The 72089-nt window shown below is 34.3% G+C and overlaps 2 protein-coding genes across 2 annotated transcripts; one reads left to right on the plus strand and one right to left on the minus strand.

Moving 5' to 3' along the window:
* The first annotated feature begins 14010 nt into the window (after positions 1-14010).
* On the plus strand, positions 14011-16771 carry LOC139891342 (uncharacterized). The gene is made up of 6 exons (XM_071874302.1): positions 14011-14284; positions 14391-14446; positions 14542-14596; positions 14997-15077; positions 15160-15398; positions 16586-16771. The coding sequence occupies exons 1-5, from the start codon at positions 14092-14094 to the stop codon at positions 15396-15398; spliced, it is 624 nt and encodes a 207-aa protein (XP_071730403.1). The 5' UTR covers positions 14011-14091; the 3' UTR covers positions 16586-16771.
* A 5364-nt stretch (positions 16772-22135) lies between these two features.
* LOC139891343 (uncharacterized) lies at positions 22136-25389 on the minus strand. The gene is made up of 3 exons (XM_071874303.1): positions 25267-25389; positions 24339-24829; positions 22136-22557 (listed from the first exon to the last, which is right to left on the minus strand). The coding sequence occupies exons 1-3, from the start codon at positions 25379-25381 to the stop codon at positions 22249-22251; spliced, it is 915 nt and encodes a 304-aa protein (XP_071730404.1). The 5' UTR covers positions 25382-25389; the 3' UTR covers positions 22136-22248.
* Between the last annotated feature and the right edge of the window lie 46700 nt (positions 25390-72089).

Below are 72089 nucleotides of genomic sequence, written 5' to 3' on the forward strand. Positions count from 1 at the left end.
CATTAAGTTAGCATATCATATAGATATAGAACATGTGTTTAGTTGATTTTAAAAGTCAAGTTAGAAGGATTAACTTTTGTTTGCGAACAAGTTTAGAATTAACTAAACTATGTTCTAGTGATTACAAGTTTAAACCTTCGAATAAGATAGCTTTATATGTATGAATCGAATGATGTTATGAACATCATTACTACCTTAAGTTCCTTGGATGAACCTACTAGAAAAGAGAAAAATGGATCTAGCTTCAATGGATCCTTGGATGGCTCAAAGTTCTTGAAGCAAAATCATGACACGAAAACAAGTTCAAGTAAGATCATCACTTGAAATAAGATTGTTATAGTTATAGAAATTGAACCAAAGTTTGAATATGATTATTACCTTGTATTAGAATGATAACCTACTGTAAGAAACAAAGATTTCTTGAGGTTGTATGATCACCTTACAAGATTGGAAGTGAGCTAGCAAACTTGAAAGTATTCTTGATTTTATGAAACTAGAACTTTTGAAATTTATGAAGAACACTTAGAACTTGAAGATAGAACTTGAGAGAGTTCAATTAGATGAAGAAAATTGAAGAATGAAAGTGTTTGTAGGTGTTTTTGGTCATTGGTGTATGGATTAGATATAAAGGATATGTAATTTTGTTTTCATGTAAATAAGTCATGAATGATTACTCATATTTTTGTAATCTTATGAGATATTTCATGCTAGTTGCCAAATTATGGTTCCCACATGTGTTAGGTGACTCACATGGGCTGCTAAGAGCTGATCATTGGAGTGTATATACTAATAGTACATACATCTAAAAGCTGTGTATTGTACGAGTACGAATACGGGTGCATATGAGTAGAATTGTTGATGAAACTGAACGAGAATGTAATTGTAAGCATTTTTGTTAAGTAGAAGTATTTTGATAAGTGTATTGAAGTCTTTCAAAAGTGTATAAATACATATTAAAACACTACATGTATATACATTTTAACTGAGTCGTTAAGTCATCGTTAGTCGTTACATGTAAGTGTTGTTTTGAAACCTTTAGGTTAACGATCTTGTTAAATGTTGTTAACCCAATGTTTATAATATCAAAAAAGATTTTAAATTATTATATTATCATGATATTATGATGTACGAATATCTCTTAATATGATATATATACATTAAATGTCGTTACAACGATAAACGTTACATATATGTCTCGTTTCAAAATCATTAAGTTAGTAGTCTTGTTTTTACATATGTAGTTCATTGTTAATATAATTAATGATATGTTTACTTATCATAATATCATGTTAACTATATATATAACCATATATATGTCATCATATAGTTTTTTTTACAAGTTTTAACGTTCGTGAATCACCGGTCAACTTGGGTGGTCAATTGTCTATATGAAACCTATTTCAATTAATCAAGTCTTAACAAGTTTGATTGCTTAACATGTTGGAAACATTTAATCATGTAAACATCAATCTCAATTAATATATATAAACATGGAAAAGTTCGGGTCACTACAATATGAACTCATTTATAAAAGCTTTTTCTTCATATTAGCGTTTTATAAGTTTAAATTCGGGTAGTACCTACCCGTTAAGTTCATACTTAGTAGCTAATATACAATTCAACTACCACAATTCTATATGAAAAACTGATTATAATAATATTTCGCGTTCAAACTTTTACACAATATTTTACAAACTTACAATACCGCTTATTTTACATATAGCATGAAATATAGCACACAATAAATTTGATACAAGATGGTTGTGAAGATAATTCTAGCTAGTACACAAGTCGTTCAGCAAAGGCAATAAAGACACGTAATTCATACGTCCAGAAACAAGTCATGCATTCCGGTTTTACTAGGATTACTTCCCATCCTTGGTCTTGTGGAACATAACCGTTATGGCCGTTGATAAGACAGCGTGTTGTAACGTCGTCAAAGGGACGAGGGTTACGTAATGTCCAACAGTCCCGTAACAATCTAAAAACCTCATTTCTTACCCCAATTACCGACTCCGTCACTTGTGGGAACGTTTTGTTTAATAGTTGTAGCCCGATGTTCTTGTTCTCACTTTGGTGAGAAGCGAACATTACTAATCCGTAAGCATAACATGCTTCTTTATGTTGCATGTTAGCCACTTTTTCTAAATCACGAACTCCAATATTCGGATATATTGAGTCAAAATAATTTCTTAACCCATTGCGTAAAATAGCATTTGGGTTCCCCGCAATATATGCGTCAAAGTAAACACATCGTAACTTATGGATTTCCCAATGTGATATCCCCCATCTTTCGAACGAAAGCCTTTTATAAACCAAGGCATTCTTGGAACGTTCTTCGAATGTCTTACAAACTGATCTCGCCTTAAATAGTTGTGCCGAAGAATTCTGACCGACTCTAGACAAGATTTCATCAATCATGTCTCTGGGTAGGTCTCTTAAAATATTGGGTTGTCTATCCATTTTGTGTTTTTATACTGTAAAATAGACAAGAGTTAGATTCATAAAAAAAATACTTATTAATACAAGCAATTTTTACATATATCATAAAGCATAAGCACACTATATTACATATATTACACCACACGAATACAACTATCTTATTCCGACTCGCTTGTTTCTTCTTCTTCGGTTTTGGTTCGTTTTGCCAAGTTTCTAGGGATATATGATGTTCCCCTAATACGAGCCGTCGTTATCCACATTGGTTTAGAAAAACCTGGTGGTTTAGAGGTTCCCGGGTCATTGTTACAACTTAAGGACTTCGGGGGTTGACGATACATATAAAGTTCATCGGGGTTGGAATTAGATTTCTCTATTTTTATGCCCTTTCCCTTATTATTTTCTTTTGCCTTTTTAAATTCAGTTGGGGTAATTTCTATAACATCATCGGAATTCTCGTCTGAATCCGATTCATCGGAGAATTGGTAATCCTCCCAATATTTTGCTTCCTTGGCGGAAACACCATTTACCATAATTAACCTTGGTCGGTTGGTTGAGGATTTTCTTTTACTTAACCATTTTATTATTTCCCCCACCGGTTCTATTTCTTCATCCGGTTCCGATTCTTCTTCCGGTTCCGATTCTTCTTCCGGTTCCGACTCTTCTTCCGGTTCCTCTTCGGGAACTTGTGAATCAGTCCACGAATCATTCCAATTTACATTTGACTCTTCATTATTATTAGGTGAGTCAATGGGACATGTTCTAGAGGTTGACATCTATCACATAATATCAAACGCGTTAAGAGATTAATATATCACATAATATTCACATGTTAAAAATATATAGTTTCCAACAAAATTTGTTAAGCAATAATTTTTCAAGTAAACACGGTCGAAGTCCAGACTCACTAATGCATCCTAACAAACTCGATAAGACACATTAATGCAAAATTTTGGTTCTCTAAGACCAACGCTCTGATACCAACTGAAATGTCCCGTTCTTATTGATTAAAAACGTTCCATATTAATTGATTTCGTTGCGAGGTTTTGACCTCTATATGAGATGTTTTTCAAAGACTGCATTCATTTTTAAAACAAACCATAATCTTTATTTCATAGATAAAGGTTTTAAAAAGCTTTACATAGATTCTCAAATAATGATAATTTAAAATATCCTGTTTACACACGACCATTACATAATGGTTTACAATACAAATATGTTACAACAAAATAAGTTTCTTGAATGCAGTTTTTACACAATATCATACAAGCATGGACTCCAAATCTCGTCCTTATTTAAGTATGCGACAGCGGAAGCTCTTAATAATCACCTGAGAATAAACATGCTTAAAACGTCAACAAAAATGTTGGTGAGTTATAGGTTTAACCTATATATATCAAATCATAATAATAGACCACAAGATTTCATATTTCAATACACATCCCATACATAGAGATAAAAATCATTCATATGGTGAACACCTGGTAACCGACATTAACAAGATGCATATATAAGAATATCCCCATCATTCCGGGACACCCTTCGGATATGATATAAATTTCGAAGTACTAAAGCATCCGGTACTTTGGATGGGGTTTGTTAGGCCCAATAGATCTATCTTTAGGATTCGCGTCAATTAGGGTGTCTGTTCCCTAATTCTTAGATTACCAGACTTAATAAAAAGGGGCATATTCGATTTTGATAATTCAACCATAGAATGTAGTTTCACGTACTTGTGTCTATTTTGTAAATCATTTATAAAACCTGCATGTATTCTCATCTCAAAAATATTAGATTTTAAAAGTGGGACTATAACTCACTTTCACAGATTTTTACTTCGTCGAGAAGTAAGACTTGGCCACTGTTGATTCACGAACCTATAACAATATATACATATATATTAAAGTATGTTCAAAATATATTTACAACACTTTTAATATATTTTGATGTTTTAAGTTTATTAAGTCAGCTGTCCTCGTTAGTAACCTACAACTAGTTGTCCACAGTTAGATGTACAGAAATAAATCGATAAATATTATCTTGAATCAATCCACGACCCAGTGTATACGTATCTCAGTATTGATCACAACTTAAACTATATATATTTTGGAATCAACCTCAACCCTGTATAGCTAACTCCAACATTCACATATAGAGTGTCTATGGTTGTTCCGAAATATATATAGATATGTCGACATGATAGGTCGAAACATTGTATACGTGTCTATGGTATCTCAAGATTACATAATATACAATACAAGTTGATTAAGTTATGGTTGGAAAAGATTTGTTACCAATTTTCACGTAGCTAAAATGAGAAAAATTATCCAATCTTGTTTTACCCATAACTTCTTCATTTTAAATCCGTTTTTAGTGAATCCAATTGCTATGGTTTCATATTGAACTCTATTTTATGAATATAAATAGAAAAAGTATAGGTTTATAGTCGGAAAAATAAGTTACAAGTCGTTTTTGTAAAGGTAGTCATTTCAGTCGAAAGAACGACGTCTAGATGACCATTTTAGAAAACATACTTTCACTTTGAGTTTAACCATAATTTTTGGATATAGTTTCATGTCCATAATAAAAATCATTTTCCCAGAATAATAACTTTTAAATCAAAGTTTATCATAGTTTTTAAATAACTAACCCAAAACAGCCCGCGGTGTTACTACGACGGCGTAAATCCGGTTTTACGGTGTTTTTCGTGTTTCCAGGTTTTAAATCATTAAGTTAGCATATCATATAGATATAGAACATGTGTTTAGTTGATTTTAAAAGTCAAGTTATAAGGATTAACTTTTATTTGCGAACAAGTTTAGAATTAACTAAACTATGTTCTAGTGATTACAAGTTTAAACCTTCGAATAAGATAGCTTTATATGTATGAATCGAATGATGTTATGAACATCATTACTACCTTAAGTTCCTTGGATAAACCTACTGGAAAAGAGAAAAATGGATCTAGCTTCAATGGATCCTTGGATGGCTCGAAGTTCTTGAAGCAGAATCATGACACGAAAACAAGTTCAAGTAAGATCATCACTTGAAATAAGATTGTTATAGTTATAAAAATTGAACCAAAGTTTGAATATGATTATTACCTTGTATTAGAATGATAACCTACTGTAAGAAACAAAGATTTCTTGAGGTTGGATGATCACCTTACAAGATTGGAAGTGAGCTAGCAAACTTGAAAGTATTCTTGATTTTATGAAACTAGAACTTTTGGAATTTATGAAGAACACTTAGAACTTGAAGATAGAACTTGAGAGAGATCAATTAGATGAAGAAAATTGAAGAATGAAAGTGTTTGTAGGTGTTTTTGGTCGTTGGTGTATGGATTAGATATAAAGGATATGTAATTTTGTTTTCATGTAAATAAGTCATGAATGATTACTCATATTTTTGTAATTTTATGAGATATTTCATGCTAGTTGCCAAATGATGGTTCCCACATGTGTTAGGTGACTCACATGGGCTACTAAGAGCTGATCATTGGAGTGTATATACCAATAGTACATACATCTAAAAGCTGTGTATTGTACGAGTACGAATACGGGTGCATACGAGTAGAATTGTTGATGAAACTGAACGAGGATGTAATTGTAAGCATTTTTGTTAAGTAGAAGTATTTTGATAAGTGTCTTGAAGTCTTTCAAAAGTGTATGAATACATATTAAAACACTACATGTATATACATTTTAACTGAGTCGTTAAGTCATCGTTAGTCGTTACATGTAAATGTTGTTTTGAAACCTTTAGGTTAACGATCTTGTTAAATGTTGTTAACCCAGTGTTTATAATATCAAAAGAGATTTTAAATTATTATATTATCATGATATCATGTACGAATATCTCTTAATATGGTATATATACATTAAATGTCGTTACAACGATAATCGTTACATATATGTCTCGTTTCAAAATCATTAAGTTAGTAGTCTTGTTTTTACATATGTAGTTCATTGTTAATATACTTAATGATATGTTTAATTATCATAATATCATGTTAACTATATATATAACCATATATATGTCATCATATAGTTTTTACAAGTTTTAACGTTCGTGAATCACCGGTCAACTTGGGTGGTCAATTGTCTATATGAAACCTATTTCAATTAATCAAGTCTTAACAAGTTTGATTGCTTAACATGTTGGAAACATTTAATCATGTAAATATCAATCTCAATTAATATATATAAACATGGAAAACTTCGGGTCACTACATAAAGTCCATTCCAACTTTTACATCAAGCTTCCTAACTTGATGAGTATTAGGTTAATCCTAAAGTCCATTCCAACTTTTGCATCAAGCTTCCTAACTTGATGAGTATTAGGTTAATCTTAAGGTTCATTCCAACCAAATCTTATTATACTGCCGTGAAAATTTTTATCAATCTTCTCAAATAACACCTGCTTGTGCTTAGGTAACTAATCCTCTCCAACTACTACTTTAAAACTTCCAAGTTTTGTTGACATGCGGTCATCTCCAAATGACCCACCTGTTAATTTTAAGGTACTACCTCAAATTATTCCTCTACCTCTCTCAGCTTACCATTAGCTTGTCCTATAGAATATTTAACCCTCATGGTTGTTAATGGCTTATTAGTCATAACACTAAGATTCTTATATATAAGGTTTCTATCGCTCTAGTATTAAACAACTTCGAGACAATAAAACGTTGTGACGAATCATCCCCTAACTATAATCAGGATCCATGCGAGTCTCCATAACGATTGCCCTATCGCAAGTAAGTGCAAAGTCTTTCCTATATGAAAACTTTTTCCTTAGGTAGCCAGGGTGTCTATGTGTATGACAAATTTTCGGGTTATCAATTCTGCAATCAAGGCCCTTCTTGTACCGTATTTGGGCTTAGTGGTAATTTCTACCTCTAGCAGACCAAAATGCGTATACGCAAGTGGTTCCTACCAAAATTTCCCTTGAATCACTTCATATTCCTTATATAGTAACATTGGGACTTTAGCATGATTTACTTCAATATAATCACGCTGGCCTGGCGTCATTATATTGTACTAAATCGTACATTCATTCCAATATCGCTTCATATGGTCAATGTAATGTGATCACTTCAAGTTCTACTCAATTTCATCTAACGTTGTTTCGTCTATGCTACCTCAAAACAAAATCTACATAATTAATTTCACAGTTTTTCGGTGAGGGTGCGTAGATTCCGTAGGTCATGCGTCAATACCTAAATGTCCTGAAATTTCTTCAAAATGTTCGGGTTTAAGTAATGTCGTTAGGTTCCTTTCTAGAAATTCAATCTGGGTCTCGCGTTGAGTTGTACGGGTAGCAAGTAGTAATACGATACGTCTTAAGGCAACTCCCAAGTCCCTGGGTATAGCTGAGCATCAGTGGAAGATACTATGACCCTGTGAAAGGAGATGCCTTCCCAACTTTTCCAATGCCTAAGAGTGTTAGGGACCTAAGTCCAGAAGTGTCATTAGATCGTTGAGTAGTGGGGAAGAATGAAAGAGATAAGTGACGGTCATGAAAGCGTACGGGATACGAGTCAACTAGCGGGAACTGAACAACCTCCTGATGTTCTTACGTTGTACGTGTCTAATTAGAGTGAGCCCGGGGTGCGGTTACTCCGACAAGTCCTTACATGTCTCCTCCTTCGAGGATCAACTTTAGTGGGCGTGTAATTCGAGGGGTACTCCTTCTAGATTGCGTGAAGTAATGTTTTGATCTCTGGGACGGTGGAACAGTAGTAACAGGTGGATTACAATACTAGTCCTTAGGGTTAGACGAGTGGGAAAAGGGTTCAGAAAAACATCTGAACTAGGAAAGATAAATTCTCCAAGTCGGTACAACGAAAAGCAGACGGGTAGCAAGCACGTAATCAGGCATAGTAACTACAGCAGCCTAGGTCGTCTATAGCAGTATGTAGCATGGCAATAATAACAGTACTAAGCAGGAGTAACATGTAATCAAAAGCAGATGGTAGCATGTAGTAGTGAGAATACGCAAAAGCATACAAAGAGTTTACATAGCAGTAAAAGAAAACGGTAGCATGCAACAAGTTCATACAGCAGTAGAAGTAAGCAGTGGCATGCAGTAGAAGTAAGCAGTAACAGGCAGTAATATAACACAGTAGCATGCAGTAAGATCATACAACAATAAAAGTAGACAATAACATGCAGTAAGTTCCGCAGAAACAAGTAAACAAGCAAGTTGTAGATTAGTCCTATTAGTGAATCCTACTTGGTCTAGTCTAGACTCACTAATTCAACCTAATTCCCTACAACCAATGCTCTGATACCAAATGTGACGCCCCGTACAAAACCATCGTGTATGGATCATCAACAACAGGATCATTACAAGGTCAAACACTATATGCTGTTTGAAAACCAGTTTTGCATTCATGAAAAGATAACGTTTTACAAAAGATAACGTGCTTCCTATGAATAGAAGCAATAACATAAGTATGTGACCAAAAGATTGTTACAAAACCATTGTTTGAAAATAACATAAATTACGAATGCAAAAGAAAATTTCCATGGTTGAGACATCTCTAAGTAATGCAGTGGATATCTAACACAGCAGGTCCTTATTAGCAAGTCAATAACACCAAGACAGCAAGTCTAAACAGCAGAAGCAACATCGTCTAAGTACCTGAGAAATACACGCTTAAAAAGTCAACACGAATGTTGGTGAGCTATAGTTTGTAAACAGTAAATTAATGTAGACCACGAGATTTTAGTGCTTCAACCAGCAGTTTAAATCAGTATCAAAAGTATATGCTTAACCGCGGGCACCTGGTAACTAGACTTAACAAGTAGTATATCACCCCCTAAAAGTGCACTTGGTGAGTGCGTTTGTCCTCGAAGTATTAAACACCCGTTGTCTGCTAGCGCGACTAGCCCGAGTGGGGTTGTCAAACCCTATGGATCCATATCTAAGATTCGCGTTCACGGTTAGGAAACCAATGATTAAACGTTACCGAGCTAAGGGGAATCTTTGTGCCGTTTTGTAACCCACACATATATAAAGTTTAAGTACTCGTGTCTAGTATGTAAAACGTAAAAAGCGCATGTATTCTCAGTCCCAAAAATAGTAAAAGTAATAAGGGATGCTATAACTCACAGTGTATAAGCAGTAAAAGTTGATACGGAAAGTGTGCAAGTAGTAATTCGGTCCGAAAGGTCGTCAACCTAAGTCAAAGGTTACTAGGTCAGTATGTTGTCCTCATAAGTTCTAATAGTGCATAAAATAAGTTTAAGTGTCATCATCATCATCATTCATCATCGTAAAAGCTAAGTAGGTTTAACAAGTGTAGAGATTGAAACAATAAGCTGACTTGGATCAGCTGCTATGACCTCTACGTAAATCAAAAAGACACGTAATCAGTGGCTATGGATCCGTATGGGAGTCCTCTACTTTCTGACCAATTTCTAGAACCAAAATCTTCTTCGTTTGACCGTGGCGACGGTTTAAGTGCGAGTAGGTTAGAATTTTCAGCACAACGTTACAAGGGTGTAGTGATTTTGAAAAGGCCATAAATTCCAAACCGTAACTCGGATTGAGACAAGTCTTAAACGAAAAGTCATCTACTCGAACCAGAATATCTGAAAATCAACTTTTCCAGTGGCCCAGGAGGCTGATCAGATCCCGAAAACAGTAAGCAAGGTGCTCCGGTGGGGTTCTTAGTACTTGATGCTCATCACGGTTCTCATCCTTGATGCTTGTAGCTTCTAGTGTACAACTCGTTGATGGGTTAGCATCACCTTGACCAAGATTCTACCATCAACACACAATATGTTAAGACCAAGTATGAACACAACTAATTCAAGAGTCTTAGATGGATGATGAACCAAGATTACATCATATCCTTAGTCTTAACACAATTACAAGATACATTTACAACTAAAGCTACAAACTTTACTTCAATCAAACAAGTATGAACATAATCTAAGTCAAATAAAGTGATGAAACCCTAAGCTAGAGAGCTTGGATCCCTTTCACACAAGTTATAAGATTTTAAAACTAGAAAGCTTAAACCTTTGGTGTTCTTGAAGATCTTGAAGCATAAAGCTTAGATCTTTAAGTTACATGAAGACCATAAACACAAGTTTTGATCTTTATAACAAAATAATGAGATCATAAGTTAGAAAACTTAGATCCAACAAAAGATATGAAGATTCAAGCTAGAAAGCTTGCATCTTGGTTGTTCTTTAAGATCTTGAAGCATAAAGATTGGATCTTTAAGTTACATGAAGATTACAAATACAAGTTTGGATCTTTATAACAAAATAACAAGATTAAAGTTAAAAGATTTAGATCTACAAAGTAGGTGAAGATTCAAAGCTAGAAAGATTGAATCTTCCATGTTCTTGAAGGATTCAAATCCAAGTTTGAATCTACAAGATATAACAAGATCAAAAGCTAAAGAGCTTGATCCTTTAATGATGATGATGATCACGTGAATGAGAAGGGAATAAGAAGAAGAAAAAATTAAAAACTTACAAGTTTTAGAATGAGAAAGACTAGAGAGGAAATAAGAGAGTAAGTGTGTGTGAAATGCAAATGAGAGCAAGTGTAAAATGGATGGAATAAGGCTAGTATTTATAGGTGGTGAGGTGAGGGTGGGGTATCAAAACCATGGGAACATGGGGGGAACAAGGGGGACAACTTTTTGCTTTTTGGTTAATGGTTGTCTAAAGTTGGTGCTTATGTTGGGATCCCATGCAATATTAAGGATAATACTTGACAAAAATGCTAGCATGTTCCCTCTAATAAATGGGCATTTGTCTTACTTATTAATGAGTCACTAATTACTTATAATTGGGCTAATTAAATAGTCCACTAACTAGTGTAGGGTGGGCTAAAGTCCAACAAGGTAGAAAGTCCAACAAGACTAACTAGTAAGCATAAGTAAATTACTAAGCGTAATTAAGCATCCAAAAACCCAAGCAATTGTTATTATAAAATAACAATTAATATTTCGTAGTCATAATATTCCGATTACGACAAAATTTAAACGTGTACGCAGTACGCAGTTTGTTCGAAACGTCAAGTGACACTAACGGTCATAAAGAAATCCGGTGATCAAGTTAAGTAACCTACGTACTTAAAGGCATGTTTTAACATATAAATGAAAGTAATCCACGTGTAGTAAGATTCCAGAGTATAAAATAGCACAGTACGCACAAATACGCAGTTTCGCAAAAACACAAGGCACAAAAGCAAGTCGAAAAAGTCGGATCGTTACACAATTTCTCCTTCTTCAACATCATAGTTCAACATCTAAGAAAAGTAACTATTTATCTCATTATAAGTCACGTGGGACTTAAATTCCACGACCCTCCTTCATTTGTACACCCTGCTCCGAGAGTCACCGGAGTGGTCGTTGGGGCACTTGATGAGTGTCGTTGTGCTGAACGCGGGACAACCATCTTGGAACACCTACCGGTTTAACTGTATTTCACCCAGGATTTGATTGTAACACTTATATTGAAGATTACACTTTTGCGGTTATGTTTGTTCGTGATGATAATGATGGTGTATCTTGTTCGTGATGATAATTGTTGAAGACGAGTTTCGGGTATGTTGTTATTGTATTATTTATATTTGAAGATAGACTTATTTGAGGACAAATAAGGTTCAAGTGTGGGGATTTGAAATTGCTCGATTTATAAATATTTTACTTTGTAATATCGGGTTAGTTGTCATTTATTTCGGTTGATGTTTGAAGATAAAGTGTTAATAAATGTTGAAGATTAGAGCTTATGGTTCGAGGTTGATATTAGAAGTGTTTTTGGTGATTTATATGTGTTTTCGGGGTTAAAACATCGAGTATTAAGTTCCAAATTTGAACCGGGGTTAACGCCAAAAGTTAAAATGAGTTTTTGAGTTGAAAATGTGGTTTTAGATCTCGCTATCTCGAGATTTTGACCCCTGTTCACGAGGAGCAGGTCGAAGACATGCACGCGAACCGAGAAAGAGGAAAGCTGACGCGAAGACCCATTTTGACATGCCTCGCGATCGCGAGAATGATGCCTACAGGAGCTCGCGATCGCGAGATTCAGGCGGCCAACATCATCTATTTAATGCAATTTGTCGAGTAGTTTTGGAGATAACACGAATTTTGACGTAACTAGAGCTAGGGATGGGCTATTTTGGCCATTCAAAAGCCATTCTTCACCAAACATAAGGAGCATTTCATCTAGGATTGAAGATTCGATCATCAATAAAGATTGGTACTGTAGTTTTCATCAATTTTTGTAAGATTATTATGAATTCTTTTGTATTTATGATTTTGGTTGTTTCTTTCATGAGTATGTCTAGCCAAACCTTTAATGTTTGCTTGGTTGTGAAACTTTTATGAGTTGGATTGTCTTATATTATGGATTATGATGTTTAATTGATTAAATTGTTATTAAGTTCTATCGTTGATCCATTGTTATGAAAGTTTATTGCTCAAATTCAATTATATGACTTGGTGACTAGTTATTTTGAGATAATTGGTGATAAACAGGTTGTACTTTAACACTTAGGTGATCTAGACAATTTCATGTGAGTGTAATTGGTGATTAAATGGTAATATAACTCCGTAATCCTACTAATTGTATTGAGTGATCTTTGTAATTAGGATTATAACCAACTCGGACATGGGGCATGTTCTCCATCTCAGAAATGGGCATGTCCTCCATCTCGGACATGGGGATGTGCTACATTTCGGACATGGGCAAGTGATTTTAATCGAGATAGAATGTTAATAGCTTTATTATTTATATAGTTGGTCTTTTGAGCAAGATTAGTGTGAGTTAGTCAAGTTTGAGAGATTGAATTATAAATTATTGAACTTTTAGTCGGCTTTAACTGTTAGTAACAATCCACCATAATTATGAAGCATCCTAGTAAACATTGCTCTTTAATATTTGAATATTGTTAATTTTATTTCATAATTAGTTTAATCAAAACCTCCAATTATAACTCATTCTTTAGGATAATTATTAGTCTTTTAAATCCTAAACCACCGCTCTCTGTGGACAAACTCGTACTTGCTAAATACTTTATTGCATTGATCAAGATAGTTGTCTGATTCGTGTGATAAAACCCGTCTAATTTAGTACATTAATTTAAGGTGTGGTTTTACCATATCACCATTTCAGGATCGAATGTGACGTGGACCAATAATAAAATAGAATAATTTAAAAAGAAAAAAAACACACAATTTCACCGTCGAGGTAGCGACGACGGGGTGGCGAAAGTGGTCACGAAGTCGGGGAAGTATTCCCGTCAGTTTCGCGTCGGTGATGAACAGTGTGAAAGAAGCCAGACACCGAGATCTCTAACCACTTCCCTCGCCAAAAGATATGCCAAGTGTTCGCAAGATGAAGGATTTAATGGAATTGGCGACAGTGTCAATTATGAAAAGCTCAAAGGCCGCGACTTTGGCTAATAGGGTTGGAAATGGTCTTGTATCAAGAAAAAAAATTAAAATGAAAAATTAAAAAATGAAAAAGAAAAAAGAAAAGAAAAAGATACTCGTTACTTATTAGCCGCAATCCGAAAATACCTAAATTGAAAGCTGGACAAAACCCCTGTGCACTTCGTCACCTCAATTTAGCGGCTACACTTTGAGATTTTGCAATTTGCAATTGAAAATCAAACAAGAAGATGGCAAGTGTGATTCCAGAATCAGTTATGGAATCATTGAATCGAACATCAAACAATTTTACTGAATTTACATCTCAATTTCAACACTTTTTACCACTTTGCAGTGAAGCTGATGTCATCTCTGAATTGGACCCTATTCAACGTGCTCAATCTCTACTCTTGCTTGCTAAAGCCACAACTACACTCTTCACATGTATCTATCTATCTCAATTTCTCTATCAATTTGAGTTTTCAGTATTACTCTGATTTTTAATTTTAATTTTAATTATTGTTCAATTCTATTTTGTTTGAATTGAAAGTGAAGCTGCGTTGTAATGGTGTTGACCCAGATGACCATCCTGTCAGATCAGAACTTGTAGGGTTTTTGTTTCTAATTGTTAATTTTTTTCATAATAATTATAATTATAATTATTATTTGGGAACTTGATGAAATTTTTGGGTAATATATAGGATAGATTGAAGTTATATCAGGAGAAGCTGGATAGGTGTATAAATTTGAGCAGTGGTAAGTTTTCTTTCTTATTATTATTAATTTTAATGAGCTTTTGTATGTTAAAAAATGGATTTTGAAGTCTCATAAAATAATAAAGTTAGAAACTTTTGGTGTTATGTGGATTCAAAATGGAATCCATGTATGTATTGATGCTTATTTGAAGAGATTTTATCACATTTGGATCATAACGAACGACTTAAAATTGTGGTTTATGGACATTTGTGTCTGCATTATAACCTTTTGAAATGTCCCACATTTAGCTAATTCTTATTATTGATGGATGTAAACTTATTATTCGACCCCTAATTCCTAAATGATTAGATAAAGATAAGCTTAAGTAGGTTATCAAAATACTAAAAGCTGATTACATATATTTGCCCTGTATGTCTATATTTCAAATGACAAAATGCAGAACCACTTCGACCTTCAACGACTCTAAACTACCAGGCAGCGACCCGTTTCATCGAGCATTCGTTGCATGATCTTACCCCTGGTAAGTAACTTGTAACATTGTCATTTATAACCTAGTATACTGTTTTTTTTGTTTAATAGTTTTAGTGGATTATTATCGATAGATCAAAGGAAGAACATGAGGGAAATTAGTAAACGGGAGACGGTAAATCACGAGCGTTCAGAGGGAAACGTTACCAAAAAAAGAAAGTATCTTGGTTCCACTAAAAAATCTGTGAAGACTGCTGCTCAAGAGTTTCTTGAAAAAGCAACTCGTGATCTTCTTGGTGATAATAAAAGTTCCATCAAGGGGCCTTTAAAGCCTCAAGATTCAGATTCAGATGATATGGTAGCTGATTCTTAGGTATCATTATTGTTTTAATACGTATTACACTTGTGTTTTAACTTCTTACATTTTTTTTGGGTGACTTTTGCCCTGTTTGATACACTAATTGTCCAAAAAAAGCCCCACTTTTTTCACAAATAAAACAATATGCTTGTCATACAGGTTTAAATAAAACCCATCTGTATGAAAACCAGGTTCTATGCATAGAAATTAGATTTTGGGTGACATATGCCCTGTTTCACCTGTTTGACCTGTATATCTGTTTCCCTTCATTCAAGTTTAATTTTGTTCTAATCTTACGATTTTACCCATTTGCCCCTTAGAGATATATAACATAACCTGAACTGACCCATAAATTAGCGAGTCAAAATTGCCAGCTCTAGTTTGCATCTATAGTTATGTCAAGTACACCAACTTTAAGTAAGTTCACCGGTGATGCATTTTGCAAGTATGATAGATTTCCCAATTTTTTATTTGTTTTTTAATTTCTAAATAAAATGTGGCTAGATTTTATAAAGGCTGCAGTATTGGGTGATGTTTGGGGGCCTCCTATCGTTATTGCATCTTCAAATGCAATAAGCATCATACTTCATACCCAAACACTAGTTAAAAAGTGCTTATGGGCTTTTATAAACGGGACTTAATTTGTATACCATTATTTTTATCCATCCACTACTAAATATGCTTGATGGTGTTGTAATGTACAACATCATGAAGCATATTTAGATGGTTTTGATATTACTGAACGTCATTAATATTTACAACTAAGGTTATACTCTAGATTTTTCTCTCTTAAAACTAAGTGAAGCATTTCATAATTCTTACACCCATTTAAACTGGTTTATATTTGACCCGTTGAGCTAAATTATAACCCAAACTGATCCACTTATTAGTAACTGGGTTGGAGCTTTAACCTCTGCCATAAACTCTTATACATGTGCATTTTTCTATAAAACTGTTGTGTTATATTTATTATTACCTAGTTACGATATAGTTTTGCTTGTTGGTTATGAAGTGGGTCAAAATTACTCCCCTTAGCCTGGAAAAAACCTTATTTATTTACCCGTTTTGAAGTGGTCAAACCTGACAAATGATTTCTTTTATGCTCATTGCTTCCTACTGCATGCATATATCTGGTAATTTTCATTTTTTTTTATTTTTTTATTTTATACTTATCTGATATTATCTGTTGTTGTTTCATGCAGGACACCATGAATGGTCTATTGCAGTACATATTCTGCATCTTTTCCGTTGAAGAATCTTTTTTTTTTTTTAGTTGGTTAACAGTTCACTAAGAATGTATGTTATGAATTATTTGTAAGATTTAGTGTAATAAACATCTTCTATCTTTACTTTTACCTGGTAAAGAATTACAACCTGACTTGTGCTACACATTTGATTTAACTACAAAAATGGTCACTGTGGTTTGTCAAAACTTGCAATTTTAGTCACTGAACTTTTTTTTTTGCATTATTAATCACTGTGGTTTCATAATATTACAAATTTAGTCACTGAACACATACGGCGTTAAACACTCTCTGTTAGGTCCAAACATGTGCCAGTCACGTGAGGGGTAATTTCGTCCGATTACATTAATTCTAGGGTTATATAAAGCCCGTTTTTTCCCTTCCCCTTTATCACTCGTTCGGTTAACCCCAATTTCACTCAAACCCTAATTTCACAGCTAATTTCAATCCAATTGAAGTCAATCGACGCAATGGTTCAGTGCAATTGTGGGCTTCGTGCTATTATGCGAATTTCAAATACATCACGCAATCCTAATCGTCGATTCTTCACCTGTGCAAACAAGGTAATAAATTCTTCAACTTTTTTTTTTCAATTTACGGTTTAAAATTGAATTCAGTGTTTTTTTTTTTTTTTTTTTTTTTTTTTTTTTTTTTTTTTTGTTTTGTTTCAGTATTACGACTGCGGGTTCTTTTTATGGTATGATCCACCAATGCCTCGATTTGATTTTGAACCAGAACTGAGGAATGCTGAATACAGCGCATGGAGGAACAAGATGTTGTTGATTTTTATATTGGTTGTATTTGTAATCTATGAATTTGTTAAATCCTAGTTTTAGCTTGTAATGTAAACGAATTCAGCTTGTATTTTGGTTGTAATTTGGTTGTATCTGTGTTAATGGAATTTGAAGCTTTTAGATTGAGTAAACAAATGTTGTAATGTTCACTGCAAATTCCAAGCTTTGTGTTTCTGAATGACCAAATGGTAAATATTACTGCAAATGACCAAGTTACAAACCATAAACATTACAAACCATAAAAACTGAAACATATCCATAACAAGGTCAAAAGACACTACATAACCATAACAAGTTCAAAACTACAAGTTCAAAAGACAGTTACAACCAAAACATAACCATAACCATTACAAACATATATAGTTCAAAAGACAATTAAAGAAGACATTAAACAACCAAGTGCTTCCAGCCTACCATTACAAACATATCTAGTTCAAAATACAATTAAAAAAGACATTAAACAACTAAGTGCTTCCAGCCTCACAATCAACCTTCTTTCTTTTGTTAGCCTTGCTTGCACCATCAGTATTCTTTCTTTTAGCAGACTTGCTTGAACTTGCACCATCCTTTGTCTTTTTTTTAGCAGGCTTGGTTGAACTTGCACCATCTTTTAAATCACAGGTTCTACGATTATGCCCATACTTTTTACACTTGCCACAGGTCAAACTCTTCCCTGCTCTTGTTAGTTTCCCACCTTGACTAAGACTTTGTCTCTCTTCCATTTCCTTTCTCCTATTTTTCTTTGGTCTACCACTTTTTGGTCTCCTAATTGGTGCAGTTAAAGTTGTAGTTTCAGTGGATTTCACCCACTTGGATCTCCCATTCACTGGATTGATTACATGATTATATGTATTAACCCAAGTTTCCAACCAATACACAGGATCCACCCATACCTCAGGCACCCCAACATCTTGATTATGTTTTTCCATGTTCCAAAAAGTTGCAACAGCATGCTTACATGCCATACCCGTTAACTGCCATCTCTTACACCCACAAGTCCTTAATGCAACATCAACAACACACTGATCACCATATGCATTATTTACCTGATACTTATTGCCACCATTCCATAGAACTTTATATTTAGATGCATCCTTTTTAATCTTATCAAACATCTTTGTTGCAGTCAAAGATAGTGGACCTTCACACTTAGCAATGACATTCTTCACATTCACAATTCTTTTCATGCAATATTCCCTAATATACTCTAGCATGGTAATGATAGGTTTGTCTCTAGCATCCACTAACCATCTATTAAACACTTCACATATATTGTTGAGCAAAATGTCAGATTTCGCTCTACCTACATACAACAATGATATTTGTTCAAATTATGATACATACAACAATAAATATACAAGTTCAAAAGAAGAAACATTACCTGTGAAGTGACTTCTTGCCCAATGTTTGGGAGGCACTTTAGATAACCACACATAACATGGTTCACTGAAACTTTTCAACTTTTGCATTGCTTCATTGAATTCTGGCACTGTTAAGGCAGTAGCACAGTTCCAAAGATGATTTTTATAAGCAGTGCCACTCCATCTTTCTCTCATGTTTTGCTGAAGATGTCTTAGGCAATACCTATGTTCAGCCACTGGAAAATGCTTCTTAATTGCTTCAATTAACCCCTTTTGTCTATCACTTATAAAGGTAAAGTTTGACATTGCCCCTATTTGCAAGTCTTGGCCAAGCAAATCCAAAAACCAACACCATGAACCATAATTTTCATTTTCTACAAGTGCATAAGCAACAGGGTATATCCCATTGTTTGCATCTAGACCAACAGCAGTTAGAATCTCACCATAAGCAGGCTCTTTCATGAAAGATCCATCAACACCAATGATATCTCTACCTATAGCTCTAAACCCATGTTTCAAAGGACCTAAACATATATACACCCTCTTGAACACCTTTGTAGGTGCATTTGGGTCACCGGGTTCTGTTTCAACCCTAACAGTAGTATCTTCATTGCACCTCATCAACTCAACTAGATAATCTCTTAAATCCTTATATTGAGTTTCATAATCACCTGTTATAATAGCCTGTGCCTTCTTCAGACCCCTGTAGGCTTTCATGTATGGTACTTCCACCTCAAACTTTGATTCACACTGATTTTGAACAGACTTGGTAGGTAGTTTGGGGTTTGATGGAAGTTGATCAACAATTGCTGAAGAAATAAACTTTGAATTGCACTGACTAATCACCCTAGACTCTTGACAACAATGAATGTCACATAAAGTCTTAACTTGCCAAGTCTCACTTTTCCCAGCTTTAGAACAATGTATCTTCCATGAACACTTGTCTTGAATCTTTAAGTCTTGGGATGTGGTTTGTGTTTTGTCTTCTTTGCTTTAACCCACATGTGTACCACTTAAAGATTCTTTTTTTGACTTTTCTTCGTTAGGGTCCCTAGACTTAACTTTCTCACCTACCACATCTTTAATAATCCCAGCAACTTGTTTACTAACCAAACCCACACAACAAGCTCTAACTCTTAATTTGTCATTATACTTTATCTTCAAGTTCCTCCTAGTTTCTATAGCATGCAAATTAATATAGTTGATGATTTCTTTTTTTGTTGCAAACTTTTGACCAACATAGAAATGTGTTTTGGTCAAATGACAACTTGCATTTTGTTGTTTTCTTAGTTCTTTAAGTTTTTTATGCCTAACACCATCACCTAATTCATCATCACTAGAAAAATCTTCATTGTCAACTACATTCATATCTTCATCATCAAACGAAGTTTCATTTGTGTTCTGACCATTAGTATTCTCATCTGTATTCTCTTCAAAAGGGCATTTAAAACTTCTCATGTCAACCTCAGCATCTTGTTCTGGGAAATTTTCATCTATAATCCTTTCATCATCATCAATGTCATCAATAATGTGTTCTTCATCACTAACATTATTCCCTGCAGTCTCTTGTGTACAAGTATTATGCACATTAACAGAACTTGGTTCACCCTCACCCTCTATCCAGTCTAAAAGTAGTTTCTTTTGTACTGGTTTTCTAACTTTCAACTTGAGTGGTTTAACTGGCACAACCTCATCATCAGTTATCTCCTCTATTACAACTCTACTAGGGCTAAAAGGTTTGTATAAAGTGGTTTTCCCATGTTCAGCAAATACCCAAATTTCCTTATTTTCCTTAACGTATTTGCACAAATTCAGTACATCTTCATCACAACCTAATGCCTCTAAACCGTAATCAAGGCAAGTATTAGGTCTCAAAAAGTGAAGAATAATAATACTCTTCCCAGGGTAACCAACGTCTTCCATCATATCTAGTACACAATTAACTGAAAATGTATCACTATCAATACAATCAACATAATTTACCTTACCATTTAAGTATTTTCTACCAGGTGGATCTGTAAAATAACCCCCATGATGAAGCTTCATTGTAAAAATGGTTGAATCAGTACCGTAAACCAAACCAATGTCTTCTTCCTCAGTTTCTCGAAGCGTGTACAATCTATCACGTGTAGACGATGACGACATTGTGCTGCAATTAAGGTTTATGATATGAATTAGGGTTTTAATCAAACTAAATTGGGGATGAAAAGATTTAGGTATGACACAGTATTGATTTGGGGGTGAAACTGAATAGACGGGAGGGAAAAAATGAGGTATAAAGCTCAATTTTAATGTAATCGGACGAAATTACCCCTCACGTGACTGGCACATGTTTGGACCTAACAGAGAGTGTTTAACGTCGTATGTGTTCAGTGACTAAATTTGTAATATTATGAAACCACAGTGATTAATAATGCAAAAAAAAAAGTTCAGTGACTAAAATTGCAAGTTTTGACAAACCACAGTGACCATTTTTGTAGTTATGTCTACACATTTAGGCCCGTTGGTTTAAGGATATTCCAAGGGAATTTGATGGAATTGGAATTGAATTCCTTAGATCGTTTATATTTTGGAAGAAATTAAATCCTTTGGAATCTTTAGATTCCTTCCTCTATGTAGTGGTCATTCCTTCAATATGTTAGATGGATTTGAATTCCTTTCCAACATTGAATCTATGAAAAATCAAAACTTTCTCACACATTTACGTTTATATTTTGCGTACATTTCAACTCATATTTTCGACGCGCATTTTTGACATGCGTTTTTGCAGGGCTTTTTCGAAACGCATTTTCAACGTGCGTTTTCAACTTGCGTTTTTAATTCGTGAATCTGAAAACTTTAATTGGAAACGCGAGTCTGAAATTGAAAACGAGATTTGAAAACGTATAAAATTTTGTATAACTATTTAGTTATTTTATAAAATGATATTCAATTCCATTCCATGTCAATAAAAAAACACATTTATTCAAAAATTTAGACGGTTTAGTGGGGATTTTGTGAAAAATAGATAAGTTACCATTTGGCATTTGGCCTCATGAAGTTAACATTTGCACTCCCACGACGTTTCAAATTGTCCCCAAAATAATTTCAATTTCGGCCCGTGAGTTTTTCAGTGGTGAATAAATTTTAGTGTGGAGTGCTTGTGTGTACAACATTTGCAACATGAAGTACAAAAAATTTAAGCACGAAGGGTTACTATTCATCACCGTCTATCTTTTACATAAAGGGTGAAGGTGAATGAACCAAAGTGCATCTCTATAATAGGAAACACATCATATTAAATTACTAAAACAATATAATGAACTACTTGATTCACATTCCAAATCAGTTACAAACGAATACTTTCAGTGTTGACTTGACATACTTTACTACAACATTAGACTTAGGACAAAAGATTTTAGGTATAACTTCTTGAATTCGCAGGTTATAAACTAGTCTATTATTATAACTTTATAAAAGAAAAGAATCAGACGACAAATGGAACTTCAACTTTAATTCTCATATCATGTTCAACTTCCTCTGTTGTAAGAGGGAATATGACTTTGATTTCGTCACGTCCTTTGATTGCTACGACCTCTGAAGATTTGAAACAGTGGGTTGGTACCATCGCCAAAGTGTGTCTAGCCATCCCATCATCTCCTATAATCCTCAAGACCCGGCCTCGAAGAAAGACTTTGAAATTCTTGTCGTAGTCTTCAACAGGCAAACACAAATGCCCGTGCATCTCCCTACCCGAATTCCCCGATTTGAAGTCCACAGTAGTAAACCGTTTATCCTAACCACAAATAGTACATACAGTATAGTGTCAAGTTGTGAATCGTCTTTCTAATGAGAATTCTCAAGCTTGGTCTGTCCTTTCAAGATAAATCATCAAGGATACATAACATGCAGCAGCAGATATGGTTCTTACAATTTACGTGACAACAAGTTATTGGAATAGTCAGACTTGCAACTTCTTGAGTTCCCATTAGCTTCAATCTTTTCATATTCAATATTTTTAGATGTTCGTATTCAATCAATGTATCAATTAGATGTAATCTTTTGTAGACTTATCCTCATTTGATATAAAAGTTAACCCAATATTTATATATTTAATAAATTATTTTTTTTTCGCAAAAAAAAAAAAAAAAAAAAAAAAGAAAAAGAAAAAGAAAAAGAAAAAACTGGGTCATAAATGAAAACATAGGAGTATTATTTACCCATATGGCCATACCGATTCGCATACCGATTCGTTCATAAGGGAGTCAAAAAATGGCAACTTTGGACACTCGGAACACACGTAAATCGTCTGATTCCAAAACAAAATGATAGGAGGAAACACGTTTCATGATTAGGCACATTAATTACGTAATGCTGCTAAGGTTGTTAACAATTGCAATTGGATGTCTAAATTTCTCAATAATAATTGCAACAAATTTATTTTTGCTAAGTAAGTAAACAAGAAAATTTGATTGACGCTTAGAGCCTAAATTAAATTCTGAGCAGGTTTTAAAACCCTTTAAATTTTAATTTTACCATTTTAATGGTGACTCAGACTTTTTTTTTACCTATTTTACTTATAGGCCCGAGGTCCTTTTGAAAACAATCTATCTATCGAACATTGAGAGGGATGACTTTCTCTACTCTTGAGATGTGTCACTCTGGGTGGAGAAACGGCTTCTCTTTGTTCTGGGATAGGGGAATGATTGTCTACATCTTACATCTCTCATACCCCACTTATGTGGAATTGAGTTTTGTTGTTGTTGTAAGTAAGCAAGCAAAAAAGCCAATAATAAACTACTCTATCTTTACTAGAATAATAATAATATAATAAAGGGTAGGCATGAGATTTCATACTAGGGATGGCATCGGGCCGGGTTTAGGCTGGGTATAGGTAATCCCAGTCCAAGCTCGATCCCATACCCGATCCCATACCCGATCCCATACCCGGTGGGGCCCCAATTACTTACTAACTACCAGGTTTCGGGTTTCCCCACGAGTATTTTAGTTCGCATATACTAGTTACAGTTATAGTTGCAAATAAGTGACTTAAATTTTATTCTTCACCATCTTTTTATGCATTTTTTTCCAATTATATCCTCGATTGAAATTATAACAAGAATCTGTATAATGCATCATTAAAGACAGTTTAGTACTTTTAAGTGGAAAAAGGACTTCTGTGACCACTGACCAACACATTACTACTTAGCAATTACAGGTATATTCACAAAAATTGTTTTTGTTAAGTAAAAATGAGGATTGTAGTGGGCAAGTGGCGATGAATAATGAGTAACAAAATTTGTTCTTGTCAATTAATATTTTATAATATAATATATAATTATAATTATTGAAATGATATTTAAACAAGTCATACACGAATTCCTAAAACCGTTCCCAAACCTGAACCTGGATAAAAATTTGAAACCATCCCCATACGCAGCCCACAGACCCGCAAACCCGGCCCAAAAATGTAGTGTTTCAGATTTCCCCATCGGGTTGGGGTCTTTTGCCATCCCTATTCCATACATACATGTCATAATAGCTGGCTAGTTAGGTAGTTAAGTAGCTAGATGTTACCTGCTGCTTAGGTATAGTAACCACCATCCCTCCATTTTCAGGCAGCACCAACAAGTTATTATTATTAGGGACGGGATTGACATTCGGTGGTAAACAAATAACGGCAGTGTAGTGTCTCCGAATGTCCAGTTTCTGCACGTACCCTTCAATCGACAATACGTTTGTGAGGCCGACACGGTGTTGCAACGTAGCCTTAAACTCATTGACATCCAAATCATCGTCCACCCAATTCTTATGTAGTCCCATATCTATGAATACATGTACGTTTTCAGGTGTCTCAGTTATCTTTTCAATTCCAGGTAAATGTAGTGAAAACTTCATGGATGAACCAAGCGTTGTATCCACGTCACCGCCACTTAGACCACGAGCTTCTTCACCCGTAACCCTCGATGTAACACGCAACGTATGAGGTACGCGGTATAATGCTAAGCTAAAAAACTCAGGAGCTATGTCTGTTGGGCAGCTAAATGCCATACGCCTTGGTACTTGTTCTGAAATACAATATATAATCTTTCCAATTAGCTAGCTATACATGATTTAATTATACATATTACACGATTATTATACAAGAGTTTTTGAATAAAAATGAGAAGCCAAAAACTGCAACTTTAGTTGATGAAAATTAGAGTTTTTGCCCCAAAAATCATAGATGGAAGTACTCATAATAATACATTGAACATAATTGTTTATATTTTTGGTAGGGCGAACAACATGCGTTGACTCACTAACCATGATTATATATATATATATATATATATATATATATATATATATATATATATATATATATATATATATATATATATATATATATATATATATATATATATATATATAAGTCGAATAAGTATGAAGACTTTATATTCACAGATAACCCAAAATTGGATTTTTATGTGCATAACAAAAAAAGTAAAAAGAAAGTGCGTACTGAGAATTGATCCGACTTCAGCAATGAAATGGCGAGGATGATTTGGTGAACGCCGTAAATTAGGGACGACAACGGAGGACGATCTGGAAACAAGCTTCTTCAAAACCAACGCCATCGATTTCAATTTCGATTTAATTTAATTTTACTTTATGATTAACTGATAATCGAATTTAATAATCCATAGTCGAAAGACTAACGTTCCTGTAGCATTCTTGTTTTTATTGAACTACGAGTACATTTCTTGGGGAAAAAGACAAAAAAAATTGTTGCTAGGGTTTCTTTTTATTGCACGTTTCTTTTTATCACACGTTTCTTTTAGAACTAGAACTACGGAGTATCTGTTCTTTTACTCGTATTTATGTGTCAAACTTTTCATTTATTTATTTATTTACTAAGAAATCTCAACCAACTTCATTATTTGGGCATAATAATCCGTCTCACGTTATATTACTCTCTGCAGAGACAACGGCTCATCAGCAAACGGGAATGAAAAAATGTTCATGAAAACTTTCGTGGTATTCGTTGAAATGATGAAACGTTTGGTCGAGGAAAGCGAACTGGGTGATGGGTTTGCCAATATGTTATTTTAGAAGATAAAGAATCGGTCCGAAAAGAGCACTTTGAAAGAAACGGTTAATGATAAGTTGATAATGGCGAGACCTAGAGGTTGATTCATTTTGTTTGTTTTGCTTGGTTCATATTTTTATCGTGTAGTATTCTGTAGCGACCCGACAAAATCGTCATTGACGGCGCCGTTAACTTATGTCCCGTTACGTGGTCATAGTCCCTAAATGAGACGCGTTTGACCAAAATTATGTCGCATTCATTTGAAACGTAAAAAACTTACAAGGTTAAGTTACCAAACGGTTCGACAACAAATTTAAGTTTACAAAAGTATAAAGTATAAATGAAATAACTTGCGCCATAATAAGTTTAAAATCACGTTGCTATAAATAGCGTAAGTATGTATGTATGCTTGACTCCAAGCAAGTAATCAGAGTGTATGCATGTATGCTTGACCCCAAGCAAGTATGAGTGTACGCGGAAGCATGTATCAAATAGCCATGTATGAACCTGAGAAACATATAGAAAACTGTCAACGAAAAACGTTGGTGAAATCATATGTGTTGTAATAAACGTTGTTTTTGAACCACAAGATTTAGTACTTCCATAAAGTTGATTTTCCAAATCGTTTGCATTACAAAACTTGTTATTCGCGAGCACCCAATTATCAAGGCTTAACATTTCACGAACCCCATACACATAGTGTTAGAACCTACACTGTTTCTCAAAAATATATTTCATCCGCATAACGGTAGCGAACCGTCCGAATGAGGGTTTGTCAAACCCGTATGACCACACAACATAAGTTCTCGCTTACACCCTGCAAGTGTAACTAATGATAATCGAATTGAGGATTTTTGTTCTAACTCGCACGTGGAATGTTTGTTTTCGTACTTGTGTTCAAAGTATAAAGTATGTAGTATAAAACTATATATGTTTCTCATCCCATGATTTAAAAGTATAAAAGTTGTTGAAAGATGGGACTATGATCTCACCTCGAGTGCACGAGTATAAAAGTACTTCACAAAGTAAACGTGCGCATGAAAGTCATTTAGCCTTGACCTAAACAAGTAAGTTGTATCAATTAACCGGTTACGACACAAGGTCGGGAGAAATGTGTTCAATTAGTCCTATGGCTCGTTACGACTCGAATATATAGCATGTGAGTCACGTTGTCAAGTTTCATGCAAGAATCAAGTATAAAAGCACGTTAGAACGATTGAAAAAGCATTTTGTTAAGTTGGACTAAAAGTCAAACTTGGTCAAAGTCAACAAAAAAGTCAACACGTTCGAGTCGGGTCCCGAACTATTTTTCTAAGCTTAGAAGTCATATATAAGCATGTTGGCCAAGTTTCATGTCAATCGGGGGTGCGTAGCATAGTTAGAATTAAACGAAAAATGAGATTTTTGGGCAGTCAGCATCAGATGCTCCGCATCTGTCTCAGATACTCCGCATCTGTGTCTGTTTCAGCAATTCTGGGGCAGTCTAACACTTAAACGAATCCAACTTCAAACAACCATAACTTATGAACCGTAAACATTCAAAACACGTATCTTATGTCGTTGGAAATGTATTTTGACGAGGAATACAACTAAACATATTTCATCAAACAAAAACATCATTTACAAAAACAAAAACCTCGTCGAATGATCGTTAAACGTTCAAAATCAAAGTTTCAAGTTCATAAAATGCATATCTTGACTCGGGAATCCAATTTACACATACGATACGCCGTTTTGAAGGTAATGAAACATACAATACAACTAAACATTTACTAACAACATTTTATAGCATTCAATGCGCCAAAAGTTCGTTTTAAAGTTCATCAAACCCTAACCAAAATTATGAATTCAACCATTTTGCAAATGAAGCTTTTCTAAATCAACCAACACATCAAATTGAAGCTAATGATGCTATTAACACATTTAATACATGAACTTTAACATTTAAACAACATTTAATCATTCAAAACTCAAGATTAAACACACCCATTTTTCATATTCAAACTAGTTACTCAAAACAACAAATCGAGCAAAACAAACACATATTCATGTTAGACTTGAGTCATAGACACTAACTAACACCATTTCAAGTCTAAAAATCGAATTTGAAAAATCTAGAGTATTAGAAATGTTACCCAAACGAGATGAAATTGGTACCAAAATGTAGAAGATGAAGAGAGGATCACGAATATGTAATTTGTTTTGTTGCAAGCTTCCTAGATCGAATTTAGATGATAAATCTTTGATGTTGGGGTTTGAGAGAAAAAGATTGAAGTAATGAGATGAGGAGGTGATGAATGAATGAGTGGTTGTGGTGCACTTTGACTAGTTGACCTAGTCAATTCTTTGCCCACTTGGCAAGTTTAGTCCCTCAAGTTTGTAGTCGGGTGCGGGAATTAACCAAACGAATTATTTTAAAAACGCAAATTAATGAGAGATGTTATAATCGAATAACGGAAATATTAAGAACGTTAGTTAACGAAAGATACGAATTTAGATAACGAAAGATATTATCTAAAAAAAAGACGGTGTTAAAAATAAATTTAACGGAAAAATGCGGGATGTTACATTACCTACACCTTAAAAGAAATTTCGTCCCGAAATTTAGTTGGAAGTAGTAGTTGTTGTTTCTTCTTCGAAACCTTTGCGTTGCAAATTCTACGAATAAGTGGAGGTACTCCCTTGGGCATTTCAACGAACTTTGACAGTCGGGATTTTACGTTGTTTTAAAGTTTGGTTTCACGATTAATGGTTTCAACCGGTCCTCCTAGGAAGTGGAGTGTATCATCGATAGTAAGCTCATCGAAGGGAATAACAAGTTCTTGCTCGACAAGGCACTTCTTTAAGTTGGTACATGGAATGTAGGATGAACGGAGACTCAAACGAGTCAGAAAATCTAAACGGCTAGCAACGGGTCCAAAACGCCCCAAGATTTTAAAAGGATCAAAATATTGCGGATTTAGCTTTCTACGTTTCCCGAAATGGATTGCACCTTTCCAAGGTGCGACTTTTAACGTTACGTGGTTATCCACTTTGGAATTTGAGAGGTTTGCGTCTAACATCGGCGTAGCTCTTTTGGTGACTACGGGCCATCTTGAGTCTTTCTTGGATTTGAATAATTTTTCAGTTGTTTAATGAATGAGTTCGGGTCCGGTGGTTTGCTTGTCACCTACTTCGGTTCAACAATTAAGAAAACGACAATTGCGGCTACATGAGTTTTAAAAAGGTGTGGCGTCAATAATCGTGTGATAACTATCATTGTAAGTGAATTCGGTTAAAGGTAAAGACTATTCCCCAAGAAATTTTGAAATTTGATGACACAAATTTGTTTTATGGTTTCCGAGGTTTGAATCGTACATTTGCTTTGTTCGTCGGTTCGTGGATGACACGCGGTACTTATGTCTAAACGTGGTCCCGAGACTTTTTGTAAGGCACTCCGAAATCTAGAAGTGAAACGAGAATCTCGATCCGAAACGAGGTACATTTCTTTAAGGTATATTTTGAACAAGTTTTTGTTTCTCAAGAATTTCGCGCTGCGGAAGATTTATCAGTTTTCGAAAACATTCGTTAGAGCAAGTTTCTTATCGGTTTCTGAAAACATTCGTTAGGACTATTCACCCTCATGGCGAATACTAGTATAACGTGAAGAGTCTCTCCCTCCATTGAGAATTTAGAATAAAGATTTCCTTATACGGAAGTACGAATGTAAGGAGAGAGAAGTTTCCGCCTCGATGTGAGCATGCCAAGCATATTGTAGTTCGTCGATAAAACTGTGCAAAAACGAGATAGTATACGTGTATAACACATGTTTGAAGTTGAAAGAATTGTCATTCATTCGGAAGCATAAATATGGTTCGGCAATAATCAAAGGTGTGTCCTTGGTATAGCTGTTATCAGTATTCTCGGAGTTTTCGGATGTTCAAACAAGAAAAATAAAGTCATGTACATGGCACATGGTGGTGATTAGGTTGATCGAGTCCAATTACCATCACGTGTCATTAGAACTTTGGTATGACTTACCATAATATAACCAAGTTGATCGAGTGTCGTTATATTATGCTAACTCATACATCCATTCCCACATTACTCCATAGAATCAAGTTCGTGTAATCGTGAAGATCTAAAATGAATAGAGTGTAACGACATCTCTAACGTGACTCGTATTAATCGAAAGAATTAGTGCAACTCTGAAGATGCGTTTCCCCGAGGGAAGTGTATAAATGATTATTCACGTCAATGCGGTTCAAGTCAAACAATAACGTCCTTAGGTACGAAAAGAGTAACGAATTATGATAACGAGTAGTACGCAACCGTAGTGATAAGTAGTGATGACGATACTCACCTAGAGTAGCGGTGGTAGTAATAAGAAGTGGTAGATAGTAAGGAACACCGGTGTGACACCGATAGTAAGTTGTAACGGTGGCGAATAACAATCTGGAAGACAGAGTTCCCGAACATGTGTGACTAATGAAGTCGTCGTCATCCTTACGCGTATGAATCTTGAATTTATGTGTTTTACTAGAAAGTTGCAGAATACGAGTTCGTATGATGAAAACTTGGTATCATTAAGAAGTTTGCCTAAGAATGATTCAAGTATAATGCACAAGTAGTCGAGTAAGTGCTATCTATAGCAAGTGTATGTCAGAATGCAATGAATAACTACCCGGTTGTAGTCTAGATTCACTAATGCGTCCTAACGACTCTGTCAGACACACTAATGCACATCCTAGATCCCTACAACCAATGCTCTGATACCATCTATAGCGACCCGACAAAATCGTCATTGACGGCGCCGTTAACTTAGGTCCCGTTACGTGGTCGTAGTCCCTAAATGAGGCGCGTTTGACCAAAATTATGTCGCATTCATTTGAAACGTATAAGACTTACAAGGTTAAGTTACCAAACGGTTCGACAACAAGTTTAAGTTTACAAAAGTATAAAGTATAAATGAAATAACTTGCTACATAATAAATTTAAAATCACATTGCTATAAATAGCGTAAGTATGTATGTATGCTTGACTCCAAGCAAGTAATCAGAGTGTATGCATGTATGCTTGACCTCAAGCAAGTATGAGTATACGCGGAAGCATGTATCAAATAGCCATGTATGAACCTGAGAAACATATAGAAAACTGTCAACGAAAAACGTTGGTGAAATCATAGGTGTTGTAATAAACGTTGTTTTGAACCACAAGATTTAGTACTTCCATAAAGTTGATTTTCCAAATCGTTTGCATTCCAAAAGTTGTTATTCGCGAGCACCCAATTATCAAGGCTTAACGTTTCACGAACCCCATACACATAGTGTTAGAACCTACACTGTTTCTCAAAAATATATTTCATCCGCATAACGGTAGCGAACCGTTCGAATGAGTGTTTGTCAAACCCGTATGGCCACACAACATAAGTTCTCGCTTACACCCTGCAAGTGTAACTAATGATAATCGAATTGAGGATTTTTGTTCTAACTCGCACGTGGAATGTTTGTTTTCGTACTTGTGTTCAAAGTATAAAGTATGTAGTATAAAACTGTATATGTTTCTCATCCCATGATTTAAAAGTATAAAAGTTGTTGAATGATGGGACTATGATCTCACCTCGAGTGCACGAGTATAAAAGTACTTCACAAAGTAAACATGTGCATGAAAGTTGTTTAGCCTTGACCTAAACAAGTAAGTTGTATCAATTAACCGGTTATGACACGAGGTCGGGTAAAATGTGTTCAATTAGTCCTATGGCTCGTTACGACTCAAATATATAGCATGTGAGTCACGTTGTCAAGTTTCATGCAAGAATCAAGTATAAAAGTGCGTTAGAACGATTGCAAAAGCATTTTGTTAAGTTTGACTAAAATTCAAACTTGGTCAAAGTCAACAAAAAAGTCAACACATTCGGGTCGGGTCCCGAACTATTTTTCTAAGCTTAGAAGTCATATATAAGCATGTTGGCCAAGTTTCATGTCAATCGGGGGTGCGTAGCATAGTTAGAATTAAATGAAAAATTAGATTTTTGGGTAGTCAGCATCAGATGCTCTGCATCTGTCTCAAATGCTCCGCATCTGTGTCTGTTTCAGCAATTCTGGGGCAGTCTAACACTTAAACGAATCCAACTTCAAACAACCATAACTTATGAACCGTAAACATTCAAAACACGTATCTTATATCGATGGAAAGGTATTTTAATGAGGAATACAACTAAACACATTTCATCAAACAAAAACATCATTTACAAAAATAAAAACCTCGTCGAATGATCGTTAAACGTTCAAAATCAAAGTTTCAAGTTCATAAAATGCATTTCTTGACTCGGGAATCCAATTTACACATACGATACGCCGTTTTGAAGGTAATGAAACATACAATACAACTAAACACTTACTAACAACATTTCATAGCATTCAATGCGCCAAAAGTTCATTTTAAAGTTCATCAAACCCTAACCAAAATCATGAATTCAACCATTTTGCAAATGAAGCTTTTCTAAATCAACCAACACATCAAATTGAAGCTAATGATGCTATTAACACATTTAATACATGAACTTTAACATTTAAACAACATTTAATCACTCAAAACTCAAGATTAAACACACCCATTTTTCATATTCAAACTAGTTACTCAAAACAACAAATCGAGCAAACCAAACACATATTTATGTTAGACTTGAGCCATAGACACTAACTAACACCATTTCAAGTCTAAAAATCGAATTTGAAAAATCTAGAGTTTTAGAAATGTTACCCAAACGAGATGAAATTGGTACCAAAATGTAGAGGATGAAGAGAGGATCACGAATATGTAATTTGTTTTGTTGCAAGCTTCCTAGATCGAGTTTAGATGATAAATCTTTGATGTTGGGGTTTGAGAGAAAAAGATGGAAGTAATGAGATGAGGAGGTGATGAATGAATGAGTGGTGGTGGTGCACTTTGACTAGTTGACCTAGTCAATTCTTTGACCACTTGGCAAATTTAGTCCCTCGAGTTTGTAGTCGGGTGCGAGAATTAACCAAACGAATTATTTTAAAAACGCAAATTAACGAGAGATGTTATAATCGAATAACGGAAATATTAAGAACTTTAGTTAACGAAAGATACGAATTTAGATAACGAAAGATATTATCTAAAAAAAAAAGACGGTGTTAAAAATAAATTTAACAGAAAAACGCGGGATGTTACATATTCGGTTTAGTATTGGTTAGTCTGTTTTAAGGTTTATCGGGCTCGTTTATAGATAGCTTTCGTTTAGTTGGTGCTTTCTAGGTGCGAGCTTCCACGTTCTCCCCGTTTATTCGTATTCTCTATTGAGGGTGTTTTTTTTTTGGGAAAACAACCTCATTTCTATATGAATTTTCGTCAAAATGATGATTCAAAACACGTAGTACTACGCAAACAGTAGTAAATAGCAAAAATCAATAATCAAACAAATATGTTAATTTACTTAGGCACTCTTCACTTTATTATGCTTATGTAAGCAATTTCATATCATGCATGTGATGGGTAAATCAAAGATATATTCCATACGCAACTACAGTTTCTAGCTAGGTAGTGTCACTCAATCTTCACTAAATTCTATACCAGAGCGTCCATATATTATCAATCAATCATCAACAAATTTATTAATCTAGATGTAATAGCGCTAACTGGTTGTCACATACAATTCAAACTTGCTAGTTTCTTTAATCAATTAATCTCAGCTAATTGTCAAATAACATGCACAACTATTTGTCACCTGGTTGCAAATCACTACACTTATTTTACGAGTTGTCAATTCAATCAAACAAGTATAGTAACTAGATTTCTCCTTTAAATACTAACAACAAGAATGAATCTTTACCAAATAATAAATTATCATGCAATCAAATCAATCACCATAATATTAAAATTATCCCAACATAATAAGTTCGGCCTAAACAAACATAATAAACTTAGCCAACAATAGTAATGAAATCAATATAAACTAGGGGTGGTTAGTATTTGGTTTGAAACCGTTTAACCTAAAAACTAAACCGGAACCAAACCGAAAAAATCGAAACCGAATTGGAAAAACGGTTTTCTGATCGAGTAAAACCGAAACCAAATTTGAATTCGGTTTGCGGTTTTGAAAATCCCGAATTCGGTTAAACCGAAAACCGAATTCTAAATCGAATTCAAAAATTTTAGTATATATAATTTGTATATTTATATTTTAATGTCATTATATTTTAGGATGTAATCATCTAAATAGGTTCTTACTCAGATGACGATTATGTGGCCTACATTATATTTATATTACTCAACATATTATGTTCATCTTCTTAATAACGGAAGCACTAAACGTCACAATTAAGCTATAAATATCAATAAATCATGGAATTCTTGATAATTTAATAGTATGTCATTGTTTTAGGGTTTAAATTACTAAGACATCAGTAACGCCACAATTAAACTGCCATGGTTTTGAATTTTTTCATGATTTTTGGTTTTAATCGAAACCAAACCGAATTTGAATTCGGTTTTCAGTTTCGGTTTCGGTTCGGTTTTCGTTTTGATTTCGTGAACACCCGAAAATCGATTGAATTAAAGTCATATTCAAAGTATATTCAAAAGTAATAAAACAATAATTAAACTGAAAATAAAAGTGTTTATGAATTCAACCGACTGAATTTTGCTTCTCCTTGATGATCCAAATGTGTTATGATGCTCCAAAAACCTTCAAAAACTACTTGGGATCAGCTCTCGGACGAAAACTTACTCTTCAAACGTATCTGGATGCAAAGCCCCAAGTCTCATATTTATAGTTTTCCAAAACCGCCAAGGCCATGTGGCCCGTGGAACCGTCCATGCGGCACATCCGCGACATATTTCGACCCCAACACAGCACTTTCTTCCATTTATGCGGCGCCTTGATCGTCAAATTCATACTTTTCTGGGGAACAATGCGATGCATCATTTAGTCATGCGGCACATCATTTCCGACTTCCAAACTTTATGATCTTCTGTCTAGATTTCCATGCGGCGCTTGGTATATGATGACTTCTTTAATTCTTTATATTAACAGGTGGCGCATGACCTAGTCTATGCGGCGCCTGCCTTGATTTTTAGCAGATCAACATTACTTTTATTCTAGCCCCGTTCCTCCCATCCAAATCATCAATCTCCTCGGTATTTTCCTGAAATCGACAGCAATTTATTAAGTACCAAAAATTCGTGTAATTGAAATCAATACCAACCTAATAACAACAAAAAATGCCTTAAAATGATATGAAAAACATGTATAATTTAGGCATTATCAAATCCTCCACACTTGGATTTTTCTTGTCCTCAAACAAATAAAGACAAAACAATTTAAAGAATATACTCCATAGGTAACATCAAGTTAATCAATTTATTAAAGATCAACACATTAGGCATCTTCACCTAGGCATGTATCAAAAGAAATATTAACTTGGGTAGACTCATCATGGTAAGGATTAATGGGTAGTTATGACACAGATATATACAGTTGGTGTAAAGTGGTTACGAATGTCGAATCATCTATACTTTATAAGGTTTAGAAATTTTAACGTGACCCTCATTCATACCAAGATAAATTAATTAATTATATCATCAAAGACAATATCATTACAACATTTAAATCGGAATGTCAAGTATAACTAGAATCATACATATGTTTGTGTATTTATCCACTTTAACTTTTCAAATAGTCAAACTCATACCTTGTCTACATTAAAATTAAGAGCATAGAAAGATTAATTAATGAACCTCTTAAGTCTAATTAGAACTACCCTATATCACAAGCCAAGTGGTCTGGTTCACCTAACGGTGGATGAAGAGATAACATTAAAGTCTTTAACCTAAATCTAACAATAATAGTGCAATGAGAGCAAGTCATGTGTCTTCAGTGGTCCCTGCCTCGAAGTGCAATAAGACATTCGTTTCACAATTTTTGGTGTTTCTTTATTTTTGCTTGTCTTAAGATAGTAACTTCCTCGATCCATGTAGCGAACATTTAACCAACCGATCTCAAACCGGAAAAAGGTTTTAAGTGGTCAGGTGATCTAGCACCCCAAAGGATCTAATAGCCTGAGTCTCTGAGACTACTTCTTTAAGTTTTTTTTTTTTACCATGCTTGCCTTGGATAATGAATTCTCATATAATAATGTAATGAATGAATGGTCTAAGTGGGATGGGACTTGTGATATTAAAGCAATTCCTTTCGACCTTTGCAAAGGAAAGATTACTCTACAAGTGTTGCTTTAGTTACAGTAAATTTGCATCTCAATACCAATGAGTAAATCGTGGCATCCAATGTGGAACCTAGGAAACCACTATGAGTCAAACTAAGTGAAAAGCCACAAATACTATCTATGATAGCCGGTTATAATTGAAATAAAAATTTAAACCAATTATTTCTAAGTATAAATGAGTTGCATTGTCACTCAATGTTACTAAATCTAAACAAGATAAAGTATGATTAAAATTCGACATCAATAACCAAAAACAAGGGTAGGAATGTGAATTAGGTTTCGTATGGTTTTTCAACTAAAGGCTAAGACTTCTAAGGTTTTATAATTGAAATGTTAATACTTTTCAAGTACTAACAACTGGGTAACAACTGGGTAGAATGACTTAAAATGGTGTATAATAAAAAGGCTGACACAACAATCTTAATTATTTCTTTATAATTTACATACCTTCTCACTAGGTATTTTCATAGAAAAATTTAGAAAATTTACTACCTAGGGAGCCAAAAAGTATTAAAAAGCAACAATCTTTATGCAATCAAACAAACAAAGCCAAATGTATCAACCATAAAACCCCCCTCCACACTTATTTAATGTTATGTCCTCACTAGCATGCTATACTATAATGCAAAAGTGGAGTATTTAAAAATAAGAAACAAATAAAAACAAAGGGAACTAAAACTTCCCGGGGTTTTATTCAGAGTAATCAATGGATCGCGAATAAATGATAAAGCTGCAACTCCAAAGTCAACTTCCAAGCTTCCTCGCCTCTTCCATGATCACCTGTTTCTAACAAAGGACACAAAAAAACAAAACAAAACAAAAAAAACACAAAAGCACACAAAAAGAAAATATTTTTGGATTTTTAAAATAAAATTTTTTTTCTTTTTTCGAACAGCTGAGGTCTTCAGACACATGCGTCACATCATGCAAAGTATACAGCGCATTGTGTTTGCCAGATACCAGACGGCGTATAAACCATCCAAGCGGCACATTTTTTTGACATAAAAACTTTCTGTGAACGAGTTTAAGCGACGCTTTGGGTTTAGGCGGCACCTAAAGCATTAAATATTGACCATGCAGCGCATCCTGGCAGGGAGGCAGCACATGGATGCTGTAATCACGATGTTTTTTGAACAAAAACAAAAACAAAAACACAAGGCACACACCATAATTGAAAACTGCAGAAAAATAAAGAAAAACTTACAAAACTCTACATAATTTCGTGCGCGTATTTTTATTCTTCAATTCGCGCACGCGACTCTCTCTTCCTCAATCAATCTTCATCCGAATCGGAGGATGGAACATCCTTCTTCCTCTTTCCTTTACCTTCACTTTTAACCTCTTTACTTAAAAACAAGCCCAGCCAGAAAATTTGTGGCCTTGGACTCTTCCAAAATACCTCTCAACACTTCCATTTCCTTAGCATTTATATTCATGAGCAACCTATTATACAACTTATCATCACCTCGTATCCTTGCTTCATGAATTCTACCAAACAACTTTCTCATGGACCTTCCAAATAACATATCATCATCAGTTTTACTATCACTAGCATCATCGGTTTTCTTAGAATAAACCGCTTTACCCTTATCCTTTATCACCTCATTACAAGAACTTGTACTACTAACATCCGATTCATCAAGCACCCTATCACCATCACTTCCATCCTCTACTTCCAACAAACTTGTTCTTTCTCTTTCCTTGAACTTACTCATCTCACTATCACCATCACTATCATCACTATCAATATTTTCATCTTCAATACCTTTCAACTTATCTTCCTTCACCTTAGCTTTCTCAATTCAGTAGTCAAATTGGAACCTGTAGAACTACCATCTGACTTCACATTCTTCACCTATTCATTCTTCACAAGCTTAGGAGTTAAAATCTTATGCACAAAACTAACTTTATTAACCCCATCACTTAAAGTGATGCACGAAGTTGGCACATCTATACTAGCACCTACAATGTTAAAAAATGCCCTTCCTAAGATCAATGGCACTTTTCTATCTTCTTCCATATCAATCACAATAAAGTCCGCCAAGAACGTCATACAACTCACTTTAACTTCCAAATTAATAGCTATACCCATTGACTTCCTAATACTTTGGTCTATCATCCGAATATGGACATCATCTGGAGCTAGTTCATTTAACCCCAATCTTTGAAACATGGAATATGGCATCACATTCACTCCAGCTCCTAAATCAGCAAGAGTTGCATACCTTTCCCCATCATTCATTGTACAAACCACTAAGAACTCACATGGATCTTTCTTTTTAGGCAAAATTGAGTAGACTACATCCGGCTCTTCTTCACCTCTTTTCTTAAACATTTAAATTGTACTAACCCGACCTTCATCCAATTTTACCTCAACCTTTAGCTTTTCATATTCTTTAGTACCTGCAAAATCATCAGAAAATTTAACATGCTTAATAGTGTTGACAAGAGGTATCTTATTGTCGACCTTCCTCAAAGATGGTGGCATATAAGGTTTAGCAGTTCTCGCCATTTCCTCATCATCTTCACTTCACTCAGAGACAACTCTGTCTTTCTTCTAAACCATAGAAGCAGCTTTCACATTTTCATTAATCGGGATGTTATATGTATTAGACGGACCATTTTTCGGAGTAAGTAATTGGATCAAATTCTTGATTTCATTTTCTAAGTTCTGAATTGAAGCTTGATGGTTTCTAAGAATTTGAGCTTTTTGCTCATTAATTTTGTTTTTGCGCTTCAACCGCTCTAGTCCAATCACTTGAAACTTCTACCTTCTCTTCAGGTTTAGCAAAATAACCCGGTTTCTGTTGCACGAAACCGCTTCCACTACCTTGCTGACCACAACCATTATTACCATTATTAAACCCACGATTAAAGAATCGTCCACCACCATAACCTTGATTCATATAAGCCACCGACTCCAACTGTTCCATTCACAAGTCACAATCTTTACCCAAATGTGGACCTCCACATTTATCACAACCATCTTTAATAGCATGAATATCTATAGTAACCTTATCCATCATATGAGCAAACCTATCAATTTTAACATTTAACACTGCAATTTCATTATTCGACCTGCACTTGCTACCCTTGAAGATCTTGGTAACTCACTTTCCAAATGCCACTCATGAGAGTGTGTGGCTAAATCATCAATGATATCATAAGCCTCATCAGGAGTCTTCTTCATCATTGAACCACCTGCAACAATATCTATATCCTTCTGCGTCATCAACATGCAGCCCTTATAGAAAATTGAAACAATCTGAAAATTGTCCAACCCATGTTGAGGACACATCCTTAACAACTTCTTAAACCTGTTCCAAGCATCATACAAATTCTCAGTTGATTTTGAGCAACTTGATTAATTTCACTCTGTAGCTTTATTGCTTTAGCTGCAGGATAATACTTCTTCAGAAAACACTCGGTCAACTCAGGCCAAGTAGTAATAGTTCCCTCGGGGAAGGACTCAAGCCAATCACGAGCTTCATCAAGTAGGTTCCAAGGAAACACCCTCAAATAAACAGCTTCATTATCCACTTCAGGAATTTTGAATAGCTTACAAATGCTTTCCAAAGTACGTAAATGGTCATTAGGATCCTCCTTAGCAGTTCCCTAGAACTGACACTTATCACGAATCATGTGGAAAATAGAACCCTTGATTTCAAACTCTTGATCGATATTAGGCTGTCGAATAGCATGGCTTTGCCCGGTGAGTGAGGCTCTTGCTCTTTCTTCTGTTGACCTGTTATTCGCCATTCGTGCTGGTGAATTAACTGGTGTATCAAGTAGTGTAATAACTGGTGTGTTATGTGGTGTCCATGGTGTATGCGAATCTTCTTCTTCCTTGTAATTCGAAAATTTTGACAATTCTTGAAGATGAAGCAATTGTGAGAGCTTTTGAGTGAGACTTGTGAAATTCTCTTTCTGGCTCTGGATAACCCTCAAGTAAAGGAAATATCTTTGCACGGTGCATACACTGTTATGAACTTGTAAAACACAAATGATAAACTAATTAAAAACACCCACACTAAACAAAGTAAACAAAGCAAAAACAAAATTAAACAAAAGAACTTTTGCAGGAAATTAAATCAGACAATTACTAAAACACAAATACATGCAAGTGTACCTGATCGAGTGATAGTATAGCTATGATAAATCCTAAGTTCGTTCCACAGATAACTCAATTACAAAAGTGAATGACTAATAACATGCAAAGTTCTAAATTAACAGAAAACAGTAAATTCAGGGGGGGTTACCGTTTAACGACCGATATGTCAAAATGATGATTCAAAACACGTAATAATATGCAAATAGTTGTAAATAGAAAAAATCAGTAATCAAACAAATATGTTTACTTAGGCACTCTAAACTTTATTATGTTGGGATTTCATTTATGTAAGCAATTTCATATCATGCATGTGATGGTGATGTGACCGAAATAGATGGTTTTATTTATGCGGTGTCGTTAGGCCGTAGGACGTCAGAATCAGCTATCGGGAGAGGAGGTAAGAGTTTTAAATTTATATTTAGCGGGGCCTAAATCGTACTACTCTTTATTATGGTGAGTAAGGGAAGTATGAACTAGGGTCGAATTTTTAAGATATCAGTAGAATCGAACCTATAAGTAAAGCTTAAGATAATCCTAAAGGGAAGGAGTAGTGGTTTATTACCTAATTTGGGGTTTTCTAGTTTATAAGATAAAATAAAGTAAATGCGATAAAATTTGTAATTCAGATAAGGTTAAAACAAGTGCATACTATGGTTTCATCAGTTACTTTGCCGAGATTATAAAATGTTGGCTCTTGAATAGGTAGTGACCTTATATTCATTACACTCGTCCTAAACGCCCCTGTCATAAGACATGTCACTGGGTAATGCGTTAGGCTTGAAGATTCTGAATTGACAGCAACGTCCCTTACCCCCGACGCCCGTGCAGTCTGACTACATGCATACACGTTCAGACGGCTCATCCAATTGAGGGACTCTGTTGGGTGACGTATTAACATTCCACAAAGGTTTAAACTTTCTTAAGCATAATAGAAAGGGTATGCCATATCCAAGAGACATGATGTGTTTCGATGCTTTCGTTAATGATTGGGTTTAAAAAAATAGTTAGGCCCTTGAAAAGAGTTCAACCATAAAGAACACCATGGCCAAGTCAGATTTGACTTCCATGAACACGTTCGGTTATCCTAACAGTCCAATCCTTTATGTGTTTAAACAAACAGTTCCTTAATTAACTAAGAATCCCTTAAGCGGGGTGCAATGCTTAAGACCGCGTTATGGTGAAGTGTACTAATCAGCACTGACCCGGTTCCATGGCCTTACTTAGCAGAGGTACAGCTTACAACAACCGTTGTGCTTCAGCGTGCACGTACGAAGTTTATATGCTTGGTGACTATACTAGCATGGTCTAGGACCGACAATATACTATGGGTCTAGTTAGATGTTTCACTACGAAAGAGTCCTTAGTCAGAATCCAAGGCTCGGTGGACTTACTACAACCGGTGTGCCTCAGTCAAACTTATGTTGTATCCGATAGACTTATCTTACCAAGGGGTGACACAGATAGTGTACTCTGAATCGGGGTTCATGACTTCCCAATAACAGAGACGATAACTACGTTCTATTAGTTGGAAAAGTGATTGAGTTTAAAGCATAATTGGAAAGCATCTTGACAACATACACAAACTATAATATTATTTCGGCATTATAACTGACTACATCATAGCATACACTAACACTCGCTAATCATGGCAACAACATCAAAAGGCATAATGATGAAAGACATTATATAAAGACAAAGGACAGAAGTACCAGTAGATTAAACGAGTTCCGAATACAAAAGTGACAACTTTAAACTCCAGACCACTCCTAATACAATCTTCGGTGTTTTCTCCCGGTACTAGGTTTCCCGCACGGAGTCAGAGACTTTGAAAGTAGGACTAATATTGTAGAAAGAGAGAGAAGTGGATTGAAGTGTGTGTAAAAATGGATGACAAAAGCTCCTTAAATATACTTGATTTTTTGCCTGCGTACAGCTGGCAGGCCGTATGGGCTGGAAAGCCGTTTGTTGTGCCTGTTTGCCAAGGCTGGATGGTAGACCGTTTTACATACTGGCAGGCCGTATGGAAAGCCGGATGGCCTGCCCTAGTCAGCTGTTTTCACTGGATCGTAACTTGATTTCCACGATCGTGACTTGGTTTCTCGTCTTTCACCATTTTCACTCTAGAATCTTTATTTTAGCTCCGATTCTACTGATTCTTTTTTCACCATCTTCGTAATCACTTGATCTTTAATTTTAACCGACGAAGCGAGTATTTTAGCGATAAAGCTTGGAACTTTATTGTTTTTGGGCATCAATACCGGGGTGAAAACGAGACTTTTTAGCCGATATCAGATGGATAAATCAAAGATATATTCCAGATGCAACTACAGTTTCTAGCTAGATAGTGTCACTCAATCTTCACTAAATCCTATACTAGACCGTCCGTATATTATCAATCGATCATCAACTAATTTATTAATCTAGATGTAATCGCACTAACTGGTCGTCACATACAATTCAAACTTGCTAGTTTCTTTAATCAATTATGTAACATCCCGCATTTTTTTATTAAATTTATTTTTAACTCTATTTTTTTTAAATCATATCTTTCGTTATTTAAATTCGTAGTTTCTGTTGACTAACATTCATAATATTCCCGTTATTTAATTATAACATCACTCGTTTACTCGAGCGTTTTTAAAAATAATTTGTTTGGTTAATTCCTGCACCCGACTACAAACTTGAGGGACCAATATTGCCAAGAGACCAAAGGTGTGACTAGTCAAATGGTCAACACCTTCCTCATCCATTCATTCATCCACCTTCTTCTTTCTTTCTTACTTTCTTTTTCTCTCAAGAACACAAACAAGAATTCATCATCTAAATTCGGTTTAGGGAGCTAGCAACAAAACAAATTACATATTTGGAATCCTCTCTTCATCTTCTACAATTTGATACCAACTTCATCTCGTTTGGGTAACATTTCTAAAACTCTAGATTTCTCTAAATTCGTGTTTTTGACTTGAAATGATGTTAGTTAGTGTCTATGGCTCGTGTATAACATGAATATATGTTTTGTTTGCTCGATTTGTTGTTTTGGAGTAACTAGCATGAACTTGAAAATGGGTGTGCTTAATCTTTGATTTTGGATGAGTTAATGTTGTTAAATTATTAAAGTTCATGTTTTAATTGTGTTACTAGTATCACTAGCTTCGTTTTGATGCGTAGGTTGATTAGGAAAACTTCAAACACATGATTATTGATTTTTGTGAATTTTGGATAGGGTTTGATAGACTTAAAACGAACTTTTGATGTTTTAAATGCCATGAAATGTTATTAGTAAGTGTTTAGTTGTAATGTATGTTTCATTACCTTCAAAACGGCATATCATAGGTGTGAATTGGATTTCGGAATCTTAAAATGCATTTTGTGAACTTGAAGCTTTGAAAATAAACCTTTAATGATCACTTGACGAGTTTTCAGTTATTGTAATTGATATTTTTGCTTGATGAAAAGTGGACAGTTGTATTCTTTGTCAAAATACCTTTCCAACGATATAAGATACGTGTTTTGAATGTTTACGGTTCACAAGTTATGATTGTTTGAAGTTGGATTCGTGCTTGAGTGAAAACTGCCAGACTTGCAGATCAGTTATATGGAGCGGCGCACCATATATGGAGCGGCGCACCATTTGGGCCTGTCCCAATTTCTTTTTGTTTTTCACATTTTCACCCCCGCTTACTCGTAACTCCGATTAACATGAAACTTGGCAAGCATGCTTATATATACTTTCTCATCATGGGAAAATCGTCGGATACCCGACCCGACCCCGTTGACTTTGACTTTGACCAAGTTTGACTTTTAGTCAAACTTAACCAAACACTTATGCAATCGTTTTAATCGTATTTTATACTTGATTCTTGCATGAAACTTGACAACGTGATTCACATGCTACATAATCGAATCGTAACGAGCCATAGGACTAATTGAACACATTTCGCCCGGCCTTGTGTCGTAACCGGTTAATTGATACAACTTACTTGTTTAGGTCAAGGCTAAGCAACTTTCATGCACACGTTTACTTTGTGAAGTACATTTATACTCGTGCACTCGAGGTGAGATCATAGTCCCACCTTTTCAACAACTTTTTATACTTTTAAATCGTGGGCTGAGAAACATATACTTTGTTACATCTTGTACTACTTACTTTTATGTTTTGAACACAAGTCCGATAAAACAAACATTCTACAGCGAGTTTAGAACAAAATACTCAATTCGATTATCATTAGTTACACTTGCCGGGTGTAAGCGAGAACTTATGTGGTATGGATCCATATGGGTTTGACAAACCCTCATTCAAAGGGTTCGCAATCTTTTACGAATGAAATATATTTTCGAGAAACAGTGTATGTTCTAACACTATTGTGATGGGGTTCTATGGAAGGAATGTTAAGCATTGATAATTGGGTGCTCGCGAACAAACTTTTGGAATGCAACTTTTGGATGATCAATTTTATGGAAATACTAAATCTCGTGATTCAAAAATAACGTTTATTACTACATCTATGATTTCACCAACGTTTTTCGTTGACAGTTTTCTATATGTTTCTCAGGTTCATACTTGGCTACTTGATACATGCTTCCGCACACTTTGATTACTTGCTTGAAGTCAAGCATACATGCATACGCTAGTGATAGCACCTTTGGATTCAAACTTAAAGCATACATACTTTCGCTATTTATAGCTGTAACGACCCTACTTTTTCCGTTATCTTTTACCGTTAATTATTTAACTTTCGTTAATTGTTATTCGTGCCACATCATTTCTATGATCTATATTATTATTTTAGTAATAATATATTAATTAATATGTGTTAAATGAATATTTGTATTCATATTTTAAATTGTACGTTTCTACGTGTCGCGGATTTCTATCCGGCGAATCTTTTCGGTTTTCAAACCAACGGTCAAGCTTTTGGGGTTTTTAAGTCCTAATTATTTTAAATATGATATTTTAGTGTCATATGATTATATATAGTATTTATATATTTTATTCGTCGCGTATTTGTTATCTCTCCGAAAAATCAATCGCGTAGTAGCGTTTTCGCGTTTCGGGCTTCGTTCGGGCATTCGGGCCATAAGGAATTTATCATTGGACAAAATTGGCCCACTAAGGGGCCTACCCTACCCCATTCAGCCGAAATATCCCAAGGGAGGGGTGTATAGCCTCACTTTTCTCTCATTTTTGTAATTACACTCACTTTTAGCAATTTATCACAAAACCTAGTTACTAGTTTTCTCTCAAAGTTTTTCTTCCTCCTCTTTTCTCCCATTCATGGCCACCACCATCATCATCATATACATCATCATCTTCCATTAAAATCAAGCTTGGAATTTAGGGCTTTTAACATCAACGGATTTCTCTCGTTCTCCTCTACACGTTCATATCATTTGATTATTGATTAAGGTATAAACCCTAACCCTAGAACTTTTAATTTTTCTTTATTTTTCTGAATTTTGATTATATTTTAATAGTATGATGATTATTTGTTGTTGTAATGGTGTTTGTATGCATAGAATTACTCATAAACACATGTTTTCGGTTTGATAAAATTGGGACAGCAGCTATTTCGTGTATTTCTGATATTGTGACTGTTATAAAAGTTAAAATAAAGTATCTAAATGAGTTCCTCTCATCAAGACATTAACTTTAGACTCTGGATTCATGTCGTTTCGATTCTCGGAGCCCTAGATATGATCAAAATGATATTTTGTTAAAATTGAAAAGTGATATTGGTATGAACCAGGTTTGATCCGACTTTGTGACCATATTTGGTGACTTTAGGATGTGTTAGTGTGTTAGGATCAATGATGGGACGAACTTTCATGTCCGGGTCATCTAAATCCGAGCCACGAATCACCCGTTACGTCTAAAACACGATTTTGATTGAATTAAAGTTTCAAGTGGGGTCATGGCTGATCATCACAACTTGTGGCCTGTTCTTGGTGTGTTCTTGAGTGTACCAAAGTTTCGAGTGGTTTGATTAGGCGGAGATATATGTAAGGCTCTCCGAAAACCGACACCCGGGGCTCAAGATACAACCCGATGAACTTTTGATTTAAAATTTATGATTAACTATTAAACTTTTGTTAAAAATAATGGATTTCATTATCATTTAATTACTTATGATAAAAAAGGTAATTATTATTATTTAAGACTTATGATATATATTTATTATATCATTTAATTATTACTTATGATTTAATTAAAATTTTAATTAAACTTTTAATTAATAATACTTTTATTATTAATGGAAAATACTTATGGTAAGTATTAAACCTATATTATGAGATTATTATAATGAGACTTATAATAAGGATTAAATAATTATTAAATTATTATAAGGCTTAGTTATTATTTAATTATAATTTAATTATTAAATACTTATGATTTAATAATTATAATTAGAAACTTATGATATGATTAATAATTCATTATTAATTAATAATACTTATGATATGATTTAAAATTTATTATTAATTAATAATACTTATATTATGACTAATATTTAATTAATTAATTAAATACTTATGTTACATTAATTATATCATTCAAACTTACATATTTTGATAGGTTTCCTTTATAGGAAATCATTTTTAAATAAAGAATGCAAGGTTATTTATTAAATTCATATAGAGTTATGATCAAGCTGTGGGACCAAGATAATGATGGTCGTCAAGTGTACTTTGACGGGTCATTAAAGTTGGTATCAGAGCTCTGGTTGTAGGGAATTAGGCTGCATTGATGTCGTTACCCGAGTTAATAGGGTGCATTAGTGATTCTAGTCTACAGCCCGACCTATTATATATTATTATATGTGATTATTTGTATCGTATTGGTATGTATATTGTTATCATACATACATCTCTTTTATGTTCTGAATCCAGGAGGAACTCCCATTCCGATTTAAACGTATTCTCCGACTCAAGCAAGTTTATCTTTTATAAGTACACCTCGGATAGTGAAACCGAGGGATGTCATTCTTGACTTCTGAAATTCTCGACATTCCTATGTCATCTAATATGGTTATGTATATAACGTTTGAGTTATATTACGCGAGATGTCATTCTTGACTTCTAAAGGCTCGGCATTTCAATGCCAGCTATTATGTTTAGGTATATAACATTCTTGTTATATTACGTGCCTTTGTGCCGTTGTGCCGTTGTGCTTTGGTTTTTTGAACCGGAAAACGTCATTCTTGACTTTTAGATATTCTTGGTACTTCGAAGACATTTTTATGTCATCGTTATTCCTATTCATTACTTTTGATGTTTTGTCTCTTGTGCTATCCTTAGCACATTGTTTAAGAAATTATTTTAGAGAAATTGTGTGGAAATTCGAGGTTGATCGCGTGTCCTGACCTCATGTAGTGCTATTGGAATGGAACTATGAATTAGTGAAATATAATGGCGTCAGGCCAACGTGATTATATTACGTTAATTCATAAAGAAGTCCCAATATTGTGACATGAGGAATAGAAAGCGAGTCAAAGAAAATTTTTACACCACTCATTCAGAAATTCCGATGTATTACATGGGTAGGGAAAACATTCATTATCTTATTTGTTGATATACGAGAAGCTCGTTTTAACTGAATTATCTATCTCATGCTCTATCCTTCATAACTCGCTTGTTAGCAACAGCTTCGCTCGGGAACAGTTTTGGCCCAAGGACTTATGTCCTGATATTAGTCAAAACAACATTTAACTCATTGGTTTTCATGACCTCGTAACATTATGTCGCACGACGATTCAAGTCCTTTACTCGATATTCCACGATCTTACTTCAACTTGTAACCTCTGAATACAGATACTCTGTTTATCATCGGGAGTTTTACACATTTATTTAATTGGGCGGTTCTCACGGGATTTATGGGCGAATAGAAGTAATGAAATATTTTGTCATGTATACAATTTATAAAATCATATATGTATGTATGGATTCAAAAGAATAAATTTACCCTTACCTATTTTGGCTAGTATATACTAGATTATACCTCCAAAATTATTTTAAGACCACTCATTTATTGAGCTGTTTAACTAAATCAATTTGTTTTTATATAAAATGGTACACGTTGTACATGCTTTTAAATTTACCAAGAACTTCGTTCCGTTTATGTTGTCACATCAAACGTTTAAAGTTTTTTTTCAAAACCCCTTTTGATTGATCTTATCAAATTTTCGCATTACTCTATAGAGTGTTTGGATCACAGTTCTTCTTATTCTCCGTTTAAGGATGAAACTTACCATTAAGTTCGTTTATAGAAACTCTTACACCACTTTGGATTCCGGTTTTATAAAATTTGTTGGAAAGTCTTTGCGCTCGTAAAATTTTCCCTCTTATGTTTGGACATGGCCGAAATGCGGACCGATAAATCAATTTTCTGGGGTACACTCGGTGGCCACCCTATTGTAGAAAATGCGCTATGTGGGTTTTTACCCCAACTGTTGTTATAGTGAGTATCATGGATATATATATTACACTAGACCGTTTGAGGAGTTTCTACTCTCAATATTCACTGTCAACCGCAACACCCTCGAAAACATCAATCCTATGATCCAATACTTTGAGGTGCACAAAATTATTTTTGGAGATTCATCTCACCTGAAGTCGGCCATTCTTTATAACCCATGATTCGCGTTCTTTTCATCCGCACATCAATTTAAGAATATGGATAAATCCTAGATTTCCTCGCTCCTTGTGCTAGGAAGTTCACCCTCGTTTAAAGATCACACCTTCCGTACGTCTTCCTTTCGGAAATGTAATGAAAATTTACTTTGAAGTCCATGATCCTCGTTATCTCCTTTGAGAGAATTGCCTTAAATATCTATGCCACCGACTACTCCATATATTTCTTCCTTCATTGTTGCAACTATATTTCATTCGTCCCAGTTCGTCCCCTTGGGGAGCTCCTATTTTGTTTGTCAAGAAGAAAGATGGTTTGTTCCGATTGTGTATTGATTATCGCGAGTTAAACAAGCGTACTATTATGAATCGTTACCCTTTTTCGAGAATTGATGATCTGTTCGATCAACTTCAAGGTTCGTCCATTTATTCTAAGATTGATCTTCGTTCTGGTTATCACCAATTGCACGTTAAAGAATCTGATGTTCTGAAAACCGCTTTTCGCACCCGTTATGGTCACTTCGAATTCCTTGTTATGCCATTCAGATTAACAAATGCACCTGCTGTGTTCATGGACCTCATGAACCGTGTGTCCAGACCCTATCTGGACAAATTCGTTATTGTTTTCATCGACGACATCCTTATTTATTCTAAGAGTGATGAAGAGCACGAAGAACATTTGAAGTTGGTGCTTGATTTATTGAGAGAAGAAGAGTTGTACGCCAAGTTCTCTAAGTGTGCTTTCTGATTAAGAGAAGTTCAATTCCTTGGACATATTGTTAGTAACCAGGGAATTCAAGTTGATCCTGCCAAGATTGAGGAAATTGAGAAGTGAGAAATTCTGAAAACTCCTACTCAGATTCGTTAGTTCCTAGGTTTTGTAGTGACCCGAACTTTTCCATATTTATATATATTAATTGAGATTGATATTTACATGATTAAATGTTTCCAACATGTTAAGCAATCAAACTTGTTGAGACTTGATTAATTGAAATATGTTTCATATAGACAATTGACCACCCAAGTTGACCGGTGATTCACGAACGTTAAAACTTGTAAAAACTATATGATGACATATATATGGATAACATGATACTATGATAAGTAAACATATCATTAAGCATATTAACAATGAACTACATATGTAAAAACAAGACTACTAACTTAATGATTTTTAAACGAGACACATATGTAACGATTATCGTTGTAAAGACATTTAATGTATATATATCATATTAAGAGATATTCATACATGATAATATCATGATAATATAATAATTTAAAATCTCATTTGATATTATAAACATTGGGTTAACAACATTTAACAAGATCGTTAACCTAAAGGTTTCAAAACAACACTTACATGTAACGACTAACGATGACTTAACGACTCAGTTAAAATGTATATACATGTAGTGTTTTAATATGTATTTATACACTTTTGAAAGACTTCAAGACACTTATCAAAATACTTCTACTTAACAAAAATGCTTACAATTACATCCTCGTTCAGTTTCATCAACAATTCTACTCGTATGCACCCGTATTCGTACTCGTACAATACACAGCTTTTAGATGTATGTACTATTGGTATATACACTCCAATGATCAGCTCTTAGCAGCCCATGTGAGTCACCTAACACATGTGGGAACCATCATTTGGCAACTAGCATGAAATATTTAATAAAATTACAAAAATATGAGTAATCATTCATGATTTATTTACATGAAAACAAAATTACATATCCTTTATATCTAATCCATACACCAACGACCAAAAACACCTAAAAACACTTTCATTCTTCAATTTTCTTCATCTAATTGATCTCTCTCAAGTTCTATCTTCAAGTTCTAAGTGTTCTTCATATATTTTACAAGTTCTAGTTACATAAAATCAAGAATACTTTCAAGTTTGCTAGCTCACCTCCAATCTTGTAAGGTGATCATCCAACCTTAAGAAATCTTTGGTTCTTACAGTAGGTTATCATTCTAATACAAGGTAATAATCATATTCAAACTTTGGTTCAATTTCTATAACTATAACAATCTTATTTCAAGTGATGATCTTACTTGAACTTGTTTTCTTGTCATGATTCTGCTTCAAGAACTTCGAGCCATCCAAGGATCCGTTGAAGCTAGATCCATTTTTCTATTTTCCAGTAGGTTTATCCAAGGAACTTAAGGTAGTAATGATGTTCATAACATCATTCGATTCATACATATAAAGCTATCTTATTCGAAGGTTTAAACTTGTAATCACTAGAACATAGTTTAGTTAATTCTAAACTTGTTCGCAAACAAAAGTTAATCCTTCTAACTTGACTTTTAAAATCAACTAAACACATGTTCTATATCTATATGATATGCTAACTTAATGATTTAAAACCTGGAAACACGAAAAACACCGTAAAACCGGATTTACGCCGTCGTAGTAACACCGCGGGCTGTTTTGGGTTAGTTAATTAAAAACTATGATAAACTTTGATTTAAAAGTTGTTATTCTGAGAAAATGATTTTTATTATGAACATGAAACTATATCCAAAAATTATGGTTAAACTCAAAGTGGAAGTATGTTTTCTAAAATGGTCATCTAGACGTCGTTCTTTCGACTGAAATGACTACCTTTACAAAAACGACTTGTAACTTATTTTTCCGACTATAAACCTATACTTTTTCTGTTTAGATTCATAAAATAGAGTTCAATATGAAACCATAGCAATTTGATTCACTCAAAACGGATTTAAAATGAAGAAGTTATGGGTAAAACAAGATTGGATAATTTTTCTCATTTTAGCTACGTGAAAATTGGTAACAAATCTATTCCAACCATAACTTAATCAACTTGTATTGTATATTATGTAATCTTGAGATACCATAGACACGTATACAATGTTTCGACCTATCATGTCGACACATCTATATATATTTCGGAACAACCATAGACACTCTATATGTGAATGTTGGAGTTAGCTATACAGGGTTGAGGTTGATTCCAAAATATATATAGTTTGAGTTGTGATCAATACTGAGATACGTATACACTGGGTCGTGGATTGATTCAAGATAATATTTATCGATTTATTTCTGTACATCTAACTGTGGACAACTAGTTGTAGGTTACTAACGAGGACAGCTGACTTTATAAACTTAAAACATCAAAATATATTAAAAGTGTTGTAAATATATTTTGAACATACTTTGATATATATGTATATATTGTTATAGGTTCGTGAATCAACCAGTGGCCAAGTCTTACTTCCCGACGAAGTAAAAATCTGTGAAAGTGAGCTATAGTCCCACTTTTAAAATCTAATATTTTTGGGATGAGAATACATGCAGGTTTTATAAATGATTTACAAAATAGACACAAGTACGTGAAACTACATTCTATGGTTGAATTATCGAAATCGAATATGCCCCCTTTTTATTAAGTCTGGTAATCTAAGAATTAGGGAACAGACACCCTAATTGACGCGAATTCTAAAGATAGATCTATTGGGCCTAACAAACCCCATCCAAAGTACCAGATGCTTTAGTACTTCGAAATTTATATCATATCCGAAGGGTGTCCCGGAATGATGGGGATATTCTTATATATGCATCTTGTTAATGTCGGTTACCAGGTGTTCACCATATGAATGACTTTTATCTCTATGTATGGGATGTGTATTGAAATATGAAATCTTGTGGTCTATTATTATGATTTGATATATATAGGTTAAACCTATAACTCACCAACATTTTTGTTGACGTTTTAAGCATGTTTATTCTCAGGTGATTATTAAGAGCTTCCGCTGTCGCATACTTAAATAAGGACGAGATTTGGAGTCCATGCTTGTATGATATTGTGTAAAAACTGCATTCAAGAAACTTATTTTGTTGTAACATATTTGTATTGTAAACCATTATGTAATGGCCGTGTGTAAACAGGATATTTTAGATTATCATTATTTGATAATCTACGTAAAGCTTTTTAAACATTTATTAATGAAATAAAGGTTATGGTTTGTTTTAAAATGAATGCAGTCTTTGAAAAACGTCTCATATAGAGGTCAAAACCTCGCAACGAAATCAATTAATATGGAACGTTTTTAATCAATAAGAACGGGACATTTCAGTTGGTATCCGAGCGTTGGTCTTAGAGAACCAGAATTTTGCATTAGTGTGTCTTATCGAGTTTGTTAGGATGCATTAGTGAGTCTGGACTTCGACCGTGTTTACTTGAAAAATGATTGCTTAACAAATTTTGTTGGAAACTATATATTTTTAACATGTGAATATTATGTGATATATTAATCTCTTAACGCGTTTGATATTATGTGATAGATGTCTACCTCTAGAACAAGTCCCATTGACTCACCTAATAATAATGAAGAGTCAAATATAAATTGGAATGATTCGTGGACTGATTCACAAGTTCCCGAAGAGGAACCGGAAGAAGAGTCGGAACCGGAAGAAGAATCGGAACTGGAAGAAGAATCGGAACCGGATGAAGAAGTAGAACCGGTGGGGGAAATAATAAAACGGTTAAGTAAAAGAAAATCCTCAACCAACCGACCAAGGTTAATTATGGTCAATGGTGTTTCCGCCAAGGAAGCAAAATATTGGGAGGATTACCAATTCTCCGATGAATCGGATTCCGACGAGAATTCCGATGATGTTATAGAAATTACCCCAACTGAATTTAAAAAGGCAAAAGAAAATAATAAGGGAAAGGGCATAAAAATAGAGAAATCTAATTCCAACCCCGATGAACTTTATATGTATCGTCAACCCCCGAAGTCCTTAAGTTGTAACAATGACCCTGGAACCTCTAAACCACCAGGTTTTTCTAAACCGTTGTGGAAAACGACAGTTAGTATTAGGGGAACATCATATATCCCTAGAAACTTGGCAAAACGAACCAAAACCGAAGAAGAAGAAAGGAGCGAGTCGGAATAAGATAGTTGTATTCGTGTGGTGTAATATATGTAATATAGTGTGCTTATGCTTTATGATATATGTAAAAATTTCTTGTATTAATAAGTATTTTTTTATGAATCTAACTCTTGTCTATTTTACAGTTTAAAAACACAAAATGGATAGACAACCCAATATTTTAAGAGACCTACCCGGAGACATGATTGATGAAATCTTGTCTAGAGTCGGTCAGAATTCCTCGGCACAACTATTTAAGGCGAGATCAGTTTGTAAGACATTCGAAGAACGTTCCAAGAATGTCTTGGTTTATAAGAGACTTTTGTTTGAAAGATGGGGGATATCACATTGGGAAACCCATAAGTTACGATGTGTTTACTTTGACGCATATATTGCGGGGAACCCAAATGCTATTTTACGCAACGGGTTAAGAAATTATTTTGACTCAATATATTCGAATATTGGACTTCGTGATTTAGAAAAAGCGGCTAACAGAATGCATGACGCAAGTGACGGAGTCGGTAATTGGGGTAAGAAATGAGGTTTTTAGATTGTTACGGGACTGTTGGACATTACGTAACCCTCGTCCCTTTGACGACGTTACAACACGTTGTCTTATCAACGGCCATAACGGTTATGTTCCACAAGACCAAGGATGGGAAGTAGTCCTAGTAAAACCAGAATGCATGACTTATTTCTGGACGTATGAATTACGTGTCTTTATTGCCTTTGCTGAACGACTTGTGTACTAGCTAGAATTATCTTCACAACTATCTTGTATCAAAGTTATTGTGTGCTATATTTCATGCTTTATGTAAAATAAGCGGTATTGTAAGTTTGTAAAATATTGTATAAAAGTTTGAACGCGAAATATTATTATAATCAGTTTTTCATATAGAATTGTAGTAGTTGAATTGTATATTAGCTACTAAGTATGAACTTAACGGGTAGGTACTACCCGAATTTAAACTTATAAAACGCTAATATAAAGAAAAAGCTTTTATAAATGAGTTCATATTATGCTACGAAATACTATTAACTACTCTTAATATTCTGTATGATTAACTTGTTCCATTTGACTATTTTGAAGGAAATGGCACCGACTACTCGACACACCGTGAATATGAATGAAGAGGAATTCCGTACTTTTCTAGCTTCAAACATAGCCGCAGTACAGGCTGCGCTACATACCAACAATAACCTTGGATCAAGCAGTACAGGAAATCGTGTAGGATGCACCTACAAAGAATTCACTGCCTGCAAACCTTTGGAATTTGATGGAACCGAAGGACCGATCGGATTGAAACGGTGGACCGAGAAGGTTGAATCGGTGTTTGCCATAAGTAAGTGTACTGAAGAGGACAAAGTGAAGTACGCTACGCATACCTTCACAGGTTCTACGTTAACATGGTGGAATACCTATCTAGAGCAAGTGGGACAAGACGATGCATACGCACTACCGTGGTCAGCATTCAAGCACTTGATGAACGAGAAGTACCGTCCCAGAACCGAGGTCAATAAGCTCAAGACAGAACTTAGAGGGTTACGAACCCAAGGATTTGATATTACCACGTACGAAAGACGATTCACAGAATTGTGCCTATTGTGTCCGGGAGCATTCGAAGATGAGGAAGAGAAGATCGACGCGTTTGTGAAAGGATTACCGGAAAGAATCCAAGAAGATATAAGTTCACACGAGCCCGCCTCCATACAACAGGCATGTAGAATGGCTCACAAACTAGTAAACCAGATTGAAGAAAGAATTAAAGAACAGACTGCTGAAGAGGCCAATGTGAAACAAGTCAAAAGAAAGTGGGAGGAAAACGGTGATAAGAATCACCAATACAACAACAACAGCAATTACAACAATAATCGCAACAATTATCCCAACAATCGCAACATCAATCGCAACTACAACAAACGGCCCAACAACAACAACAACAACAGCAACTACAACAATCATCTCAACAACAATAATAACCGCAACAACAACAACAATCAGAAGCAGCTATGCCAAAGGTGTGAAAAGTATCACTCGGGGTTCTGCACCAAATTTTGCAACAAGTGTAAAAGAAATGGTCATAGCACGGCGAAGTGTGAGGTCTACGGACCAGGAGTTAATAGAACGAAAGGAACAAATGGTGTCGGAACGAGTAATGGCGGAGCAAGTAGTGTCGGAGCAAGTTATGCCAATGTAGTTTGTTATAAATGTGGAAAACCTGGCAACATTATTAGAAATTGCCCGAACCAGGAGAACACGAATGGACAAGGCCGCTGAAGAGTTTTCAATATTAATGCGTCAGAGGCACAGGAAGACCCGGAGCTTGTTACGGGTACGTTTCTTATTGACAATAAATCTGCTTACGTTTTATTTGATTCGGGTGCGGATAGAAGCTATATGAGTAGAGATTTTTGTGCTAAATTAAGTTGTCCATTGACGCCTTTGGATAGTAAATTTTTACTCGAATTAGCAAATGGTAAATTAATTTCAGCAGATAATATATGTCGGAATTGAGAAATTAAACTGGTTAGCGAAACATTTAAGATTGATTTGATACCAGTAGAGTTAGGGAGTTTTGATGTGATAATCGGTATGGACTGGTTGAAAGAAGTGAAAGCAGAGATCGTTTGTTATAAAAATGCAATTCGCATTATACGAGAAAAAGGAAAACCCTTAATGGTGTACGGAGAAAAGGGCAACACGAAGCTACATCTTATTAGTAATTTGAAGGCATAAAAACTAATAAGAAAAGGTTGCTATGCTGTTCTAGCACACGTCGAGAAAGTACAAACTGAAGAAAAGAGCATCAATGATGTTCCCATTGCAAAAGAATTTCCCGATGTATTTCTGATAATGCTAAAAACGAACATATATTTCATAGCATTATTCCTCAAGAAAGACAAGCTTTTAGTTGCAATTGTTCTATTTACAAGTGATATTCGTTTAAATAATAAAAGGTGAAGACAAAAGACAGATTCGACGAATTGAAGACGCAAACGACCAAAAAGCTCAAAAGTACAAAAGACAATCAAAAAGGTTCCAATTATTGATAAGAAACGTCTCGAAATTACAAAAGTACAAGATTCAAAACACAAAGTACAAGATATTAAATTGTACGCGAGGACGTTCGAAAATCCGGAACCGGGACCAGAGTCAACTCTTAACGCTCGACGCAACGGACTAAAAATTACAAGTTAACTATGTATATAAATATAATATAATATATAATTAATTATATTAATTATATATATATTATATTTATATATAAAAAACCGTCGGCAGAGAAAACTCCAAGGACTGAGCTGTAAATACTATCTCCGCGAGTCGCGGAGTTTGAAGGGGTTTTTGCCGCGAGTCGCGGAGCCCCAAAATTCAACTCTGGCTATAAAGCAAACCGAATTCTGATCAAATTTCATATTCTATTTCTATCTCTCTCTTAATATATACGTAATATATATATATAATTTATATTTTAATTTTAATTTTAATTTTAAATCCTAATAATAAGGGTATGTTAGCGAATGTTGTAAGGGTATAAGTCGAAATTCTGTCCGTGTAACGCTACGCTATTTTTAATCATTGTAAGTTATGTTCAACCTTTTTATATTAATGTCTCGTAGCTAAGTTATTATTATGCTTATTTAAAACGAAGTAATCATGATGTTGGGCTAATTACTAAAATTGGGTAATTGGGCTTTGTACCATAATTGGGGTTTGGACAAAAGAACGACACTTGTGGAAATTAGACTATGGGCTATTAATGGGCTTTATATTTGTTTAACTAAATGAAAGTTTGTTAATGTTAATATAAAGATTTACAATTGGGCGTCCCTATAAATTACCATATACACTCGATCGGACACGATGGGCGGGGTATTTATATGTACGAATAATCGTTCATTTAACCGGACACGGGAATGGATTAATAGCCACTAGAATAATTAAAACAGGGGTGAAATTACATTCAAGGGTAATTGGTGTAATTGTTAACAAAGTAGTAAAACCTTGGTTTACACGCAGTCGATAACCTGGTGTATTCATTAAACAAAGTATTAAAACCTTGTTACAATTCGAATCCCCAATTAGTTGGAATATTTAACTTCGGGTATAATAATAATTTGACAAGGACACTTGCAATTTATATTTATGACTGATGGACTGTTATGGACAAAAACCAGACGGACATATTGAATAATCCAGGACAAAGGACAATTAACCCATGGGCATAAAACTAAAATCAACACGTCAAACATCATGATTACGGAAGTTTAAATAAGCATAATTCTTTTATTTCATATTTAATTTCCTTTATTTTATATTTAATTGCACTTCTAATTATCGCACTTTTATTTATTGTTATTTAATCGCACTTTTAATTATCGTACTTTTTAATTATCGCAATTTTATTTTATCGCATTTTTATTATTCGCAATTTCATTATCGTTATTTACTTTACGCTTTAATTTAAGTCTTGTATTTATTTTATATTTTACATTAGGTTTTAACTGCGACTAAAGTTTTAAAATCGACAAACCGGTCATTAAACGGTAAAAACCCCCCTTTATAATAATAATATTACTTATTTATATATTTGTATTTTTATAAAAGTAAACTAATATAGCGTTGAGCTTTGTTTAAAGATTTCCCTGTGGAACGAACCGGACTTACTAAAAACTACACTACTGTACGATTAGGTACACTGCCTATAAGTGTTGTAGCAAGGTTTAAGTATATCCATTCTATAAATAAATAAATATCTTGTGTAAAATTGTATCGTATTTAATAGTATTTTTCTAGTAAAATATAAGCTATTTTATATACTACCCCGCTGCACATCAAGTATTTTTGGCGCCGCTGCCGGGGATCACTCTTAAACGCCGGAAGCGCAACGCTAATATATAAAAAAAAAGAAGATTTTTAGTTACTTTTATTAAAAGTCGTTTTTGTAAAAATACGTTTTAATTATTCAAAAATATAAAAAGAAAAACAAAAATATAAGTATTTTTAAGATTTTGTTAAATATTTAAGTTTTATAAGTTTCTTTATCTTTATTTTAGTTTATAAAAATATAAGTTTTAATTTTAATATCTTTTATTTATATAAAAATTAAAAACAGAAAATAAATAAATAAATATAGAAAAACGCGTAAAAATTACAACCTGTCAACTGAATTTCTGAACCCCGCGACTCGCGGGGTTTGAAGCCTTTAATACCGCAAGTCGCGGAGCCTTTCTGACACGCGCACAGAAGCCCTAATTCAGCATTAATTACGGGTTTTAATTATTATTATTATTATTTAAACCTAATTATGTATTATTATTATTATTAGTTTTATTTTTACTTTTACTTTTTATTTATATATTTTGTTTAATTAGTTTTATTAAAATTGTAAAATTAGTAGTTTTATTAAATAAATAATATAAAAATAATATTTTTATAAAAATTGTACTTTTTACAACTTTTTATATATTTTTATATTTTGTCCCTTTTTAGTCGTTGTAGCATAACTTTTGTATTTTTAGCTCATATTTAATTTTAAACTTAGTTTTTGCTATAGTTATTTTTACTCCTAGATTTTTAGGCTTTGCCGTAGAATTCCTTAAGTGCTTTTTCTTTAGACTAAGATTTAGGTGCTTTAGAATTTTGCGACGCCATTTTAAGTTTTAGTTTTTTTTTAAGTTATTTCCATTTGAGATTTAGTTTTTCTTGTAAGCTTCAATATTTTTAGACCTTTTACTATGTACCAATTATCATTCCAATTAGTAATTTCAATTTGCGATTATAATTTTAAGTTAGTTGTAGTAATAAGGTTAGGTTAGTTAAGTATTTTTAAGTTTTTATAAGTTTCTTTTATTTTTCCGTCACCTTTTATTTTGCAACCATTTTTTCTTTTTCGACGAACTCTTTTTCTTTCTTATTTCTCGCTATTCTAGTTTTAGGACTTAGAATTTTTTCTACTTCTTATCTAAATTTCTTAAAATTACAAAAATTTATTTTAAGTGGTTAAATTGATAGACATCAAAATTTTCTGGTTCGTAGTAATAGTTGGATTTGTACGTGGACCGGGTTATTGGAGCCAAACAGTCCTCAATTATATTGAGACCAAACGAATCCTGCCCCTCTGCTGCATCTTTTGGCTATTCGAAACGTGGGCAAAATCAGAAAAGTCTATTGATTGGATAACTTATTATAATTTTTCTTTCCTTTTTAAAACTAATAGGATATTCAGTGAATGCACCGAGCAAGACGTTCACCACCTTTTGTACGTTCACCACCTGTAACTAGATCAAGACATCGTTTAACAAATATAACCGCCGTTGATTTTTCTTTAGAATCGTCATCCAGTCAACCAAGTACTCCAGTTCAAATTTCCGATAATCCATTTTTTGAACCAAACCTCACAATTGAGAATCCGGAGAATATTCAGGAACGGTTCATAGATCCTGAACCATTAAACTTTCCTCCGGAACCACCAATCATTCAAACAGAGATTGTTGAGGAACGAACCATTAAATCAGAATCATCTAGTGATACCGATTCAACAAATTCAATTATGGAGAATCTGGAACCTTTAAGTATGGAAGACCGAATGAGAGCTAAACGCACTGGCCAAGGTCACGCAATTACTCATCCAGACATTAATGCGCCAGATTATGAAATCAAAGGACAAATTCTACACATGGTGACTAATCAATGCCAATTTAGTGGTGCGCCGAAGGAAGATCCAAATGAACATCTACGTACCTTTAATAGGATCTGCACACTATTTAAAATACGAGAAGTGGAGGATGAACAGATATATCTCATGTTATTTCCCTGGACTTTAAAGGGAGAAGCCAAAGATTGGTTGGAATCGTTACCTGAAGGGGCGATCGATACATGGGACGTTTTAATTGACAAATTTCTTAAACAATTCTTTCCTGCATCTAAAGCCGTAAGACTTCAAGCAGAAATTGTTACGTTCACACAGAAGCCAAATGAAACTCTATATGAGGCGTGGACAAGATATGGAAAGTTATTAAGAGGATGTCCGCAACATGGTTTAGACACCTGTCAAATAGTACAAATATTCTACCGAGGATGCGACATCACTACAAGGAAAGACATAGATATAGCAGCTGGTGGTTCTATTATGAAGAAAACCGAAACTGATGCTTACAAAATTATTGATAATACTGCTTCCCACTCACATGAGTGGCATCAAGAAAAAGACATCGTTAGATCATCTAAAGCAGCTAGAGCCGATTCTAGCCATGATTTAGATTCCATTTCGGCAAAGATAGATGCTTTCGAGAGACGAATGGAAAAGATGACTAAAGATATTCATGCTATACGAATTAGTTGTGAGCAGTGTGGAGGACCACATTTGACAAAAGATTGTCTCAGTATTGAATTAACAATGGAACAAAGAGAGAATATTTCATACATAAACCAAAGGCCTGGAAATAATTATCAGAATAATTATCAACCGCCAAGACCGATTTACAATCAAAACCAGAATTATAACCGAAATATTCCATACAACAACCAACAAGGTCCTAGCAATCAACAAGTATCCAATAATACTTACAATCAGCAAAGACCTAATTTTCAAAACAAACCACCACAACAAACCGATGATAAAAAACCAAATTTAGAAGATATGATGACGAAGCTAGTTGAAACTCAAACACAGTTTTTCACATCTCAAAAACAAACCAATGAACAAAATGCTCAAGCATTTAGAAATCAACAAGCTTCTATTCAAAATCTGGAACAAGAAGTAAGTAACCTAGCAAGGTTAATAGGTGAAAGAAAACCGGGAAGTTTACCAAGCGATACAAATGCTAACCCCCGGAATGAAACAGCTAAAGCTATTACCACAAGAAGTGGTACAACACTTAAACCACCTGAAATACCTGTAACTTCTGATGAAACTATTCCTACTCCACAAGAACCACAACCCGATCAAGATAAGGAAAAAGAACCGGTAGTTGAAAAGGTTAATGAAGATAACACAGTTAAGGATAAACCTTATGTTAAACCATACCAACCACCACTTCCTTACCCGAGTAAAATGAAGAAAGAAAAACTTGAAGTCGAGCAATCCAAATTCTTGGATATGTTTAAACAGATAAATGTAAATCTTCCTTTCATTGATGTGATTTCAGGAATGCCAAGATATGCTAAATTCTTGAAAGATCTAATCTCAAATAGAAAGAAAATGGAAGAACTCTCGGCTGTTACTATGAATGCAAATTGTTCAGCAGTGCTGTTGAATAAGATACCAGAAAAACTATCTGATCCAGGAAGTTTCACAATTCCATGTTTTCTGGGTAGTCTTAGTTCAATAGAAGCATTGGCAGACTTAGGTGCTAGTATAAATCTAATGCCGTATTCACTATACGCTAAACTAGACCTTGGAGAATTGAAACCAACCAGAATAAGCATACAACTAGCCGATAGATCAATAAAATATCCTAGAGGGATAATGGAGAACATGCTAGTTAAAGTTGGTACTTTAGTATTTCCAGTAGATTTTGTTGTTTTGGACATGGAAGAAGATTCTCAAGTTCCTCTCATATTAGGAAGACCATTCTTAAACACGGCTAAAGCAATGATAGACGTGTTCGGTAAGAAACTGACCCTAAGTATAGAAGATGAGAGTGTTACCTTTTCAGTTGATAGAGCAATGCAACAACCACAATCTGCAGATGATACATGTTATTATATTCAAACTATAGATGCACATGCAGAATTATTAGAAGAATTTCCAGAATTACAAGGAACAGGAGAATGTTCTTTAGGAGAAAGTAATGAACAAATTGATGAAGCTGAAATGTTAGCTACACTTATAGCTAATGGATATGAACCAACAACAGAAGAAATTCAAATGCTAAAAGAAGAAGACAGATATCGATATAAATCATCGATAGAAGAACCTCCGAAATTAGAGTTAAAGCCACTTCCAAACCATTTGGAATATGCTTATTTACATGGTGAATCTGAATTACCTGTAATAATATCGTCTTCTCTTACTGAAAATGAGAAATCACAACTCATTTCTGTATTGAAAGCTCATAAACCAGCCATTGCATGGAAGATTCATGATATTAAAGGAATAAGTCCTTCGTATTGCACACATAAAATCCTTATGGAAGAAGGTCATAAAACGTATGTGCAACGCCAACGAAGACTAAATCCTAATATGCAAGATGTAGTTAAGAAAGAGATTATTAAACTGCTAGATGCAGGTTTGATATATCCAATTTCTGATAGTCCATGGGTAAGCCCAGTTCAATGTGTACCTAAGAAGGGTGGCATGACTGTCATCACAAATGAGAAAAATGAGCTTATTCCTACTAGGACTGTAACAAGATGGCGTGTATGTATTGATTATAGAAAATTAAATGACGCCACCAGAAAAGATCACTTTCCCTTACCTTTCATAGATCAAATGTTGGAAAGATTAGCCGGAAATAGTTACTATTGTTTTCTAGATGGATTTTCCGGATATTTTCAAATTCCAATAGCACCCGAGGACCAAGAGAAAACCACATTCACGTGCCCTTATGGTACTTTTGCTTACAAACGCATGCCATTTGGACTTTGTAACGCCCCTGCAACCTTTCAAAGGTGAATGATGGCGATTTTTCACGACATGATAGAAGAATGCATGGAAGTATTCATGGATGACTTTTCAGTCTTCGGTGATACATTTAAATCATGTCTAGTTAATCTGGAACGAATGCTAATTAGATGCGAAAAATCAAATCTAGTACTTAATTGGGAGAAATGCCATTTCATGGTTAAAGAAGGCATCGTTCTTGGACATAAAATTTCAAAAGAAGGAATTGAAGTGGATAGAGCTAAAGTAGATGTAATTTCTAAACTTCCACATCCCACCAATGTTAGAGGAGTTAGGAGTTTTCTAGGGCATGCCGGTTTTTACCGACGTTTTATAAAAGATTTTTCTAAAATTGCCACTCCTATGAATAAACTCCTAGAAAAGGATGCTCCATTCATCTTTTCAGATGAGTGTATCAAATCTTTTAATATTCTTAAAGAAAAACTCACTAATGCACCGATCATGATAACACCAAATTGGAATCTACCATTTGAACTAATGTGCGATGCAAGTGATTTTGCAATGGGAGCCGTTTTAGGACAAAGGATTGAAAAACGATTTCAACCTATATATTATGCTAGTAAGACATTACAAGGAGCACAAACGAACTATACAACTACTGAAAAAGAACTCCTTGCTATTGTCTTTGCTTTTGACAAATTTCGATCATATCTCGTTCTAGCAAAAACGGTGGTCTATACCGACCATTCTGCTCTTAGATACCTATTTTCAAAACAAGATGCTAAACCAAGATTAATCCGTTGGATCTTACTCTTACAAGAATTTGATATTGAAATCCGAGATAAAAGAGGAGCAGAAAATCTCGCCGCTGATCATCTTTCTCGTCTTGAAAATCCCGAATTAGAAGTTCTGAATGAATCAGCCATACAAGACAACTTTCCTGATGAATATCTATTAAAGATAGATTATAAAGAAATCCCATGGTTTGCAGACTATGCAAATTACTTAGTTTGTGGATTCCTTGAAAAAGGATTATCGTACCAAAGACGAAAGAAATTCTTCAGTGATATAAAACACTATTTCTAGGAAGATCCACATCTGTTTAAAAGTTGTCCCGATGGAATAATACGCCGATGTGTATTTGGAAATGAAGCTAGTAAAATTTTAAACCATTGTCACACAGGACCAACAGGAGGGCATTATGGGCCTCAACTAACAGCAAGAAAAGTTTATGAAGCTGGATTCTATTGGCCTACAATTTACAAAGACGCACACCTTCTTTGCAAATCCTGTGATGCATGTCAAAGGGCCGGAAAAATAAGTCAACGTGATGAAATGCCACAAAATGTCATCCAAGTATGTGAAGTATTTGACATTTGGGGTATTGACTTTATGGGTCCATTTCCAAAATCTCATAATAATCTATATATACTCGTAGCCATTGATTATGTATCTAAATGGGCGGAAGCACAAGCTCTCCCAACTAATGATGCACGAGTTGTAGTCAACTTTTTAAAACGTCTTTTTGCAAGGTTTGGAACACCGAAAGCTTTAATAAGTGATCGGGGTACTCATTTCTGTAATAATCAACTTGAGAAAGTTCTTAAAAGATATGGAGTAACTCATAAAATCTTCACCGCATATCATCCACAAACAAGTGGACAAGTTGAAAATACCAACCGAGCTTTAAAACGTATTCTAGAGAAAACCGTAGGATCAAATTCAAAGGAATGGTCCATTAAATTGGAGGATGCACTCTGGGCTTTTAGAACAGCCTACAAAACTCCAATTGGAACCACACCTTTTAGACTTGTTTATGGAAAAGCGTGTCATCTTCCAGTAGAAATTGAACACAAAGCATTTTGGGCTTTGAAGACATGTAATCTTGATTTACATGAAGCCGGACGTCTACGATTAAGTCAACTAAATGAATTAGAAGAATTAAGACATGAAGCATACGAAAATTCGTTAATCTATAAAGAAAGAACGAAGAAATGGCATGATAAAAGAATCAGAAGTTCAAAAGAATTTAAAGAAGGAGACAGAGTTCTTCTTTTCAATTCACGATTCAAGCTATTTCCTGGAAAATTGAAATCAAGATGGTCTGGACCATTCATAGTAAAAAGAGTTTTCCCATACGGAATGATAGAATTAATAAATTCAAATGGGATAGAATTTAAAGTTAATGGTCACAGAGTTAAACATTACATACATGGTCCGATGGAAGTCGACAACGAAGTTAATCACAATTTCGATACCACAGCTAACTAAGTGTGGGGAGAATCAAGTCTTTAAAGGATAATATGTATTTCTGTTAGAGTTAGATTGTCTGTTTTCGTGTAGTTCTCGAAAATGGAACCCGAATGGTCTTTCCCTAGCAGACCCTAAAGAACTAGTCTTCTCCCCCCATTCTGAATTTTTATTTTTTTTAGGTTTTTACAAATTGAAGACTGCCTGTGAACTAAACCATGGTCTAATGCTACACGCTTTGATCACTAAACGTAATAATGACATACTACCGAGCGAATTAGTATCAGTAATCAGAGAAAGAATGGACGGAGTTAGAAAAGAATCCAGATGTGAAGATAATAAGTTACAATTTGGTAAAGGAAAATCAAAATCCGCAGCGAAAAGAAGAGCACGACACCTAGAAAGATGTCACAAATGCGGAAAATGGTCACATGGAGGTAAATGTTCAAATAATCAAACCTATTCAAATACCGAATTTGTTACTTTATGCAGAGACGGACCGTTCATATGTTTAGAAGAAAAGACACTGAATGCTCGAGGTTACGCCTTTGGAGCCATGGAAAACCAATTAAACCGACTATCTTATGAATGGAATAGATCATATAACTAAGAAATCTATTTCACAGGTATGTCTGTACAGTTTTTATTTTTATTTTTATTTTTAACCTTTTGATAATAAACGCTAATTTGTTCGCTAAAAAGTATTAAATTGGTATTAAATAAAATTAGGTTTGGCGACCGAAATTATTGATATCATTCAAAAATTTATTACATCACTGCGAAATTTAACGTTTATTCTTAAGGTATAAATATCTTTAAACAATCAACCCAAAATATTTCAAAAATTCGTCATGAGTTAAATTAGGTCTTGGAACCGAAATTACTTTACCGAAAAGAGGGGCGCATATTTTTGATAATATTTGATTGATTAAAGTGGGATAAAAAGACAAAAAGATTTTTAATTTTATTTTTACCATGTTTTTAAAATTAATATTTAAATCTTAAATTAATATTGTAAATTTTGTAAAAACAATATATTTAAAATTGTAAATATTTGAAAAATTAATATAAGTTTGGTATGAATTTATAATATGAATTTTTAAATTAAGTTTGGTGTGAATTTTTAATTTTTAAAATATGAAATTTTAATTTTATGCATTTCAAATTTTAAGTTTGGTGTGAATTTTTAATTATTAATTTTTAATTTTGAATTTTATATTTAAGTTGTGTGAATTTAAAAACAAAAATTTACTTTATCTCATTAAGTTAAGAATATGATTTTTAAAATTCGTCGTAAGTTGAAGACTAGGTCTTTGAACCGAAATTGCTTTACCCGAGGGAGGGACGAGAACTTTTATTATCATTATTTTTAATCTTATTGAATTAGAGTATGCCAAAAACATTGAAAAAACCCAAAAATCTTAGCTTTTAAAACAATCGCTACTAAAAGACAAATTTTAAAATTTTGTTGAGGGACGGACTAGGACATCGATCCGAAACGACCTCATCCTAAATAACAAGGGAAACAAAATTTTAAAATTAATTACTAAATTGTTTTAATAAGTTAATAATTATAAAAAAAAAAAAAAAAAAAGAGCAAACTCCGCGACTCGCGGAGGTACCGAAAATCAGAAAAAAAATAAAAGAGCTGAACGATCAGTTCACTCTCCCACACTCAAAAACACTACAAAATAACAGCGAAAAACACCCCGAAAAAACCCGAAAATCACCCCCAAAAATCCCAATTTTTAACCGTTAATCACCAAATTTTTTGCTAAAATCATGTTGAGAAGGATGCTATCTAAGAATTACTCAAGAAAAACGGTAAATTTCTACACCTAAACACCATTTAATTCGAAATTTGATGTTCTTGAGCTATTTTTCCCCAATTTGATTTTGATGCTTTTTAGTGTAATTAGACTAAAATTGTTTATGTATTATGCTTGTATAACCTAGATTGATGCTGTTTAACATGATTAGAAGCCTTAAACTTCAAATTTTGAGTAATCTAGGGTTTGTGTTCTTGAGCAAATTTGGGGCTTTTTGATATAAACAGGTTATGGCCGATTTTTGTCATGAATTGTTGCTAAATTAAGTAGTGTAACATGTCTAGGTAGTTAAATGATCCAAACTTTGAGCCTAAACATGATTTTGAGAATTAAAGTGGACTTTTTCAAGTCCAAAATTCATGAACTTGATTTTTGAAAGATAATGCCATTTGAGACTTGTTTAATTGCTAGTAATGATTATTTTGACATGTTATTTGAGTTGAATGCTTATGAACTTGGCGAAAATTTTCGTATATGCTTATTTGAAAAAGTGTAGATTTGATAAAAATGTGAAAATAAGCTTAAGTTTGATATAAATTGATAATGTCATTGTAATTATTTTGATTGATGATTTTGCTGACACTAATGCATATTTGGATGCACAAAATTTGTGTTTGATGTGTTTTGCAGAATGAAAGGGGTGAATCTTCATCCCAAGCCCGCAATGCTCCTGCCGAGAATTTGGAACAACAGGAGGTAGATAACTACTACAAGCAGGATGTACCTCATCCAGTCATGACCTTTTCCGATATGCATTTAGAAGAGTTGCACCCGAACCTGAGATTTGACAGACTTTGGATAGATTATCCAAAATATCAACGGGGTTTGCATACTCTTCATTCCAAGGTTGTTGAGGTACCGAGGGTCATAGAATGGGGACCCTTAGAAGCTGTAGAATTGGCCGGGCCAATTAGGGAATTACTTGTACAGAGGTATGGTAATTCTTCTTTTAATGACTGGATATGTTTATTCACCATACGCAGACCTGTATATAAAGTATGGTGTGAAGAGTTGTTATGTAGTATAGAGTTGAATGATCGGGTAGCTAGTTTAACCGATCGTTCTTTTATTAGATTTTTGTTAGGCGGTTCGATGCGCCACATGTCTTTACTGGACATGGCTCAGGCTTTACGTATATATACGCCTGAGGAGTTAGCGTCTGCCGATTGTAGAGGATTGATACTAAACGGTAGAAAGATAGATGAGAATTTTGATACACACGGTGTGTGGAGTCAAATGACAAGCCATCACCGTTTCAAAGGGGGAAACTACTCTTATTTGGATATAGATAGAGCCGAATTAAGAGTGATACATAGGTTTTTAGCTAATTCGATTACACAAAGGGGTAAGAACAAAGAAAAAGTAAATGAACAAGATTTGTTTTACCATATGTGTATTCGAGACCCACAGAGCGCTGTAAGTATACCATATTGTGTGGGTTATTATTTATCAGCTATGGTTCGGGGGATGCGTCCACATAGCATAATAGGAGGTGGTATTTTTATTACTTTGATTGGTGAATATCTCGGTGTGGATATAAGTCGGGGGGGATTATTACTAGAAGAGCCGGAACCCCGCGATGCTATAGGTTTAAATGTATACCATGGTGCGAAAGTTTTGAAGCGGCGAAATAACGCCGCAGTACGATACCATGGTAGACATCCACAGGTGGAGAGAAACCAGGAGCAAGGTAATGTAGGAGGGGGGAATGAGATGCAAGAAATGCATAGGTTTATAGCTTCTCAGGAATACGAAAATGCTAGACAGAGAGCATTTGAAGATTGGCAAGTTCATCAGAACCAGATCATAGCTCATTGCCAACATATAGGTAGAAACTATATTCCTACACCGAAACCCGTCTTCCCTCCTTGGTCGATAGAGATGCAGCCACCATATCCTACGTATGACCCTGCCGAAGCATTCTATAGCACTTATGGTTATGCCTGGAACCCCTATTGGTACCAATATCATCCTTAGTTTACTTATTATTATTTTTTTTATTTTGTAATTTGTAATTATTGATACATTTAATATTTTTGTTAATATTGTAATCATTTTATAATTATCTAACTTTTATTCTTAGATTTTAATAATTTTTGAACGTGAGGTAATATACCAAACTTCAAAAATATGTATATATGTTTGCAGTTTATCTTATGTACACAACAGGGTAAAACAACGCATTTTCAAAGACTGGCATTAAGTTCAGCAAAAGCAACTAATTTTGACGACAAGATGCAAAATATATGTGAAATAACAACAAGACGGAATGAACAAATGATGTGCACCATTTATCATTCAGCAAACAAACGCCAATATATTTGGAAATTTTGGTAAAAATTTAATCATTTTCACACAAATCACCCTCAATAATTTAAATTGTTACTGATTTCTTGCAAATGAGGGCATTGCAAGATCTTAAGTGTGGGAAGGGGTTAAATTCTTTCGGATTTTAAAATTTCTATATTAAACACTTGGTTACCATTAAAAATACTAGTAAAGCAGTAGTTGTATTAGAATCTAGTGCTCTCTGATAAAAAAGAACAGCCCTAGTCTTATATACTAACTACCCAATTCTAGTAAAATTTTTCAAAATTTTCAATTAAATGAACTCAAAATCATGTTTATACATATTTATGAACGATAAAACTAGGTTTTAACACCGAAATTATTGTTACCTCGGAAAGGACATAAATTGAGAAACAAACTAAAATGTTAAAATTCATTTAAAATGGAATAGAGGACGATAAAAAGGAAAATAAAAGCCAAGTGTGGGAAAATTTACCAAGTTATCTTAAACATATGTCACATATATCTGTAACAAATAACTGAAAATACTTTTGCTTTGGACTAAACTAAACTGTTTTAACCAATGAAAGAAAAGAAGAGATGGATCTACACGATGAATCAATTCCATCATTAAAAGGAAGTAAAGTCTTCCTAAAAAGAAACGCGCTTCTTGATTTAGGTCATGAAGTTGTCGTCCAGACCAGCTGTAGGTTGACGAAAAATCTAGAAAAGTCATCACTAAAATCAGCAGGAAATCCACGGACCTCAGCATTAAACAGGGTCGCCAAGTGGTCAGATTTATCCTAACCATGAGAAGGATTTATCTCGTATAATGGGGGGGCACCGTGCAAATTAGCTTGATAAGACTAATGAATCAGATCCCCAGAAAGGATAATCTCCTTAAAGATTAAAAATCAGCTTTTAAGACTGATATTACTCAATCCTAGAGATTGACCTTAAAGATTGAGAATTCAAACTCATGGAATTTAATGATATCTAAACTCGAGCTTAAACGAGAAAATATTTTGATCAAAATTACAAACCGATTTGTTTTCTGAAAACCCTATTTTCAATGCGTTCATTACCATTGAACGTAAAATCCTAGGAATTCACCTGGAATTCATTAGGTCACCTGAACCAAATCGGGTGTCAACCGTAAGAACGGTGGTTGCATAGCATGGTCGAAGACAGGACCTTGTGCCAGACCGAAAAATTATAAGGGTGAGCTTTACTATTGCTCCTACCAAGGATAGTAATTGCGTCCGACACGTTATAGACCATAATCAAAAGCATGTCACGGGACATTGCCTTAACAGTTGCTTGTTCAACGCTTTCCTTTACAACCGGACGGTAGTTTACCGAAAGGTAATATACGGAACAAGTAAACTGGACGTGTTGCTTTCCTAATACAAGGTTAGCAAGTGGGTGACACAAAACCGCAAGTTTGAGCTAAAATTTTCAAATCTGAAACCCACCAAACCCACAAAAATATTTTGCAAACACCGGTAAAGGGTTATTCCGGAAAACTTATCTAGGGTAAAAACTAGATTTAATTTTCAAAAGATCAAATGTTTTCATAAAGATCCAATTTCCTTAATGGATCTAAATTTTTATAGTCATGTGGGACTGTAAACCATATCGTTACTACCATTGTTTATACCGCCGTATAGAAATCACTGATGTACAAAGTGTGAAGAATAAAGAAGTGATTCTAGTATTTCAAGACGATATTGCTTGAGGACAAGCAACGCTCAAGTGTGGGAATATTTGATAATGCTAAAAACGAACATATATTTCATAGCATTATTCCTCAAGAAAGACAAGCTTTTAGTTGCAATTGTTCTATTTACAAGTGATATTCGTTTAAATAATAAAAGGTGAAGACAAAAGACAGATTCGACGAATTGAAGACGCAAACGACCAAAAAGCTCAAAAGTACAAAAGACAATAAAAAAGGTTCCAATTATTGATAAGAAACGTCTCGAAATTACAAAAGTACAAGATTCAAAACACAAAGTACAAGATATTAAATTGTACGCGAGGACGTTCGAAAATCCGGAACCGGGACCAGAGTCAACTCTTAACGCTCGACGCAACGGACTAAAAATTACAAGTTAACTATGTATATAAATATAATATAATATATAATTAATTATATTAATTATATATATATTATATTTATATATAAAAAACCGTCGGCAGAGAAAACTCCAAGGACTGAGCTGTAAATACTATCTCCGCGAGTCGCGGAGTTTGAAGGGGTTTTTGCCGCGAGTCGCGGAGCCCCAAAATTCAACTCTGGCTATAAAGCAAACCGAATTCTGATCAAATTTCATATTCTATTTCTATCTCTCTCTCAATATATACGTAATATATATATATAATTTATATTTTAATTTTAATTTTAATTTTAAATCCTAATAATAAGGGTATGTTAGC

This window comes from Rutidosis leptorrhynchoides, chromosome 2, assembly GCF_046630445.1.
Source record: "Rutidosis leptorrhynchoides isolate AG116_Rl617_1_P2 chromosome 2, CSIRO_AGI_Rlap_v1, whole genome shotgun sequence".
Lineage (NCBI taxonomy): Eukaryota > Viridiplantae > Streptophyta > Magnoliopsida > Asterales > Asteraceae > Rutidosis > Rutidosis leptorrhynchoides.

Bases quoted from the DNA above. Each gene is read 5' to 3' on its own strand.
- LOC139891342 (XM_071874302.1), top strand. From the start codon at position 14,092: ATGGCAAGTGTGATTCCAGAATCAGTTATGGAATCATTGAATCGAACA. The intron at 14,447-14,541 runs GTAGGGTTTTTG...GGTAATATATAG, and splicing joins ATCCTGTCAGATCAGAACTT to GATAGATTGAAGTTATATCA. The intron at 14,597-14,996 runs GTAAGTTTTCTT...GACAAAATGCAG, and splicing joins GTGTATAAATTTGAGCAGTG to AACCACTTCGACCTTCAACG.
- LOC139891343 (XM_071874303.1), bottom strand. From the start codon at position 25,381: ATGGCGTTGGTTTTGAAGAAGCTTGTTTCCAGATCGTCCTCCGTTGTC. The intron at 24,830-25,266 runs GTACGCACTTTC...ATTGTATTTCAG, and splicing joins TGAAGTCGGATCAATTCTCA to AACAAGTACCAAGGCGTATG. The intron at 22,558-24,338 runs GTAACATCTAGC...ATTTGTGGTTAG, and splicing joins TTACTATACCTAAGCAGCAG to GATAAACGGTTTACTACTGT.